The sequence below is a fragment of the Ctenopharyngodon idella genome, chromosome 1 (assembly GCF_019924925.1).
Source record: "Ctenopharyngodon idella isolate HZGC_01 chromosome 1, HZGC01, whole genome shotgun sequence".
Lineage (NCBI taxonomy): Eukaryota > Metazoa > Chordata > Actinopteri > Cypriniformes > Xenocyprididae > Ctenopharyngodon > Ctenopharyngodon idella.
In genome coordinates this window covers 17,475,588-17,547,676 of record NC_067220.1, presented here as the reverse complement: position 1 = coordinate 17,547,676, position 72,089 = coordinate 17,475,588, and the positions used below count along the sequence as shown (strand labels likewise).

The following is a 72,089-nucleotide window of genomic DNA, read 5'->3' as shown; positions in this document are numbered from 1 at the left end:
ATTTATTCCAGACATTTATTTTCACATTTATCACAGACACAAGATATGTGAATATATACTTTAAATTACCAAAAAAAATGGACAAAGAAACAAAGAAAGAAAGAAAAAAAGCTTGCATTGAACATTTGAACGTTTGTCTTTATAGTACATGCTTAGTTACATTTTGGGGACATTCAGGAAAGTTTGAAAGCTGAACGAGGCCACAGGAGTGATTGCTAATGAGAGACAAGCGCAACATATGCCTCGAGAGCAGCGGAACTTTTATTATGCCACAGTCGCCGCTTCCGCTTCTTCCAGTCAAGCATATGTGGGGTAACGCAGTGCTGTTTATCATATTAGATACATTTGAGTGTGTTGAAAATAATGTTATAACATTAGTGTTCGCTCGGGGACTGCTATGAGACACTTGTTGCGCACTGCAGTAAGCTCGATATTAGAATATCATATTAATAAATACTGGATGGCTCGTGTTGATAAATGGCATGCAGTTAATTTTAAAACATATTGTATGACGGAGAAAATGCTGTATTACTGTTACTAAAAATAAAGCTGCATCTGATTATGCTATAGTAGCCACTTGTTTTTCTCTGAGGTATGGTGAAAACATGCAGTCGTGGAAAATCAAGAAAACGAGATTCAAACAATTAGACTAAACATGTTGAGCTATATAACGATAATTAGTTTTCTATAAATGTAACCAAACAGTTGTTCCCTTGTCTAATAAAACATGTAATATATTGAAGCGTTTTTTTGTGTTTCCATGGTTTCTACAAAATAAAACCGGAAATCGAGGGAAACGCAGGTATGACGTCATTGATAGGCAACGCACGGACATAAGGCTGGGGAAGGCTTAGCCAAAGCCACTGGAAGGCAAGCCTGCAACCTTTAGCCAAAAAAGCATAACAGCTAATGCTAACGCTCCGCCCCCCAGCGGTAAGCAGGGAAGGAGACCAGAGGCTGTTTTTTGAATGGATGTTAATGGATGAGAGGCTTCACTATGCTGATTAAACAGCTTTTGTGGGGAAATAGCCTAATCATTTAATTAATCGACAGCCTGTTCGCTAATCTTCAGCATGTTTTACACTAAACAATACTTTCGTTGGGAACTATACGTAGATTTTAGCTTGATAAAAAAATTTTTTTTAAGAGAAGGCAGACTAGGGAATGTTGCGACTGATGTCACTGCCATTACATTAGGCTGAGAGGTGCCGCACGTGATTAAGTTAGCCGTTATGCTTTCTCCAATGATAAGAGATACAGGCCCTCTTATCTCCCTATAATAATACGATCTCTGGTTTAGCCTTCCCCTGGCCATGGGTCAAAAATTAACTAGGGCTTGGCCAAAAATGCAGCTGCACATTTAAACTAAATCTAGTAATAAAGTGAAAATGAAAATTAAATGAAAAGTGTCGATTGCGGCATTTAATATAGATCATCTGCTCATGTTGCGTTATACTTTTTACGCATTTTACAGCGTTGCGCACTATAACCAATCACGCACGGTTCTGTTGAGCTTACAATTGCAATGGCCAATCAGAGGTGTTCAGATTAGTCATCGCTGAAATGCCAGAGTTTTGTTTAGTGCGCGAGCTGAACTCTGAATTCTGACTGAATTCTGCACTCTCGCTAATGCTCTCAGTCTCATCATAAGCAGATAAACATAAACAGATTTGGTGATTGTGCTCTTGAGAGTGTCGAAACTAATATAAATAGGTTTTTCTATTTACAACGTATTTTTGCTGAGTTGAGCAATGTAGCCAATCACAAACATATCTGATGATTTCTTGTCTAGTGCTGAGATCTGCACGCTCAAATCCTCTCGTTATAATTTAACTTTTAACAAAAAAGTATAGTTATTATGTAGGCCAAATAAGATATTCATTGTACAGTCAGCTTAATCGATTAGCAGAACTTTGTGAGATCGCGATGAATTATGAGTGACAGCTTAGTGATTATAAAGGAAGCGGTTTTATGCACGCTTTCTAGGCCTAATTCATTCAGAATTTGAGGATAACGTATTTTTTTGTGTTTATGCTGGGATGTGTAGGTTGCTGATAGGCGATTTTCATGTTTATTTCATGACATAGACTTGTGTTTTTATGGAGGAATCGCATCTAGCCTTACCCTAGAGTTGGTTCACCCTCCGCCTATGACAGACACAATCCGTGTTCTGGTAAAAATTGCTTATTTCTCTGGATTTAAACATTCTTGGAAACATCTGGGATAATCTGAGTACACAAGTCAACAAAATATATAACACTGTTCTAGTGGTTTTTAGATATTTTAATCCAAAAATCTTACATATTGTGGCTTTAAAACAATAGAAGTCTAGTATGCCCTTATTTAGATAGCTAGGTAAACGTGTTTGTGCAAGTGTGCATTCATGTGTGAAAGTGGGAATCATTCCCCTTCCCCCAACACTCATCTCTCAACTGTGAAAGTGATGGAGATGTTAAACATGACAGAATCTCACCTCTGTTCCACTCTTCTCACTTCTGCTCTCTCCTCTCTTTTTCCCTCTTAGTCTGTTTCCTTCAGTGTTGTCGCTCCCATTGCATCCTGTCAAGAGTGTCTCTCTCTTTCTCTCTCTGGATCACTTTCTCAGTATCAGGCACTGAATTTATTTCATATTCAGATTGAATGCTTTCAAGACTAATAAAAATTAAAAGGTAGTTGTGACCTTTATATTCACAATTGCAACTTTATATCTCCTAATTGCGAATAGGTTTGTCGTGACTGACTTTATCTCACAATTTAATTTTATATCTTGTAATAATGCTTTTTATCTCACAGTTACAACTTTGTTTCTCATAATTGCGACTTCTATGTCACAGATACCAGATACTTCCATAGGCAGCAGTGCAAACATGCCCACAAATTTGCATGGTGCAGTTTTGTATTTAACCTTTTGTTTCTGAGAGAACAAAGAAGTGGTGAGAGGGAAAGAGCGATAATCCACTCCTGTATAGCTAGAGCAAGATCGATACTGCACAGTTTAATTCTGCTTGAATGCAGCGTCAATAAAGTTCAATGTGATGGACAAAGGGGAGGACATAAAGAAATGCAGAGAATAAGACAGAAGACACCAAATTAATCAGCTGAGGACAGAGGTAGTGCTCGACTGATATGGGATTTTTTTAATGAATGTTGCCAATATCTGTAATTCTCGACCACAGTCACCATCTTTGAATTGCAGATAGATTAGTGAATAATGCCGCGTTCACGCCACCTCGTATTTACCGAAATCTTAAGAAGACAACACGTGACATTATATTTGGAGCTGTTCACGTCCTTTGACTGGGAATTATGTGTTTCTATGGCACCACTATCAACGCCTAAATGAATCTACACAGGTCAGGTGGTACAGTGGCCACGTGGTACATGTGGGAGCTTTCAGAAAACTCCCAGCTTACAAGCTGTAATAGACCTTTATCACACTTCCTATTTCCGGTAAGCAAAGCAATGTATCGCTATTTCCGGTCCCATCGCAACGCATTCAAAACTAATGGCTGCGGTGTTACTGCAGCGATCCAGCGGCTCTAATTCTAAACAATGACACCCTTACCTCAGTTTTCACGATTTCTAGATACAACAAGAATAGAGGAAAACATGGGTGAGACTGATACGGCAGGATGAAGAGCATTAATACGTACATTGGTGTGTAGAAGACCTATGCATTTCCAAACTGAGGACGTTTACATCGCATATCTTCAACCTGCTGAAATGTTCCTATAAATATATTTCCCTTAAATGTGCATTCTGAATAATAAATAAATGTTTTTCCCAACCAACCTGCCGCAGTCCAGTGCTCGTCTTTATATGAACAGTGTTTTTCTCTTACTGATCGTATTTCATACTTTCTTGAATTTACATTTTTAAAATGAATTTGACTGATGAGCTCTCTTACGAAAATTAAACATGGTTTAATTATTGAAAAAAAAAAAAAAAAAATGTAGTTACCATATTTGTATTAGCCTACCATATGGCAGTGGTTTTCAACCTGTGGGCCGCGGCCACTAGGGGTCCTCAGTGATCCTCCAGGTGGGCCGCGAGATAACTTAAAATTAATTTAAATATATTAATATAATTCATTAATTTAATTATTAATACGTTACATTAAAAAAGCTAAATTAAATTAATTAAAAAATATATTTAAAACAAGGCACCACCTCTCTCGTACATATTCTGTGATTGTTTCGGTTCAGCCCAGGCCGTTTCTCATCGTGCTGCTGTGAAATACAGACTGAACGGTGGCTCAAAACGCAAACTCTGTGAGTTGGAAAAAGAAAACCAGTGTCGCTAAAAAGGTTTTGATGGATGACGATTGTAATGAAGGTAAAGATAATTACAGTGACATCCAGGAGTCGTTCATAAGGCATGCGCGAGTCCGTTATTATGAGGAAGCAAACCGCACGTGCGCTCTCGACTCACTGATCGATATAACATCATATTTCTGCATGAACACAGCATATTCGCGTAGTTGTCCAAATTAATGTACTGTGAGTGTTTTATAATGGATGCTCGCCGAGCAAGCATGTTATGGAGAAGTTTGAGAGGATCAGTGGTGTTATATGTGTTTAATAATTTTGAATGGATCCACATAGTATTTAAATTCAGTCCTTTGGTATCTCCCTGTGGTCTTGTTTGGTATGGCAGCTTGATTGTGGTTATTTGTTTAAGTTACTGTATAACTGAGCAGAGTAAGTACTTTTAAGTTGTAAAGAATGTCTGCAAAGTTTGCAGAAAATAACTCTGAAGGTTTAAATCTATCTTGAGTTTCTTCTTTAAAGAAATAATAACATGGGGTTAAAAAGTAATAACACTACAATACAAATGTTTTTGTGAAGTAAAAAAAAGGAGGGGGGCCTTGGTGTAAAAAAGGTTGGGAACCACTGCCCTATGGTATTACCACAGTTTTACTACAAATACCATGGTTGATTTGTGGTTACCATGGTTTAATTATAACCATTGGTTTTTTTTTTTTTGGTTTTACTTGTAGTAAAACCCTGGTTAATTTTTGTAAGACCAGTATTTCAAAAGATGAATGAATGTGCCTTAACTGCCTTAAAGAAATTTAATGATGTGTTAAAGTAATCTTAATCAGAAATGCGTTGACAGCGCGACTGCTATTAATATTATGAATTTTGACAAATGTTGTGAACTGCATACAGTGAAATGATTTTCAATGAAAAATGATGCAGAATAATGACTAAAATATTTAATTCAAATGATAAATATGTTCATTCTGATCTTATTCATCAGGTCTCACACACACTGCAGCGTTGCCATTACTAAGACGAGCACTGACACTGTGTGGTGAAATAATCACATATGTTTACGAGCCGCGGCTTTCTCAGATAAATTCTGTACACAGCAATCATCAAATTATCTCTTCTCCTGTCTCTGAAAATGTCCGGATTTTGAAATTATCCCGCAGATGCTTATTTTAAGAGGCGTTTATTCAACTAGGTGTTAATATCACATTGAAAATATACATAACCGGAAGAATCGATGCACTGCTTCGACGAGCACTTCCGGTATTCAGTTCCGCTGTGATAAAGGTCTATTACGACCTCTACGAGGATGTGAACACTTTTTACGAGCCAGAATCTCGTAGTTACAGGAATTATGATATGGTGTGAATGCACCTTGAGCTGCAGTTTTATATGTACAAATTTGCATATGTTTATTTACATGAGACTCCAGTCAAATCAGTCTTATAAATGCTATTACATTTTATATGGAGCAGGTCACTGCATGGGGGCGCCATCACATGACCAGCTGAATGCTATATTATAAACCCCCTATAAACCCCCTGTTATTGGACACTCTTGCTCACAAAAATAAATAAATAAGATAAAATAAATAAATAATCGTGACTGTGAATAGCGCATTTCTACAATGGCACTGTTAGCTGAAAACTTTTGCTTTTGGGTGAAACCGCTTGGTATCAGTATAAGTCAAAAATGGCTGCCATATTGGCCAGAACAACATACAAAAGTGCACATTCAGTAAAGATTCCACCATCTCAAGATCAAAGGTTAGCCCAAGTGCTCTTGAATCCATTCATTACTCTTTGGAAAATGACCTCATGCTGGAATGTTTCTGTCTGGAAAGCTATGTGGCTAAAGCTAAGCAGACAGAGATAAAACCACACTATCAAGTGCAGGGAATGCAAAGTGAACAGTAGCAGGAGATAAGGGTGTTATTTTTTCCTGTGCATTTCATCACGTATGCAGACACAACAAAGTGTGGCTGTGTGTGTATGTGTGAACAGAAAGCATGCAAGCCACATTCTGTGGTATTTTTGGTGCTCACATGCGAGATAATTAGAGACTAGTGCATGACGTCATGTTGTAAGTGGTGGGCTGTGACATGTGCCATGCTCTGTGTATGTGTGTACTCATGCATGTGCTTTCACTGTGTAAACTGGGTTGTTTTCAGAGTGTATACTGTGCCACAATCTAAATGAGGTAAACTAGATAATCAAGCTACCAATAAGGAGGCACAAATGTTACTTTAGATAAAGTTTAGTTTTTTAAACTTGTCATTCAGCAGATAAATGAATACAAAATTAAATCCTTGCTTTAAAAAGTCACCAGCATGTTGATTTTGGAAGCTAGTGTCCCTCTCCAAACCCTTAAACTATCTTAACCAGCAAAACATTCATGGTCATTTAGCTTAACAAAAAAGACCAGGCTGGTGAATAGCATGTCTATGTCAGTCAAAGAGCTACTGTAGACTATCATTAACCAGCTAGGACTAGGAATTTAGAAATGTACTGTATGCAGATACATGCTATTTTTTTTATTTTTTTTTTTATTATTATTATGGTAAAGTTCAAGAGCTAAATGGTTATGAGGTTCTTTCAATATATGTACATTATATTTACATGTATTCATATAGCAGATGCTTTTATCCAAAGCAACTTTCAAACAATGAAAAATAAAAGGAAATACAAGCAACTTACCTGGAATTTAAAACAAAAACATTTGCTTTACTAACCCAGACTTTTAAACAAGTTTACTACCTGTGGAAACGCTTTACAACAAGGCTAACTACATTATTATTAAAAATACTTATTAATATTAGTTAATGTTAATTTCAACATTTACTAATACATTATTAAAGTCGAAAGTTGTATCTGTTAATATTATTTAATGGACCTGAGCTAACATGAACTAGCAATGAACAGTTGAATTTTCATCAATTAACATTAACAAAGATTAATAAATACTGTACCAAATGTATTGCTCATTGTTAGTTAATGTTATTTAATGCAAGGCATTAACTAACTTTGTTACAAATCCTGTCTTGTTTCCCCTGTTTTGTGTTTAAGGACTTTTATTTTGATATGTGTTTTCTGTCCCTATTGTTCCAGTGTTTCACTACCTGTGTTTATGTTGTGTTCATGCCATGTTGTGATTACCATAATTACAAGATTTCAATTTGTAAAAAGCATTCACGTCATAATTACAGCTTGTAAGATGTGAATTTTCTGAGAGCTCCTACTTGTACCACATGACTGCTGTACCACCTGACCACTGCAAATGAATTTAAACATTGATAGTTTTGATATAGAAATGCATAATTCCCAGTCTGAGGATGTGAACAGCTCTGAATAGAACATCATGTGTTGACATCTCGAGACATGGCATGAACGCAGCATGAGTTCCTGTATTTGGCTTGTTTCTCTAGCTCCCTTATTTGTTTCCATAGTTACCCTTGTTTGTTCCTATAGTGATTAATTGCACTCACCTGTCCCTTGTTAGCCTCTTGTTATCTTGTGTATATATACAACTGTGTTTCAGTCTTTCTTTGTCAGTCATTGCTTTCACATCCTTCTAGTAAAAACTGTTGCATTTGTTTTCTTCTGCCTGGTTTGGATTAGTGTTTTTGCTTGGATTTTCATCAGCCTTGGTTTGATGTATGTTTCTTGTTTGGATTTTGGTATCTGCACCTCTGCTTGGATCTAGTCTGTTTATGTGTTTTGTAAAATAAACTGCTGCACTTAGATCCTCGACTCTCCTCTTCCCTGTCACCGCGTAACAGAATGACCAACCCATGAAATGGACATAGCAGCAGTAAGCAGCCACTCGGAGGAGCAATTGTGCACCATTTATCAAAATGCTGGAGTTTTTTTTGTTGAGTTTCTCAGGTATTGCCATCTTGTTTCTTGGGATGAGGTGATAATAATGCTGACTGATACCAGGGGGAGACTCCAGCTGGACCCTGGTGCAGTACATGGATCTAGCTCTGGAGATGAGCGGGTCCTCCTACACCCTGTGGGAGGTGGAGAAGGACTTGGACACTCACATGCCATGGACCTAGAGCACAAGCCCACTACCCACCACACCAGAGTCTCATATCATGGCCACCACGCCAGAGCCCTCAGCCATCTTGGCCACCACGCCAGAGTCCTCAGCTGTCATGGCCGCCTTACCAGAATCAACAAAGGCTGTCTTGAGGTGTTTGGGACTGGTATCCAAGGTGGCGGACCCTCCGATGAAGTCAGCACGTGCGGCTGTGAAAATGTTGCTGGAGGTTCCAAGCCCTATCACAGCCAAGGAGGCCATCTCTGAACTCTCTGCCTGTCCTGTTAGGGCCAAGGAGGCCATCTTTGAACTTCCTGAGCTCGCTGTTACAACCAGTGAGGCTGTCAATAAACGTTCTGTTTCAGTTCCACCTTGGTGGCCTTCAGATCCACCTGCTGTCATTGTGGTCTCCTGGTCCGCTGTGGTAGTCTCCAGCTCTGCCTGCTCTGCCTTGATGGCCTTCTGTTCTGCCTTGGTGGTCTTCAGCTCCTTGTGCACCTCCATGGTGGTTTCCTGTTCTGCTGGCTCTGCCCTGGTCACCTGCTCCGCCGTGGTGGTCTTCAGCTTCGCCTGCTCCACCCTGGCTTCCTGATCCTTCTGCTCTGCCCAGGCTCCCTGCTCTGCCAGTCTTCAGGCCCTCTTCCACTCCAAGGGCCTGGCCCTTCATCCTTCCCCTGGTCCGCCTCCGCTCCACCACCCACCTGGGTTTTTGTTTTGGGGTTTTGTTTGCCAGCGAGCATCTGAAAGCCACTCTTAAGGGGTGGGTGGGTGTGGGGTGTTATATGTTCCCCACGTTTTGTCAGGACTTCTGTTGTATTTCCTGTTTCTAGTGCCATGTTTGTAGTTCATAGTTTTCTATAATGATTAGTCTTGATTTGTTCCCAGGTGTGTCTTTTTAGCTTGTTACCTCTTGTGTATTTATTGCCCTTGTGTTTCGCTTGTTCCTTGTCGGTCGATGATTGTGTGCTGTTTCATGTAGATTGTCTCCATTCTTTTTTCCTTGTGTTTCCTAGCTCTTTGTGTTCCTTAGCTCTTAGTTCATTTATGTTTTGTTTGTTTGCAGTATTAAACCCTGTGCATAGATCCGCTCTATACCTGCCATTTCTTTTGTTCCTGCCTGCATTACAAACGTTAATTAATGGGACCTTGTTTAAGCATTATTAAATCATATACACTCTCAGATACCTTTAATGGTATAACAGCTTGTCACTGGAGCACTAAAATGCACATAGAGCTAGATAAGGTAAAAAATGGTTCTGTGTGTGTGTGTATTTATATAATATATAATAAAAAAAAGAAATAATATATATATATATATATAAAACATATTTTATTTATATATATTTTTTTTTTTTCTCAGTCAGAAAGCAATTAACCAGGTCTCTTGGTTAAGACTAAACATATTCGCGGTCACTCTAACATACACACATGTACAGTCATATTCTATTGCAAAGGTCAGCTGTGAGTGAAGAGATTATATTTGGACATCTTTGATCTGCAGTAGTCAGAGGTGTTACTGATGTGGGGTATTTGAGACTCAGTCTCCACAGCAGCATAACAGTACAGTGAGGCATTTGTGACAGTGCTGAAATCTTACCGTAAATGCACTCTGTTGTTATTGCTTCTTACTGCATGTATGAAATTATTATTATAAGGATTCAATGTTTTCATATTTAAAATATTCTATAAAAGGTTAGAAATTGTAAAAACTGACAAGTCCCATGCTATTTGCCATAAAATGCATGTGAAGTTAAGATACTACAATAACATGAAAACCTGACAAAGCTGTCCTGCATCTACTGTCTTTCAGTATCTCACCAGACCGTGGTTAAATCTCTTTTGTTGAAAAACATTTAAAAATTTCATGACAGCATGGCATTCTGCCATAAAACCCCTAGATTTGCCAAGTCTCAATGACTGCCAAAACAGCACAGTTTGGTTATTTGTTTAGTGTTATTTATGCAAATAAATTTTCCAATAAGATAACATTTTAATAAAATCCAAAACAATAAACATGTTATTTCTCATGCATTAGCGTAAGAACAAGTTAAATGTACTATTTTGCATGTCAAATAGGTAATGATCAAATCTGACCAGATAATGAGAAAAAAGACAATGTGATGCATTGTGTAATATCAGCTTTCAGACTCCTCTCTGTGGCTGTGACATTATAATTATATACTGGCAACGATGAAACCATTCTGTTCTAAATCCTGTATACATGATAAGATAAACTATCAAAATTCCTCTTAACAGCTGCTCTGAACGATGTATTCCCATTGCTTTCAGTCCTTATAATGCACAGGGGTTCTGAGGGTAAATAGACTACTAGTGTTATAGTGAATGCTTTGTTAATTTATTTGTCTGGTTATGCATGCATTTAAGAGGTTTGTTTGGGTTGGTAGGTTTGTATTTGTGAGGGATGCTGTATGACTTGGTGTTTTAATATGTGGGTCAAACTGTAGGGAAACCCACCATGCTGCCACTGAATAATATATTACTGTGTGTGTGTGTGTGTGTGTGTGTGTGTGTGTGTGTGTGTGTAATGCAGAAGGAGCCTTGGTAGAGTTTCGTTTAATGTGTGCACTACTTGCACTGTAAAAAATGTGTTACATGTGGCATATCCTCTAAATGAACTGGTTTTACCTTATGGTAATAATGGCACTTTCATAAAAAGTTTAACTTTTTATAGGATGGCATAATTTGTGCATATACATATAATATTTGTGATGATTTTTTTTTTTTTTTTAATTTAAGGAATGATGTCCAGTTTCTTAGACATATAGAATGAGACACTTTCTATTAATTTGTCATTGGCATTGTTTAAAAAACAGTACAAATGGTCTAAAAACCCCTCACACAATACTATTTTAATTTAAAAAAAATATTTAATACAAAAACATCTTCTTCTTTAACATGCACAGACCCCAAATAACAATTTGACAGACATTACTGGGACACATTTATAAAGTGGGACAACTAGTTATTTTAAATACAGAAATATTTAATTGTATATGTAATTAATAAAATGCATAATAATAATAATCTTATTATATTTACAAAATTAAATTCCATTTATTTTTCCTGGCTGCTGTCCTGGCCTTCTTCTCTTTGCTGTCTTTCTTATTATTATTAATAATAATAATAATAATGGTCCCACTTTATATTAGATGGCCTTAACTACTTACTTATGTACTTACATCAAAAATAAGTACAATGTACTTATTGTGTTCATATTATATTTTGCTGCTATTGAGGTGCAGATGGGTAAAGTTAGGGACAGGTTTGGTGGTATGGGTAGATTTAAGGGTGGGTCAACAGAGTAATTATAAATGTAGTTACAGAAATTAATTACAGATGTAATTACATGCAGCTTTTTTTTTAAAAAAAAAGAAAAACAAATATAAGTAATACAATGTAAAACATTTATGTACGCAATAAGTGCATTGCGTCAAATGATTGATTTAAATGTAAGTACATAGTAGTTAAGGTCGTCTAATATAAAGTGGGACCATAATAATAATAACTATTAATAAACATTATTATTATTACTAGCTAACAAGCCTTAAGCATGCATTTACATAACATATAGTCTTAATCCTCTAGAATGAATAGGGTTAGAAATAATATTTATTGGATGGTGAAACACAAATAGAATTTTTCCCCCTCTAATAAAATGACTTAAATACTGTCCCAATTGTTGTCAGTGTCAAGGCTGCATCAAAAAAGAAAATATTAATTTGAAAATGATTATATATTATATAACACATACTGTTCAAATGTGGTATCACAAGCTGCCAGGATGTCAGAACCTGTATTTCACCCCGTGGATTCTGGTTCATTGTAATTTTTCGTTAATAACTCCACATTCCTATATACTAGTAGGCCTACATTGGTAGCAGGTCAAACGGCAGCAATAATATTCTGAGATGCCTTTCAGTTCTACTCTGTACAAACTTTTCATCCAATTTAAGAGACTGATACAACAGTTCAATGCGGTGCTTTTGCCCTTGAGTGGCAGAGGTGACCTCAGCATCTCACATCACAGTTTGTGCTCCCCTGAGCCCGTGCGCTGATTGAAGTGTTCTGGTTGCCATGACTACTGAGAACCTGCGAGGGACCAATGCGCGGCGCTGCTCTCCATCTCACACATGAGCGCGCGGACTCTATAGGCTGTGCTATAAAATACTCCTCTTCCCTGAGAAACAAGCGAGGATTGGATTATGTCTGGATAAAGTCTCTATTAAGGACTAGCCCCTCTCGTTCGTGACGTGCTCATAAGCGCTCTCGCGCGCAAGCGTCGCGTCGTTTAGAGCATGCAAAACGAATGTGATCTTGCATTCCCATCTACTCCTCCTCCTCCTCTTACCGGAGCCGACACGGAGAGGTGTTTCGTCATGTGTAAAGAGACAGTTTTACCGCAATGCTATTCCAATAGCTCTCCAGCTCCGCACGAGAGCCACTGACCCAAGAGGAAAGGGTGGTGCCGCGCAGTGGCATAGTCCATGCGCGTTCACGTGTTTATCTCGAGTCGGCACAGCGGACAAGAGCCGAGCGGAGCAGGTGTGCGCTTTCAGTCTGGATTCAGACCTCCTCTCTCTCTCGTCTCTGACTTTGATGGACTTACATGCGGCGCGTTAGTGTGTAACTGCGGTGGATGACTCCATATGCGTGTTTATTACTCAGGGTAAGAAACGCTTGTTTCACGGCCACACATTGACTAAATCACAGTAGCGCAGATGGAATGAGCAGAGTTTGAGATTAAAGAGGGAGATTTTAGAGATGGATTTAATAAACAACATTTTAGACACAGATTTAAAAGACAAAGTACAGAAACAAGACAAATTTTAGAGACAAACGACAAATTAAAAACAGCAGTATATTAGACATGGTACCTATTTTAGATGCAGATTTCTGAGGCATGGCATTCCAAAGGCAGATTTCAGAGGCACAACATTTTAGAGTCAGTTTTCAAAGGCAGATATTAGTGATGGAGGCAGAGCATTTCAGATACATAATTCAGCTGCACATTCCAGAAGCTCATAATTCCAAATGGAGATTTCAGAACATTATAGAGCATTAAATAGAGACCGGTATAAGGGGCACAGCATGGACCCTTTAATGGAAAGACTACATGTAAAGCTAAGCTAAACTGTTTATGACCTGGTTGATGACCTCAAAACAAACTGTACAGCAATCAGATGTTGTAACACTTTTTCATCACCTATTTTTTTATTCTCTGCTGCTTCTCAGTTTGCAGTACATGGCGCTGGTACAGTAAGCACTGCTGCACATTTGGATGGTGCTGTATTCCAGCTTCCTTTTAAGATGTTTTGCTCTGTGATGTGTTGTAATAGTTGACCCAACAAGTGTAGTCAGAAGTATAGAATTGTGTCGGTTTTGTCCTAATTCCGATGCTTTGGCTTGTGATTTCAGTTTGTGCAGAGAGTGAAACTGATTACCTGTAACTCAATCTAGCATGACCTTCCACAACAACAAAGAGCACTTGTGTCCCAAAATCCTGCGCCAAGATCCTTTGGCTTAATTGATTAACATAACAATTAAGAGGCTTGTCATTACCAGATCATTAGTGAGGTCCAGTAAGCGGTGGAGGTAATGACCGATCTAAATATTTTGTAAAAAATATGTATTTTTGTACTTTTAATTATATTTTAATTTAAGTATTTACTTTTTAAAAAATATTTAAAGGGTTAGTTCACCCAAAAATGAAAATTCTGTCATTTATTACTCACCCTCATGTTGTTTCACACCGGTAAGACCTTCGTTCATCTTCGGAACACAAATTAAGATATTTTTGATAAAATCCGATGGCTCAGTGAGGCCTGCATTGCCAGCAAGATCGTTTCCTTTTTCAATGCCCAGAAAGGTACTAAAAACATATTTAAAACAGTTCATGTGAGTACAGTGGTTCAACCTTAATATTATAAAGCGACAAGAATACTTTTTGTGCGCCAAAAAAAAAAAAAAAAATAGCGACTTTATTCAACAATATAGTGATGGGCGATTTCAAAATACTGCTTCATGAAGCTTCTAAGCTTTACGAATCTTTTGTTTCGAATCAGTGGTTCGGAGTGCGTATCAAACTGCCAAAGTCACGTGAACTATTAAAATTTCAAAACACTTATGACGTAACGAAGCCTTGTTTACTGAAATCACGTGATTTTTGTGCTCTGAACCACTGATTCGAAACAAAAGATTCATAAAGCTTCGAAGCTTCACGAAGCAGTGTTTTGAAATCGCCCATCACTGGATATTGTTGAATAAAGTCGTTATTTTGTTTTTTGGCGCACAAAAAGTATTCTCGTCACTTTATAATATTAAGGTTGAACCTCTGTAGTCACATGAACTGTTTTAAATATGTTTTTAGTACCTTTCTGGGCATTGAAAAAGGAAATGGAGCAATGGCAATGGAACCTCACAGATTTTATCAAAAATATCTTAATTTGTGTTCTGAAGATGAACAAAGGTCTTACGTGTGTGGAACGACATGAGGGTGAGTAATTAATGAGAGAATTTTCATTTTTGGGTGAACTAACCCTTTAATGTTTTATTTCTAGAAACCTGTTTCCTTTAATAGTAGTATCTTCAAATTGTGTATGTACTGATGAACTCACTGCAGAAGTCAGATTAAATTTCTTGTTTAAATGGTGATGTTTCAATAGTCAAATCTGATGAGCTGACTATGGCCTAGGGACAGGATGTTAATGTGTCAGGACACAGAGAATAGAGGTGCTTTAATATCTTGTGAACTAGATCTGTGTGATATTGTATAGGATGATGTAATGACGGTAAAGGGGCTATTTGGATTTCTTTCCCTCTCTATCTCTTGATATCTGTATTACGCATTCATTTAAATACTGCTCTTGTGGGAGATTAACTAGCAGGGAAATGTCATGCCAGATCACACCATTGACCTCACACTGAGAGATGTGTGTGTGCTCAGCAATGGAACAGTTCCAGAATTATGCAATCAATCAAATGTAAAGATTTTCAATACATTAACTTAAATAACTTTTATATAAAGATGCTTAATTGCAATCCTAGTTGTCTAGTCTTGTCTAGTCTAGCCTAGTGGCTGCCTTTCTGAAGTATCTAGAACACATGAAACTGAAAGGTTTCGATCACTGCGTTACCAGAATTAAGGGGTCAAAAGCAGCTCGGGAGGGAAATTCCTGAGGCAAATGAACTTCTCTCTGAAGTTACTTAACTTTAATTCTTCATCATTCATATTTAATGCAGGCTTTATGGCTTATTCTCAAAGTTTATGAACTCAGTGTGTGCCTTATATAAAACTGCCCTAAATTGGCATGTTCAATAAGAGTATAATCTGCAGGACTGCGTAGACCAGAACTTCCATAAGACAGACAGACACATGCAGTGTCTGTGTCAAAAAGGTGTGAAGTGCTAAAGAAAGCATCTCTGTGAACCCAACGCTGAGTGTTTGTGTGATGAGATCTGCATGCCTGAAGCCAAGGTGCCTGTGTACATGTTTAATGTTACTGGGTAGAGATCCCTAGAATAGTGCCAGATAAATTGCAGATTACTCTTTATAGGCCCACAGTATCTGTAGGACTGAGAAGCATATTCAGTGGAGATAAGGGAAATGCTCCGATCACTACTTTCAGACAAACCTGGGCCCTGCATGCTGATAATAATTGATCTTGACTCTTAAGAGCTTTCTTATGCAAGGTTATGAATGCATTTTATATGAGCAGATTATTTCCATTTAATATAGATTTAATTCATTTAAATAAAATAAAATTGTATTATTTTAATTTAAACTAAAATAAACATGTTCAGATTTAAACTAAATATTAACAAACATATCCTGGCATTGTACACTGCATAAACTCTAAGCATCACAACCTCAAATACATTAATTTTGCAGTCACATGCAGGTGTCCGTCACATTATGATGCACTTAGCAACTGAAGAGTACTTGATATGGTGATTTTAAGTGCTACTTACTTTAAGCTATGATGCTTTTGGGAAACAGGCCATAAAACTAAGATGATTTTATGGTTTCTACTACACTTACAATGATTTTGGTAAATATGGTCCATAGCATTCAGATTTTTGGTTAGATGTTTGGTTGAATATTCCATTTATCATCTCCATATACTGCTGCCATATATAGGGCATATGGCAATACAGTAGCAGTGACTGCTGTATCGACCCACAGATATATGATTATACATGTGTTTACTCAACAGCAATGCTTTTTATAACCTCTCACTTGCCGTGTCAGGAATGTTTAGCTCGTATTCACTGTGATAATGGATTGAGTGTTGAGATGGGTCAACAGAGGTAATGTCTATCCATTCCCTCCACTGTGTTTGAACATAAGTTTGTTTAATTGTAGACATTTAATAGTGTATGTGTAAATGTTTGTCTGTTAGCATTTGTAATAGTTCAAATGAGGTAATGGAAGCACTCATGTGTGATTCCCTTGTGAAAACAGGGATACGTTCGTTCAGTTCAATTAATTTTTAAATATAATTTTTAATTTACGCATACACCATACACATTTAGACTGATATTTACATTTTAAGAACTTTTTTGCTGGCCATAAAACACAAGTCCAGTAATGGTATTTGTAGTGGTCTTTTGCACCACCTTGTATTCAGCATTTTGCTGCATATAGCTTATGTTTTGGCAATATTTTTCTTTGGAGATTTAAGAATGCTGTGTCAGAGTATCGTGTTCTCTGGTGAACTGATGATGTAAATTAAATAACATAAATCAGTGGGTTAGGATCAGCTTTCCTCTTAGCCATACTTTGTTGTCTTTTATCGGTTTAATCTCTTCTCTAAAACAGCTCTCTTTTGTATTATTCCTGACTGTAGTTTTATCAGGCTACTGGAACATTTTCTCACCATTACATCATTGTTGTGCGTAGTATCAGTTCGCAGCTTGTTGCGATATCACAGTCATCCCTGGCATGTACAGGACCTTTGATCTCGTCCTTTTTCATCCAGCTGACCAGCCAGCAGGCCGTTGTATCAGAGGTCGTGTCATGCATCACTTCAGACTAAACTCACACACCGACACACTTACAGACGTCTGATTCTCTACACCTCACATTGACTGATCATATAAATATTTTTAGTTTTGCTAAAAAAGTTTTTGAATTGTATTAAATGTTTCATTAAATCAGTTGTGCCATGACCAGGGAAAAAACAGCAAATTAGGCAACAAAACTGAAATCATTCTCCATCATTGTTTGAAATGATTAAGCAAATGAGGTTTAGAGTGGATTTAAGTTAACTTCACATGCATAATTATTACATCTAATTATAGAATCCTATGAGATATGTTACATAACCTTAAATGTCAGTTTGGTACCACAACATCAGACCTTAGAATAAGGAGCACTTTAATATAGTTGTTGAACTTAAGATTCTAGAACTCAAGATATTAATGTCAAAATTCATTATATATTTGTTACCATTGTTTAGTTGATGTTTATTGCATAATTTTAGTGTGTTGTTGTGTGTATGACACTATGCACCATCTACAGTACTGACCACAGTTTATGGAAAGATAAAGAATTCTGATTCATCATTATGGTGGTTATTAGTACTGTCGGGAGTATGCTTTTTTCCATTGCATTTGTTCCTGTCTTGACCTAGGCTGCCTCCAAAAACGTAGCTGCCTCACTGCCCTATAGACAATGACTTTTCAGGCAGCGTTTGCGCACGAAGGTACCTCACAAAACTGATTTCGGACAGACTTCTGAGGCAGTGTAACAGTTTAATGATCTACAGCAAAATAGAGCGAGCTTTGGTGAGAACTAAACAAATATGTAATTACTACAGTAGTAATTTCTCATTAGAAATGACATCAGAAGTAGAAGACATTGGTCAAATATGTACATTTACACACAAACTGACCAGAAAACATAACTTTCAGATGCCATCTTTCTGTCACTGAATGGAACACATAGGATTGTGGGATATCAAAGGCAGCGAAGGATACATCTATGCTGCCTTTAAAAATTGATCAGATGAAGCTATATCAAGAGACAGAAAGTAAAGCTTACATTGGATTCGGATGTGCCTTGATGCCTTTTTGGAATGCGTCCTCCGAAGGCAGCATTTTTAAGTTTTCAGATGCAGCCCTAGTTCCTAGTCTGTTTCATTCAGTTCACCTGTTGTTCATTAATTAACTCATTAGTTCCCTTGTTTAGTTCTGGTATAAGTACTCCCTGTTTTTTTTCAGTCCTTTGTCCTGTCTTATCAGTATTATACAGTGTTTCCTGTGCTTTGCTTTTTTCATTGTTGGATTAAAGACTATTTCCTGGTATTCTCCTTCATCATGCGCTTCCTTGCAAGAGCCACAAGGAAGCGCTTCCCCTCTTTTTAAATTTCATTTTTTCATCACCGTGGACCTCCCCGCAGTACAGCTTCTCTGCGTGGAGCAGGGAGACCATCCACTGGAAGAATACACCCAGGACTTTTTAGATCTAGCATGCCAAACGGACAGCTTGCTTTGTTTATTTATTTTTTACTCAAGCCTGAGCAAGCAGTCTAAGGCACGCCTTCCAGTGGACAGTCCCAAGGAGGATTTCACCGTGTTCGTGGAGTAGGTGCTGATGAACAACGATTTGCCGTTCATCATCTGCCCCGCGGAGCCCACCAGCCTCACTCCACCTGACCCAGAGCCCAGTCAGCCTTCACCCCGCCAGAAGGAGCTACAGCCAGACTCCACCGTAGACATGGAGCCTGAGCCTGCTGCGGATAATGTGCCAGCGAGCCCAACTGAACTGTACACTGCCCCGTAGCCAGAGCCCAATGGCGCATCTGACCAGGTGTGTGAGTCGGCAACAACGCCCATCCCCGAGGGAGTTCTGGTGGAATTCGAAGGCATGGATGGAAGCCCCGCACTGGTAGAACTTATGCCACTGTAAAGAACTTATACCTGGCCTCTGGTAGTTTTTTGATGGACTTTGAGGAGGATATTTCCCAGTTTTTCCTAACCCCGCTGGTCCCGCCCAGTATGAACTCTCCAGTACCCCTGCTGGTTCTGCCCATCCTCATGTCGCCTGTGCTCCTTGTGATCCCTCCCAGCCTCCTTATCCCACCATCTCTACCAGAGCCAGCCAAGTCCCCGGCTTCACCTTGGCATGGGGATTCCTGTCTCTGCCTCCAGCCATAGAGCCCCGGACTCCAACTCGGTCCTTCGACTCATTGGCTCCGCCTTGGCCCAATGCTCCCTCAGCTCCACCGTGGCCTGTCATCCCCTCAGCTCCAACAGGCTTCCTCGTCCACCCATCTCTGCTTAGGTCAGACATCACCTTGGTTCCACCACTGGATTCTAGGCTGCCGTTGCACCTCTGCCCTCCATCCCTTCGGCTTCACTGGGCTCCACCTTCCCTCCGGCTCAAATGCTGTCCTTGGTCGTACTGGCTCCACTGCAGTCTTCCGGATCCCCACCTCCGCCTCAGTGCTATGAGCCGTCAGCTTTGCCTTAGAACTCTGGACCTGCAGTGTTACCCTGGGTCTCTGTCTCTTCGGCTCCGTCTGGGTCTCCACCTTGGCCAGCTTTGTCACAGGAGATCGTACCCTTCGTTCCTTCGCCCAAGTCTCCACAATGACTCCTCCTTACTGCAACTCCGTTCTGGAACATTGCGTTGGCTGTGGCCTGGGTCATCATCTGGCCCCTTCTGCTCCTGGCTCCTCCCTCCTCTCCCCCATGGACTGTTTTGTTTGCACTGGACTGTTTTTCTCTCGTGTTCCACACCCCCCTCCAGAGCCCCCGCCCTCCCTCCTCACTTAGACTTTGTCTGTTTCATTCAGTTCACCTGTCTGTTAATTAACTCATTAGTTCCCTCCTTTAGTTCTGGTATAAGTACTCCCTGTTCAGTTCTTTGTCCTGTCTCGTCAGTATTAAGAGGTTGTTTCCTGTGTTTTGCTTTCATTGTTGGGTTAATGACTATTTCCTGGTATTCTCATTCGTCGTGCGCTTTCTTGCAACAGCCACCCATGACAAGAACATTTTAAGTTGGTATATTAAGCATATATTTAATAAATTGATAAAGTGATATAAAATACAGTCACCTGTCAGCAAAGGGTTGCAATAAAAACGGAAAATAAAGGAAGGATCTAATTGCATGCAGTTCTTTAATCAAAACAAACTCAAAATTACACTATACAGGAATGCATGAAACAAATCGTGAGAAACAGTACAGCCAGTTATGAGAGATCTCTCTCCTCTCATAACTGAAAAAAACACAGGTCTATATATACACAGGGAACTATAGGGCCTGAACAAGATAATTAACAAGACACAGGTGTACCACATAAGGGCAAAAACACTATTGCAACAGATGAACAAAGACATTAAGCTGAACAGAACACAGTGCAAAACCAAATTATAGTCCAACTAAAACACAGGCAAAATGTGACATCACCAAAATATCTTTAATGCCAAAAACATTGTTACCATATTTTTTTACAGTGAATTTTTTTAACAGCTGCTTTTCATTTTTTTTTGTAATAAAAAAAAAAAAAAAAAAATATATATATATATATATTTTTTTTTTTTTTACTTTTTTTTTACAACACAAATGTACACATATTAGCCTGAATTCTTCATTGGCAGACAACATTTTGATGTGGTGATGTATGTCTCTTAAATGCTAGGTCAGTAGATAAGGCATGCACATTTCTAAAACTGCCCTGTTGTACATTAGAGTCTCTCTTTGGGACCATAATTTAAATGTGAAGCAAAATCGCTTGACACTTTAAGGTGCTTTATGGCTTGTTAAATTTCCCTGAGGTCATTGATCCGCTTACAGCGGATGTGAAGAGGTTGGGTCACTGATTCAGACATGACAGGTGTAGCCATGCAGACCCCAGAGGGGAACTTTCTATCCAACTACCAAAATAGACCTATCTGATCTCTCCCTTTTTCTCTCTCACCACACCTATCTTTTGCTGTCTAACTCTCCTGTCTCCCCAGAGTGGTGCTCTGCTCTGGATGGTAAGACTTGACAAGCCTGAATACAGAAAAAAAAAAAGAAAAAGAAAAAAACTAATTAAAATAAAGAATCAAAGCGGTTCAAGACAAGCAGAAAAGTGCCATGCTGACATTTCCCTGACTTTTGAATAAGTGCCAGAGTGGAATTTATATGACGATAGGATCATGCTCGTTCTCCGTGTCTCTGTCTCTTTCTATTCCCCCCATGTCTTACTTTCTCTTATTGTTGTGCTGATCGTGCATCTTTACTTGAGTGGAATGGTATTGTCTCTTCATGTATCTGACTACATCTCTATTATGACAAAAAAACTGACAGATCACAGTAAAGTATTGCGGCATAAACAGAGCAGCTAGTATATGGTGATTTTTGGATTAGATCCGTTAATATTATGTCAGAATCAAGGAAAGAGATGTTCTCTGTTCTTAAACCTATGAAGCACCTACAAAGGCACTTCCCACAGATCAATTGTTCCAAATAATGTACATCTTAATTATGCTGCCTCCTAAGATACCTTGTTTTAGCCCAATTCTAAGGGTCGATTCTTAGATAATCCAGTAATGCTGATTATATAAAACTTATATTTGTGTTGTGTATATTATGTTTCAATCTGGTATTTGTTATATTATTGTAATTTATTATCATTCACTTAATCCAAATAGTTTTACCATTTACTGCACTTACTTATAGCGCCTAATGAATCGGATGTCTCGTACATTCACAGGAAATGGTGTACTTCCGCATTGGAAAATATCGGATAGGCCTACTAGTATTATGTTGTTAGCTTAGTAATATGTTCTATTGAATATTATTGTCGAGTTGTCTATGCGGAGCACTATTTGAGTTGCTGCCTATGTAGAGCATTCTAACTTGAACACTATGAGTTTCCATGACACTTGGATGCTGTTAGAAGGTAGCTGCCTATGTAGCTTGGATGTTGAAAAAATAATTATCTTTACACTTTCACTGAGTCATTGAAGTCAGACTTAAAGAGCAAGTACACCTTTTAATGGAAAATGTTCAGAGATGTGACTGGTGAGTAGGTCAGCACAGTGCAAGTCATATTGCTGCAAAAGCTGCAGTAAGTCTCCCAGGGAGTATATGCAGCAATCCAGTCTGTGCTGCTGTATGTAAGAGGAAGTCTATGCTCATACAGCAACTGAACACACTTGTCAGAATTGTTTCAGGGAGCTTCTATTACACAAAAGCTATGTTTCCATCCAAAGTTGCAAATTTAACTTGTGCACAAAATCAGAATATTGCATAAATCATTTGAGAAATAAAGTACTGTTTCTATCCCATGGGTTAAAGAGAACAAAATCATCACTTCCTGGGAAACTGGTGGAAAATTTCTGTAATAAAAAATGGAAGTTGCTGCAATTGGAGAAGCCAGCTCTTTTTTCGTAAATCATGAACGATTTGCACCTCAGAGCGGGCAGATACACATTAAACACAATAAATACTGTCATGTTATCTTGCATTGGAGGCGGATGCCTGATGTTATGGGAGATAATTATACCCAACTCTTTGAATGACAGACTTTGGCTCAGGCATTTCAGAATGACCAAATCAACATTTTAGATACTGTGCAATAACATTGGTTTGCTGGTTAGTCCAGTTATCCAATCACATCCTCTGCTGGGTTTTTTGTTGCACATCGAGTGATTTATTTGGTAAATGTGTGTCCATTGTAGTTTATGTGCATGCATCCTATTGGATAAAAAATATTAGCCTCAACTTATGCACGTTTTTAGAATTTTTGTATGGAAACATAGCTAATGAGTGTGACAAGCTTTTTAACACCACAAAGACTAAAATTGCCATTTTAAAGGAACATCTAAAGTGCATCTTTAGTCTTTGTATTTCTTTCTTTCTTTTCTATTTTCTTTCTTTCTTTCTTTCTTTCTGTAGATTACAGAAAAACAATGCGTCAAAACAAGGTTGTGGTTCCAGCCCAACACGTTCCTAGAAATAGAACATAATAAGTCAGCCTGCATTTTAGACCAGAGACGTCAAACAAAACCAAAAGACTTTTTTAAAATAAATCTGCCCATATGTGAAAATTCTTTCATTTTATGAGATAAACTATATTTGTTTGCATGCACTGTTAATTGTTTAGATATTTACCATTTGTTCCCATAAAGTAATATTATTATTATTATTTAATTTTGGCCTTCATTCATGAAATGCGGGGAGAACTAATTGCTGCATAAATCAGTCTGTTCTAACATTGTCACATTCAGTTTAACAAAACAATGTAAAACTGAGAATGTTTTGCAAACTTTCTCGAAAGTCCATTGGGAGCACAAAATGCTAAGGATGAGGGCTGTCTGTGTCTATAGTCTTATTTCTGTGTGCATGTATGTTCTGGAATGTCACCTTGACCTCATCACCCCTAAAGTACATAGAAAGTGAGATCTTTGATAGCATTATACACACACAAACACACGTGCACACCTGCACCCAATATCTAATACAGCATCCTGTTCTCTCTCAGGAACAGGTGGAATTCTGCCATTTTTAATGATTTTTCTGATCTAAAAAAAAACAAAACAACAACAACAACAAAAAAAAAAAAACCTTGGTAACCTACACCAACATATTTTTTGACTTTCTCTGTGTTTGTGTAGTAGAGATATAGTAAATGGGAAGGATGTGTGTACCGGCTCTTTATGTGTATTTTCCCTCTCTTCCTCATTCCTCTGTTTGTGTGTGATTTGTTTAAGCTGTGTGGCTCTCACCACAACAAAGGCCTCAAAAGGGAACACAGTGAGTTTGAGTTTCAGTGGTCTGGGAATACTTAGAAACCTGGCCAAACAGGGCATGCAGGCGCACACACACAAACACACACACACACACACACACACCTAAACACACACACACACCTAAACACACACACACAGGTTTGTTTTGCTATCAAAGTGAGGACATTCCATAGGCGTAATGGTTTTTATACTGTACAAACTGTACATTCTATCCCCCTACACTACCCCTACCCCTAAACCTACCCATCACAGAAAACATTATGCATTTTTACATTTTTAATAAAACATTGTTTAGTATGTTTTTAAAGCTATTTTAAATATGAGGACTCATGAAATGTCCTCAAATTTCATGTTTACGTCATAATACCAGTGTAATATGTCATTATACAAATTTGTCATAAATCACAAAAATACGTGCACATGCACACACACACACACACACACACATGCACACACACATAAATATATATATATATATATATATATATATATATATATATACACACTATACCGTTCAAAAGTACTGGTAATTCAGTAATTTTTCTGAAAGAATGCATTTAATTAATTCAAATTATATATATATATGCCTGCCTTTACGTGCACATGAACTTTAATGACATCCCATTCTTAATCCGTAGGGTTTAATATGGAGTTGGCCCACCCTTTGCAGCTATAACAGCCTCAACTCTTCTGGGAAGGCTTTCCACAAGGTTTAGGAGTGTGTTTATGGGAATTTTTGACCATTCTTCTAGAAGCGCATTTGTGAGGTCAGGCACTGATGTTGGTGAGAAGGCCTGGCTCGCAGTCTCCGCTCTAATTCATCCCAAAGGTGTTCTATCGGGTTGAGGTCAGGACTCTGTGCAGGCCAGTCAAGTTCCTCCACACCAAACTCGCTCATCCATGTCTTTATGGACCTTGCTTTGTGCACTGGTGTGCAGTCATGTTGGAACAGGAAGGGGCCATCCCCAAACTGTTCCCACAAAGTTGGGAGTATGAAATTGTCCAAAATCTCTTGGTATGCTGAAGCATTAAGAGTTCCTTTCACTGGAACTAAGGGGCCATGCCCAACCCCTGAAAAACAACCCCACACCATAATCCCCCCTCCACCAAACTTTACACTTGGCACAATGCAGTCAAGCAAGTACCGTTCTCCTGACAACCGCCAAACCCAGACTCGTCCATCAGATTGCCAGACAGAGAAGCATGATTCGTCACTCCAGAGAACACGTCTCCACTGCTCTAGAGTCCAGTGGTGGCGTGCTTTACACCACTGCATCTGACGCTTTGCATTGCACTTGGTGATGTAAGGTTTGGATGCAGCTGCTCAGCCATGGAAACCCATTCCATGAAGCTCTCTACGCACTGTTCTTGAGCTTATCTGAAGGCCACACAAAGTTTGAAGGTCTGTAGCTCTTGACTCTGCAGAAAGTTGGCGACTTCTGCGCACTGTGCGCTCTGTGATTTTACGTGGATCATGTGACACTGAAGACTGGAGTAATGGCTGCTGAAAATTCAGCTTTGCCATCATGGGAATAAACTACATTGTAAAATATATTAAAATAGATAACACTTATTTTAAATTGTTTTAATATTTCATAAAATTTACTGTATTATGGATCAAATAAATGCAGCCTGGGTGAGCATAAGAACTTCTTTAAAACAAAATTTAAAAATCTTACCGACCCCAAACTTTTGAACGGTAGTTAAGTATTATCAGTTTAATCAAAAGTATGCCCTCCAAACACTTGTAGAAATGTATTTTTGTAGATGATTGAGCATGCTTTTCAGACAGGACAGAGGTGCAGGGCTTTATATTTAGACTCATCGTATCAGTGGAATTTGGACTGGAGTGGCTGGGTGACGTTATTCATAGACTGAAGTATGATGGATGGATTGCAGGTGATTCTGTTCAGGCTTCCTCTGTTTACCCATTTTACTATGATCGAAGTTAAGCATGTGATGGCTCCAGTGACTGTTCGGACTTTCCCATCTAAAGTAAGTTTCTAAAGGAGTGTTTGTGTACATAGTACAAAGATGAGAAGACAACAAAATATTTCACACCTTTGTGTTTTGCCAAAGCAGGAACACTGTATTGCATGTTTTTCAGAGTAAATGCTATTTGTTATGAACTGATCTCCATGCAATCATTATGTATTTCATAAATTTGACCTTTTGGATTCATAGAAATTGCACTTAAAGAGATAACCAAAGCATCATGTTGTCCATATGACTCTTACGATGCACTATTATTTAAAGCCATATTATAATAAACATAGATGGACACAGGAAATATAATGAATACTCGTGAGAATAGATGTGATTTGCACATAATTGTCTTTGAATGAGCAAAAGAGTTCTGTGTTTTAACAACAATCTACACATTTAGACTTTAGTCTGTGGAGTATTCTGTTTGGTGCTTGTGTGTGTTTTCTGTCTCCATGAGAAAACAACTTATAAATCATACCACAAAACCCATCCTGTGCATGTATGAATAAAAGAGATATTGTTCATGTTCCTTTCATAAGCCAAACTCTTATTGTCTTTCATGGTGCACACAAACCACAGCAATTAGTGCAATTAGCACTGAGCCCTAATGAAGTTTACGCTGTGGTGTGTATGTGTGTGAGGAATTGGTCTTTGTTAATATCGTGCACCGAAGGAACTCATTCATCTTACATAATACTGCATGCCACAGGCTCTCACTGAATTTCTCATTTCTCTGTCCTTGTGGTTTCTTCTGGTTAATCGCCCTTCGCTCTCTCTCTTTCCCTGTTTTCATCCTCTTCATATTCTGCTAAAATATATTAATTCCTTTTCCTCTACTGCATAATACAATTTTGCGAATTTTTTGTTTCACCAAATTAGATTTTCCAAAGCTCAGGTTCTACTTGTTTATGTGTCTCCTGTTTCTCTGTCTGACATGCTTTTGTTGTCCCCAAGCTCCCTAATTTCCCTTTTCCTCAAATCATCCCTTTTTTACCCTAGGCATGAATATTTTGTCAGCTCTGTGAGGAGTAACAGGTTATCATGATGAATATGTCATCATCAGGCCCTACATGCTCTGAGGAGATGCTGCATTACATAATCAAATCACCCTACAGTACAGTGGCTTCAAGAGTCCCTGCCATGTGTTGTCTGAGTATGCAAGAAAGTAGAAAATACAATGAAACACTGAGCAGATCTATTCTATTCTATTCTGTTCTATTCTATTCTATTCTGTAACAGATTTCAGATCTAAAATCCGATTGGGTAAGTATCATTCGAGCCAATCAAAGACATGCGTTATGTTAATTTGACCATCTTTAACATTAAGTGGCCTTTACACACATTTTACATTTGTAATCTAACACATTTAGGAGTGAAACAGGACATTCCATATCAAAAAATGTAGGACGTAACTTGATTGTATCCATTAGGAAAGTGGGCTGTACATTCTAGAATGGAATTGGAGAGGAAAATTCAGGTTTCAAAGGTAGAGTAAATTGTTATATTTTTTTATTACAAAGACAGTTTTTGTCCATTTGGAACATTGTGCACTGTTGAGAATTTGGAAATTGTTCACAATAATACCAGGGATGTGCATTAAGAAAGCCAATAGGGTCAATTTTGATTTCATATTGAGTTTTAGAAATTCGGATTTGCGCTGCGCCTAAAAGTAACTTTACAGTTGTAAAAACAATGTAAATCACAACTTTAAATGGTTATTCTATTCCCATATTTAGTTTAACACAGCAGCAGGGACAAAGACTGTAGCAGATCATTATTTTGGATTTAATTTATCTGAAAACACTCTTTTGGACCAGCAGTGTTTCATTAGCCTTTATGGTCTTGTTTTGTTTTGGAGATCATAAGGGTAAAGCTCCAGGGAAACAGAAGTGCCTGGTTGCAGTTAACTAGAATATCTGTGGTCAGTTGGGAAACCAAGAGAGCAATCTGGACCCAGCAACAGCAGCTGGTATTTAACCACCCAGAGTCTCCTCAAACTCCTTTTTGCAACTCCTGACACAACGTTTTTTAAGATATGAGGCTTTGACAAATATCCCAAAAATTATGTACCAAGCAAATATCTTGGCACTGTTTCAGAAGCTAGCTCCGAGACAAAACAAACTGAATTCTTCCTTATTTGGATAGATCTTGTGTTTGGAGGGAATCGAGACATGCTGTGTCTGCATTCAGATTTATATGGACATCTGATGGAAGGATACTGCCCTCAGAATTGAACTGAATTTGTATTTAAGTGCTTTTTGTTTGGTTGGTGACCGCCAAAATCGACTTAATGTGAAAATAATTGTAATGTAACTCACATCCAGAAATAGCTGCCTATTCTAAACTTATCAAAGAATGAAAACTGTACAGATAGGTGAGTCTGGTAGTTAAAGCGGTTTATCTACTGCTCTTTTCTTGTACAGCTTTAAATAGGAGCATACGCTCTCACACACACACTTATACACATGTGTGCACACATACTCTTAAGTGGTGACAGTCTGCGAGTGTGCCCGCCACAGTGGCCCTGACATGTCATGACCTTTTCCCTTAAAGAAAGAGTCACCTTATCTCCATCACATATTTTTTTTAAAGGTATTCCCTTTACATGTAAGTGCACTGCAAAAAGTCTTTACTTCGTCTGTATTCTGTCTTGTTTTCCAGGAAAAATCCTTTAAACATTCATTGAATTTTGTTGTTTTTTTAACTTTTTTCTTACTTAAATTTATTTAATATGAGTATAACACATGGACTGACTGTGATATATTTTATGAAGGTTTATTTCTGCATGCAAAATCTCTTTGTGGTTGTGGCTTTCACCAATGTAGGTTTTTCTATGTCTGTCACAGTAGCAGGGATCTGGATCATGTTCCAATCATATCGGTTAAAATAATATGAGGCTGCACCAAACTGAATTAAACTTGACTGATGGAGCTCTGTTTTATTTCACAGCGTTATTGCTTTCTGAGTTCCTCATGTAACCATACTGCCCTGTGTCACATAGTTAACCACATGATACGATAAATATAATCTACTGCATTATACCGTAAACCACATTGCGCTTTAAAAAAGAAAATAAATAATAAATCACTCTGCAGTACTGGAGTACTGCCAGCTGGAGTACTTTCTAGAATCATTTTGTCAATTTGCTCTAACATATTGTTTGTTTGATAATGGCTCGATTTCAATCACGATGAAATATATCTGGTAAAGTAAGCAATAAGGCAGTATTCCCTGTACACAACAATATTATGGGCACATTGTTCATTTTTCTGCCTCTAAACCTTCATTAAACAATAAACAGTGTCAGTTGTATTCATTGTTTGATCACCTGTATGGTAGCTTCTCCCATAATTCTTTGGAGGATATTATTCGGTTTATGTATGCTGATTTGGTGCTCTTAAAAAACATTTCTTATTATTATCGATGTTGAAAACAGTTCTGCTTCTTAATATTTTTGTGTAAACCTTTTTTCATGAATATTTTTGATGAATAGAAATTTCCTTTAGCAGAACAAGAATAAAAAGTTACTTTTTTAAGTTCCTTCCTTTAGCATTTAGCATTGTGTTATTAGCATTTAGCATTGTGTCCATAAAAAAAACACTGCTTTAGCATAAACTCAGTTGAAAAATCTGGTTTAGTTCAAAACATTAGCGTAGTTTACATGTTGTGTACTGTGCCAGACGCTTCACTGCACTAATAGGAAGTGGAATGTGGTTTGTGGCGTTACGGCTGAAGCCACTAATGAATCAGCATCTCTGACAGAGGGAGGCAGAGAGTCTGTGGTTTGGGCAGGGACGGAGCGTAAAGGATCTACAAAGAAGTTTTAGACACACACATTCGTTTGGGCATCCAATAGTACACTAATGACAACTTTTGTATAACTTTAGAAACCCACACGGCCTCCACATCTCTCTAATGGCACAAACACACACGCACAACAGCAAAACAATCTCTTATAGCTTCCTCCTCTCACTCCCACTAGTTTTAGATAGAATAGCTAATCTGGCTGAACATCAACATTCATTTTGTTGTTCCAGCTCAAGTTTGATTGCTGTCCTCCCCTGTTTTGCAGATTCTATCATCAAGTTATGCAGAGTTGATTTATTTAGCTGACTCAAATTCTCTGGCCCCTTTAAATCTGTCATGGTGGTTTAAAAATATTCCAAATCAAATTCTTTGGCGGTCGATGGTGGCCTATTCAGAGTGATTTTATTTATGCTTACAAGACACACACACACATTCACTCGTAGACATAGCAGATTTGTAATATATCACCGTTCTACATTTAACTCAACGGCTGTTATATACATGGGATAAAAAATGACCTTATTACACAGACATGCTCTCTGCCACCAGTTCTGTCATATAAAGATGATTAAATGTCACTGCTTATTAGGGGCCATTCTTTACTGTGCCCCTCAAGTAAATATCATCAATACAGGCCATGTTTGATTAAGTACATAACAGTCCTGAAGCATATTAAGAATTACAGGGCATTAATAGGTGCTAATACATACTTACAAATGCTGCCACATATTCTTAAATAATGATGAAACATTGCAAATGCATGAGGCTTAAAGGAATAATTCACCCAAAAATGGATGCAAAATGAAGATGATGTTAAAAAAGAAAGAATAGACATTTTTTACACAGAAAGCCACTAGTTAATTATTTTCATTTTTGAACAAACTATCTCTTTAATGGAGAGATTGATGGATGTATGTAAATGTATAAATAGCAAATAAATCTGTAGTGCTGCCAAATGTGAAATATTTTCTATCATGTGGTGCATATTGATGTTCTCATGGTTGTCGGAACCCCTCTGAATCAGCTGTCAGATCAGTTTACTGCAGTCACGAGCACGTTTTTGAGAAGCATGCCAGAAATTTATAATGGATTTCACGGTTTAAGATTGTGTTTTCTAACCTGTCATATTGCTTCCAATACTTTACTTTTCCAAGAGGTCTTGACAACACTGCTTTATCTAACTTTTCAGAATTAGACTTACAAAAATATACACTACCGGTCAAAAGTTTGGGGTCTGTAGGATTTTATTTATTTATTTATTGAAATAAATTAATACTTTTATTCAGCAAGAATGTATAAAATTGGTCAAAACTGACAGTAAAGACATATAATGCATAAAAAAAAAATTCTATTTAAAATAAATTCTGTTGTATTGAACTTTCTGTTCATTGAAGAATCCTATAAAAATATATCACGGTTTCCACGAAAATATTACAACTTTTAACTCTTTTTAACATTGTTAATAATAAGAACCATTATTAATAATTGTGTACCAATAATAAATGATGGTAATTGAGCACCAAATCAGCATATTAGAATTTTTTCTAAAGGAGCATGGTATATAAGTGACTTCTTACAAAGACATTGAAAAATTGTTGAACAGTAGTGTATATTTCATCATATGCTTCTGTGCGTATACAGCTGTTGTGACGCCTCCGGTCTGCCCATTGAAACATTATCCATGTACTGTCCTGTCACTGTATGCTGATATATAGTGCCGACATTCCAAAGGCAGTGTGAGTGTGTGGAAGAGAGAATTTAAGAGGCCATAAATGTGTGTGTTACCAATAACCAATGGAGAAGTGTGAAAGCCTGCATGCATATGCTGGGAAATGGAAAAGGATAACTTTATTAGAGTCTAAGTCATCTCAAGAAAACTGCAAACCAACACTCAAAGCTACTGACAAAATCTTTACTGAGCTGACTATGGCTATTTGTTCCACAAATCCATCTGAAATATCTTCCATCTGAGCCTTGTCAAACAATAGAGAATTACAGTATTCATGGGCAAGTGCACAGCCGTGGCAGCTTGTCTATTACATAACGGAAATGCCAGCTTAATTGCCCTTTAATACAAGCTGCAGATGGCATTGAATGTTTGTCACACTCAAGTACACCCAGAGGGCTTTGCACTAATATTGCCAGTAACTAATCAGGTGCTCTAAGCTGCAGCTGTGGATCAGAATAAAACATTTTGAGGCTGGATGGACAGGACTTGATTTTAGCCATTGGGAATTAGATTGTGTAAAGGTTGGAATTATATATACCACAATGAAATCAGGTGGAGGCTGGGAAGGAGTTGAAAAATAAGGAAAATTATTAGAAAATGTTATTGGTCAGAGTGCAATATGTTTGTCAGTTTTTATGGCGTTGATTCAGAGTCCATTTCACTAAAATATGAGTTTTCTGAATTATGAAACCCGATCTCATGAGGAGACATAAATATTTAAAATTTTGGTGAATTGGTTGTGTGAATTAGTACAATTTAAGTCGTACAATTTTTAGAAAAAACTAAGCCTGAAAACCAAACCTTCAGTGGGGTGTAAGCAGATCGTATGAAAATGTACAAATGTATTTTTACAAATTCATTTGAATTCGTTACTAATTCACCAAAATGTAAAATAGTTACGAATTTCCATGAGAGTGTTTTGGAAATAACACTTGGTAGTAAAATAGTAAACTGTTCTGGATAGTGTAGATGATCTTTAAATAGTCTGTGTTTTGCTTCCTTTTCATGATGACCCAGAGACTCATTCTTTTTAAAGAAGCACTACAGACTATTATAAGTGCTTTTAGTGTCTTTATTTTAGGCCCAACAAGTCGGGGAAGAAACTTCACACCATTAGCTCACGCAGCATGTTATGAAAATCCTTCTGTTCTTTTACTTTCTGCGTTAGTTTCAAGGTATTGGGGACGATTAAAATGGACATATAGCAACTAAGTGAATGCCATAGCTTCAGTTACTGAGACTCAAATAGTGTTGACAGTGTTTTCACTCCCTGAGTGTAACACATCTTTCTTGGTAAGTTATAAATCTGTCAGTGGCAAAGGGATATCTGACAACTGCATATTATTTTTATGTTTAAATGCTCTCTCTCTTATGCTCTCTCTATCTCTCTTTTCCATTATGTCTGGTCCTCGTTAGCCTCAGTGAACGAGAAACACATTATCAGTTATTGTAAGGAGTGTGTTTGGAAATCCTTGACTGTTGCTATTCGTAAGTGGAGTGACATTAATTTCCCAACATAATTTCTATCTGCTACTGTCTGCATTATCATGTTCCCGCTAACAAGGAACATTCTCAGAATTTTGGATAACGTTCCGGCAAGGTTCTTTCAAAGGTATGAACAAACGTTCTTCCATAGTAGCGTTCTTTCAAAGTTATTTGGTATTTAATAATGTTCTCAAAACATTAGCACAAAAACATTATCTGTAACCTTTGTTTTTTTCTGAAATGTTTTAGTTGAACGTTCATCTAATGTTTTTTCAATGTTATACTTGTTACTTTTGTATGTTCTCTGAACATTCTGAAACATTCCCATAATGATAAACATTCCCATGATAAAACGGAATGTTTCCTTAATGTTCGCATAACCAAGAAAAAATGTTTTTACCATTCAGAAAACATTTAAACATAACTTTGTTGGGAACATTAGCAAAATATTCTTACGAGCCGTTCACACAGAATGTGCTTTTCCATTCCACTGTGCTACTTTTTCATTGTTTTTCTCTGTAAACGCATGCTAGACGGACGTTTTGACCATTGTGCCTCGTGTCTTTTGCAGTGTTTTGTACGACACAGCATTCGAAAAATGCGGCACTCATGATAAAAGAAGTTCAACTTTAAAATAATTAATCTCTGGTCCTTGCATTTTTTCCCCATTCCACTGACCTGCTTTTTAACCGCAAAAATGTGTTCTTTGTGAACTGGCTCTTATAACATATTTTTTGTTATCTGGGCTAAAACATGTCCATTGAGCAACATTATTTAGTATTTATATGAGAGATACAAATGCTATGATTATCCCACCACACCTCATATTTGCAAATACTGATAGTGATGAGAGAGAGAGTGAAATATGTGTGTAGCACACGTAAAATTAACACATAGCAGGCACACCAAGTGCATTCCTGGTGTCCAGACTGTCTGGTGTCAGTCAGAGTATTACTACATGTGGGCACACACTGACGCCACCGTTTCTAGCTGTTGTCTGTCATGGATCCAAATTAAGGACTGTGTCTCCATTTGATACACATCAAACATGTTTAAAACAGAATATCTTCTATATCTGTCACACAGAATAAATATAACCTGTGCTAGTCATAGAACAACTAGGTAAAAACACATGGTCACCAAACAGTTTAGGCACTTCAGCACGCAGCAATGGGCGTTAAACAACATAGAGAGATCATGCTAATAAATTAGCATGCTAATTCATTTTTCAAAATAAGATTTACTTTTAGCATCTATTTAGATATAGAAGAATTGATTTTGAGATTAAAAATGGTTTAATGTGTTTTACAGGTGAAAGTGTCCTTTTTCAGAACACAGATCAGCGGAGATCATCATCATGAATACAGGTACTGTAAGTCCGTTATTAAAATACCTGCATAATTTCTTTGCCATTAGCGCATCATTGTTGTGCATTTGTAATCAGATTTTGTGTAAAAATGTCATAACATTTGGTAGTTTAATAAGATATTTTGTCAAGAAAGAGACCAGAAAGAGGTGCAGTAAGTGCCTCTGGTTCATACATCATATTTTAAATAAAAGGTCAAGCCAAGCACATTGCATTGTGGGATATGCTATAATATATACACAGTAAGCTCTGTTGTATACTGCTAAGTTTGGAAAATGTGGAGCAGGATTTCACAGATCGGTCTGCAAGTTTAAAACATCTAAATTACTCTGTCAGCTTTCCCACAGTGCTTTGCAAATCAGTTGTACAAGTTGTACAGCTGCACATGTACATGCTGTTCTGTAAAGGAGGACTAGCTTTTAATTGTTATAATCAGTGTTGGGGTAACGCATTACAAGTAACTTGAATTACGTAATCAGATTACTTTTTCAAGTAACTAGTAAAGTAACACATTACTTTTAAAATTTATAACAAAATATCTGTTACTTTTTCAAATAAGTAACGCAAGTTACTTTTTCACATTTATTGACTGACAGCTCTCCTGTCACGTGTCCTGTCATGTTGAGAGAAATAAAGTGCAGAGGCTTTGTGTGCGCTGTGTGAACATGATGGTTATTGTAGTTCTAGACTAAATGAGAACATGCATTTACTCATCTCACTTGCACGAAACCATTCAGCATTCCTCAAAATGAATAAAAACAGTAAAATGGAATCTCAGAATTTTACGCAAACCTGTAATAATTAAGTATATTAAATTACTCAAATATACTTTTATGTATTTAATCTCACTTTATTAATCAATGTCTTTGCTGCTGACCTTTAATGATCTAAACCAATCATACTAATAAGCAAAAAATTACTTTAGATTAGATTTAGAAATAAGAGTGTTGAACTTCCTTCTCCTGTATCCTATTCAGCACAGCTGAAAGGTTTCTCTACTGTACAGGCGTAAATATGCATTTCCTTCAGCCTGAGGCTTACTCATTTCACTTTTCATGTGAAAAAGCAAAAAAAAAACATTTGCCAAAAATATAACTTTTTTGTTGTTATTAAAAAACAAACAAGCATACGGAGCCCCGCACATGACATGCAAGAAAAAAAATTTAATCGTGCACACGATTTATTAATTTGTTCCCTCGATTTACTAATTCGTGCACTCGATTTACTAATTCGGGCACTCGATTTACTAATTTGTTCCCTCGATTTACTAAATCATGCACACGATTTACTAAAACTATTATTTATAAATCATGGGAACGAAATAGTAAATTGTGCGCACATTTTAGTAAATCGAGGGAACGAATTAGTAAATCGTGCGCACAATTTAGCCTACTATTTTTTTCCTGCATGTCATGTCCGGGGCTTCGTACAAGCAAGCCCAGCCCAGGTGAGAAAAAGAAACGCAAAAGTAATGTAGCACATTACTTTTCACAAAAAGTAACTAAGTAACGCAATTAATTACTTTTTTAGGGAGTAACGCAATATTGTAATGCATTACTTTTAAAAGTAACTTTCACCAACACTGGGAATAATACATGACCATTCTAAAGTTTGGGACTGGTTAGATTTTTTTTTTAATACTTTTCAAAAGAAATCTTTTATGCTTATCAATTTTATGTATTAGATGAAAAATACAGTAAAAAGGTAATTTTATGAAATATTATTACAATTTAAAAATAACCGTTTTCCAAATCATTCTAATATGCTGATTTGGTGCTTAAGAAATATTTCTTATTATTATTTCTTAAAAAAAAAAAAAAAAAAAAAAAATGACCCCGAACTTTTGAACAATATTGTACATCATTTCATTTTATTTACTTTTTAAAAAATCTTTTCTTTTTTATCTATTATCTTTTGGTGCAATATAATGCTGCATTTACAATGCATGTGCTTTGCTTTCTATTTGTTTTGCATGTATGCTTCTGCGTGTGCGTGTGCAAACAAACATACTCCAGATAGCGGAGGACGTGCTCATAAAAGAGCATCCCTGTCGCTCACTCTCTGGCCTGTGAAGAGGGTCCAGAGCTCACCCAACCTGTATGCTGCTGCAGGTATCAGTAACGGAGCAGGGCTGTCTAACAGACAAGATCTTTGAAATAGAGTTTTTAGAATGTCTTTCTGCATATCATTGTTTCATCTTTCTAAGTTATTTAGTGGGTTTTCTCCCCAGTGTTCTGTTTATGTGTGCATATGCACGCATACTTGTTTTGCATGTGTTCGCAACATCTGTTCTGTTCCATATTTGTCTTTCTAAGTGTGTCTGTCTGTTTCACTCTGTGGCTCTCAGGAGAAGATAACAGAGGCAATAGATTTAGGCTTTTCTATATTGTAAATATATATGACACAATTTTAAAGGAATAGTTCACCCCAAAAAATGATTTACTTATTCTGACTTTGAATATTCCTTAAGTATATTCATAGCATAGTTACAAGAACAGAAAACACTGGCCTGTGCGAGACAATTAACATCTTTAAATTAATCCTGTCAATTTAACATGTTAATTAAGGGTGATTATAACACAATAAAAAGGTTAATGCAATTAATTGTTTGCCTTAACCCATATGTAAATGTCTGTAATATGGAATTTTCTTACCATCAGAGCAATTCATGATTAAAGTTAATTTGACAGAACTTTCTAGTTGATTGACAGCCCTACATTAAATAAGAGCTTTTGACACAATTATGATTTATACCAGTGAAATAATAAAAAAAAGAAAAAGAGATACTATTATTTTCTCTGAACATATAGTGTCCTATAACAGTTTTCCAATTGAACGTAACCTAATCTGCCTTCTTAATTTAAAAATAATACTTACTCAATAATACTGTATTAAATACTATATGGTAAATATTGTAGACACTCTTCAGGTTTTAATAAAATCATTTACCCTTGTAAAAACACACTCTCTGTTACACTACACTGTTATCATGTAAAAGTAGACACATGCTGCCATTTTTTTTTGTGCTGATAGTTACAAGGATCCAGCAATTTCGTTATTTTCTGCTGCTTGAGTGAGTTTGCTGAAAAAGTGACATGCTGTCAAGACCTTTCATGGATATGACAACACATTTTTAAATTCTGAAAAGCTGCTAGCCTCTTCAGTGTTGAATGTTGAATTGTTTAAGGCACATACTGGTTTGATGAAATAAAATAGATGTCACTTTGAATAGCAAACTGGAGACCATACCTTTCAGTTTCACTTGTAACAACCCATACAATGCTGAAACCTCTGTCATCCTCACAGCATGCCTTCATGTATATTTTGCAATAGATGTTTTTTGTTCTTCCATTCTTCAGGAGTATGTAGTGTTGTAGTATTTTTAATCATCATAATGAGTTAGAGGAGTATAGGTATGTTTCAAACTTTGTGTGGTCTTTTTAGCTCTCTCTGTGTTCAGTGACAGCTTCTGCTCTTTAATATTCTGTCCTCTGTAATTCTGGATCTCTCTTTTCATTCCCATATTGTAGCCATCCTCAATTTAGATGATTTCAGGCATCATGGACCTAATTTTTGAGGGGGCACCAATAGCAAGACTGGCTCACATTTTGCAATAAACAAGATAGGACATAACAAAAAAAAAAAAAAAAAAAAAAAATTCTAATAGTTTAAAATATAGGAGTAACAAAAGACTTTTTTTAACTATGCCATGTTTCCCCTTAATTTGAATGGGCATGATTCTTCTGCATGCTTTGTATCTTTTGTCACATATTTGTCTTGGTTTTCTGTGTTCATTAGTGTTATAAGTAGTAACTTCATTCTTGGTGCAAAATACACATCCAAATTGTTAGCTCACTTACGTAGTTGTTATAAGTTTATGTCTATATTAATTATTAATACATCTTTTTTTCCCCACAGGTAGTGATTCCCAGTCGTCAGATTCAGGCAAGTGTTTGTTGATGTGTATGTGTTTCTGTTTTTGTGTGTGTGTGTGTGTGTGTGTGTGTGTGTGTGTGTGTGTGTGTGCTGGTATTCCCTACGTTATGGGGACCACAAGTATAGTAATACCAGTAAATTTGGACCTTGTGTGGACATTTTTAGGTCCCCATGAGGAAACAAGCTTATAAATTATACAGAATGATGACCTTAAAAGTTGGGAGTTTATCACACTGAGCATCTACAATGGCGCAAACACCCTTCACTCTGATGGTTTACTTTCCTGGATATAGCAAATGATGACAAAATGAACATGTTAAACAAGATAAATGGTGTATGCTTAATTTCTTGTGTGGTTAATTGTGATTAAAAGTCCTACTATAGCATAATATATATAATATATTTGTGTGTAGATGCCTGTCGTTCACGCAGTGTGTCTGAGGGGTTGAGGAATGGAGACGCCAGCAGCTCGTCCTTGACTGCTAAAGGCTTTCGCAGCGTTAGACCCAACCTACAGGATAAGAAATCTCCTACGCCGGTACATATTTATGTATATATATTTCTTGATAATACTGCTGTAATATATATATATATATATATATATATATATATATATATTATTGTGCTTTATGACTGTTTAGTTTAATATTGGTCATGTTTTCCAAAATGACAATTTCTTTTTAGAGGTGTTTAGACAAGGGTTCATATCAAGTGTGTTTTCTTGACCCCTTAAGAAGTCAAACTGAATTTTCTCTGAGAAAATTTACTCTATTTGAACTGATTTTATATATTTGAATTGGCCTTTTTTCTGTCAGGTCCCCTTGCCGCCCCCTCGGAGAGAGAGCTATCACATGACCCCTAACCCCCCATCTTACAGTTCCCTCGCAGTACTGTCAGACACCTTCCTCTCTCCCCCACAGAATGATGATGCCATTTCCACAGGCTCTTTCACTATCCAATCTAGTGCCACCTCCTCATACTCATACTCTAAGACCACCCAAACCTCCACAAGCACCTCTGGAGCCCCCCTTGAGGAGCCCCCCTTGTCCCAACAGGCTAATGCTAACAGTTTTATCACTCAGGTTCTTGGGAGCAAATTGTCTTCTTCGAAACTCACCACTGACCATCTAAATGCAACACCTAACAAGATGAATATGATTAAAACTGACCCTAAGTCTAAAACTAAGCTGAAAGGTATGTCCGCTCCCCCACCTCAAAACCCCACTGCCACTTCTGAAACACATGTAGCCTCTCTCTCCATCCAGTTAGCTCCCCGCAGTCCAGAACCCCAAGCAGAGACCCATTCAGGGCCTGAGACTGAATCCAGGACTACGCGAGCCCCTGTCGTGCCACCAAGACCAGCCGGCAATTTGGTGGTATTACTGTCATTCATTTACAGTGATAATGTAAACTTACTGTACCAGTCAAAAGTTTGTAATAATTTACATTTTTTTAATGTTTTTGAAAGAAGTCTCTTACGCTCACCAAAGCTGCAATATTGTAAAACATTATTACAATTTAAAAGAAACATTAAAAAATCTTAATTATTCCAGTCTTTTGACCGGTAGTGTATCTCTTATTCTCAAACTAACTGTGTAAACAGCACCCATTGACCCTCATCTGATGGGATAGAGTGAACAAACACAGACGGCATGATGAAAGAGTGTGTGTGTTGTTTACTGCTAATTACTCATTTCATTTTATTTTTCCAGCCAACCTTTTATTTCTTCCCACAGATTTACCTGTTCTTCTTCACTCAACATGGTTCATTTGCTTCAATCACTTCTTGCTTCACTGGCTTTGTTTTTTGTTCACGTTAATTTCTTGTCTTCCTTCCCTTTTATTCCCACCCACCTCCATCAGCGTGAGTTTTCCCCTGTAAGAGGGGGCACTGGAACACTCTCTTCTGGACCCTCCTCCCCAGACCCATCAGCTCGTCGATCACCATATAGCCGGGCAAGTCAGGATTCCCCCGACTTCCTGTCGGGGCTATTGCCCAAAGTCCTCTCGCCAACACCCTATGCCCCTCTGGAACATTCAGGGCTAATATCGGCCTCACCTGCTGCGTCACCGGTAACCGTGTCTGCGCTGAGTCATTATTCATCATCCACGGCCGGGTTGGAGGAGCTGCAGATCTGCGGCATGGACTCCTCCCCCGCGGCCACGCCCACCCCATCCCCCACACTCAGCCATGCCTCCAATGCCCCTGACGAGCTTCCTACCGCCCTGTCAGCTGCCACAGGCACTAACGTAACTATCACGCTCGACTGGCGCACTTCACCTCAGTCTGCTGTCACGTTTGTTTGAATCTACTCGTGTTTGTATGTCCTCACTAGTCTGTCAGCGCTATTGAATGTCTAACTTTGAGTCACATGCTTTATGTGTCAGCTTACAGCAGGTGGCTGCTTTGGTTTTCACTTTGTTCTATGTACGCAGTTTTTTAATATGCATGCGTAATGTGACATGCTTTAAAATGAAACAAAATGTAAAAACTGTAGGATGACGAGATTTTGATTTTATTCACTGAGAATCCTTGGCAGAGTGGAGCCAGTCATAAATGCAAGTTTGTAATTGAGAAAGAAAATTGGGGTCAAGAATATTTTTGGTGGTTTTGAAAGAAGATTCTTATATGCAATGTTGTGTTTACTTAATGTAAAATATTATTACAATATTAAATATTACATTTTTGTAATCTTTGGAGTAATGTGCACTGATAAATTGTCCAGGAATGTGTATGAAGAAAGGAGAAATTTTAATTTCATGTTGACTTAAAATAGAAATAAGGTACATTTTAATTTCATGTTGACTTTAAGGTTCCTATGATGACCTCAGATTCTCCATGTGACCTTTCATGATGTTTGTTTGAGTTTAACATCATTCTTGTTGACTGAAGACTCGAACATCATTGGAATATGAGTTTATAATGGAACCATATTCCTTTTTTACATAGATTGTCCTGCACTAATTTTCTACTATAGGTTCTTTTAATGTGTGTTTGTTGTTATGTGGTCTAACAGTTTTTCAGTTACCTCTGCATTTGTTGTCCATAATTTCTTTCACGTTACTACAGAAGCACCAACCTCATTAATGACATCTCTCAGATGCATTTGTTGTACAGTATTTGTTTTTGTTTTTTTTAATTGTCTTTTGATGTGTACTCTCATGTCTTGCATTTCTCATTCTTCTAACTTCTTATTGTTCCATAGCTTTCACCCACTCATACTTGTTTGACTTAAAGTGACTCTATAAATTACATTACCCACAGTTTCATCTCTTATGTTTCCCAGGGTCAGATGGCAGTGAATGGAAGCTCTCAGTCTCAGAGGCCCTTCTCTCCACCTGTGTACCCCCCTCCACCCCCAACCCTCAGTCCAGGCCTGGTAAAGATCCAGCACGGTCGTAGTTCAGGTAAGTGGAAAGCCCCACGCAGACCTCCAGCTAGTATCGCTGGCCAAAGTTTTGACTATCGGCACAACCTTGCTTATTTAGGCAAGAACCGGCCACTTAGACTAGAAAAGGATGTCTGAACCACATCTAAAACAAGTTTTTGTATTTAATGTACATAAAAATAGAGATAGTAACTGCATCAAACAAAATCTAAATTTTATAACAGCTGTGTCCGAAATCACAGTCTGCCAGGTACTAGATTTTGTCGTGTCACTGCCATATAGTGCTTTAGTGCTCGCCCACTTTTTCAGTAGCATTTTTTCCATAAGTTTTTTTTTTTTATTTATTTTTTCCCATAAGGATTTTAGATTTACATTTACATGTATGCATTTACCAGACACTTTTATCCAAAGCGACTTACAAAAGAGGAACAAAGCATTCATCAAAGAGCCAACAATCATTGTGGTACATAATGCCAGGTTTATTAGACAACTAAATTAGGAAACCAGCTAGAGAAGAGAAGAAATGCAATGTGTGTAAGTGCATTGCTTCAAGAGCTTGCGGAAGAGGTGCGTCTTCAGCTGCTTCTTAAAAGACGTGTCCACTTTTGAAGCCAGACATATTTGTCCTCAAGTAGGTTGTTCTGTGAAAGAAAAGCTGAGAGCTGACCGAACACCACTCTTTCAAGTGTTTTAGACAGAAAAGGCAGAAGAGAGAGGTTAAGTGTTGGCTTTTTGAGGAGTGGAGTTACCTGAGCCTGCTTGAATGTGGTGGGAAATTTTCCAGTAGATAGAGATGTGTTGATTATGTGAGTGACAGCGGGTAGCAATGTTGGAGAGATCTCCTAGTAGGTGGGAGGGGATTTGGTCTAAGGGATAGGTTGGAGGATGGCCGGCGCAGAGAACTTTGGAGACCTTGGAGACCTGTGTACTTAAGAATCTCAGCAGAAGTAGTAGATCATCTGGGTACTTTTACCTACTATTTTTCGAATACTACTGTTTGAATTCTGACATACTACTCTTTGGGCGTACTGTTTTTCGAATACTATGTTAGGCATATTCAGACGCAATAAATCTTTTATGAACCTAGGCTTTCCTCGATTGTCTTTTTGTCCTTCTATTGACTGACTCTTAGTTTTGGCACTCTGAAATAATGGTTTTGTAACGCACAGTTCTTGTTAGTGGATGCCGGTATTGGCAGTTAGCGGTGCAATCCGGTCCTCAGGATATGATGCATTTGCATCCATTAGGCTAGACCGGAGCAATCAATACCCGAACAAAGGGAAACTGAGGAGAGGCAAGGCTCTGACTCTTTGGTGAGGATTTGCTTAGGATGGCAAATTCATACAATTGTTGTAGTAGTTTAAAGAAAGATGCTGACAAATAGTTTGCTGTAGTATTTCCTCATGTCTTTGTCTTTTTGCTACTGCAAACCTGCATAGATGTGAAGGAATAAATGTAGCTGTCTCATTTATGCTGTGTCATATGAGTTCCATAGTTCAGGGTGCTTAGTCAGAGCGAGAGCTTGTGCCATGTCAGTGTTCCTGCTCGATTACATTAGATTAGATTTGACTGTGACTGTCAAGCTCAGACACACCATTTAGTTTCTATTCCCAATTTATTTATGGTATTACTATCACTGTACATATTTTTTTTGGCCGGACATGGTGTGATATTTGCCATGATTTTGACATTTTTTGGGAACATCGTAGATTTCTTTTGCTGAAGGCAGTCTTTGATTGCTTAGTGTGACATGTGCATGGACAACCAGTTAATTGCCTTTATGATGAATCTTAGCCTCAAACAAAATTCTGACAGTAACAAATTTTGAGTCCTTCACTGTGACTGTATCTATGGAAGCAGTCTAATGAAGGGCCAATAGCAGCACAGCAATCAATTATGTGTGTGAGAGAGAGTGAAAGAGAGGGAGAGACGTTCCGTTAAAAAAGTTGACACTAGGTTGTTGAACTGTCTGCATTTGCTGTTAACCAGGATCTCACTGGGGTTATATACAATTTGACAAGAAACAATTGTCAATGACAGAAAAAAAATTGCACAGAAGTTTTTTCTAATCTGTTTCAAACCTCCCCCCACCCCCTCTCTCTGTCTCTCTCTTTCTCTCAGAGGGTTCAGAGACGGTCAAGAGAGAGACCGTTGTCTCTGGTCAGACAGTGATCAGTAGCTCTGTGCCCATCGCTCGTTTCTCAGAGGAAGAGAAGAAGGTGTCTGTCATAAAAGCTCCCCATTACGAAGGCATCGGACCAGTGGATGAGTCAGGCATTCCCATCGCCATCCGTACGGTGAGTGATATCCAGGCATTTTTTAAGGGAACTGACAAAAATTACAAACTACATTTTAAAAATGATTTTTTTTAAAGCAGTGATTAAAACAAATATTATTAATGTCACATGAGGTTTCTGTTTAGTTTGTACTTCTTAGGATATGTTCACACTGTCAGTCCAAATCTGATTATTTACATATCCGATTTGAATCTGATCTAAAATTATTGACATCCACATTGTGTATCACAACTGTTCAGATCTGATTTTTGTGTCCATACCGCTCTTTCGTTTTCTGGAATATCTGCATTGGTTTCTATGGCAATGATGTTGTATTGGTAGGCATACAGCAAAAACAACAACAGCTGCAACATAGAGGGATTTGCAATACAGATGTTGTCTTAATTACTACATGACAATGTAGCCGCCGTGCTGGACTACTGTGTTTTATGAGGCAGCGGCAGATACGTAGGATGCTGGTATGTGTGGTTTTATTCCATGCTGTCGTCTCCATCGGTTTCAAAACATGTCTCCGTTATATTCTCATTTTCTGTTCGTCCGGCACTTTGCAACAACACTTTCTGTTTCTGCAGTGACTTTCAGCATGTTTCAGCAACGTCTGACGTTTACATTTTACGTGGCGTGAGAAAGTCACATAAACCACTCTAAATCCGATCAGAGCAGTCAGACTGAAACGGATTTCCAGAAATGCAATTTGAATAGGACTTTAAACCACATATGAATGTAACTTTAAACAGATTCTGAACATAGCCTAAGTTTACCTGTTACCTTTGTCTCTGTTCATTGGTTGCTATGGTTATTCATTGGCTAATTGATTCAGCACACCTGTTCCTTCTTTCCCCCCTTCAATTAAGCCTTGTTCAGACTCTCATTCCAGATTTTTGTGCATTCTGGAAATTTGTTTCAGTCTGACAGCTTTGGTGGTTTATGTCACTTTCTCACCCCTGTTGAAAAAAATAGAATATGCTGGTTAGGTATGTTTTGAAGCATGGCAGCTGGTTTGAGCTGGTTCATGCTGGTCATTAGTTGGTCATGAGCTGGTTTAAGCTGGTCCTGAGCTGGAGCTAGTTGCTTAGGACTAGCTTAGGACCAGCACTTGACCAACTTAAACCAGTTCACGACCAACTAAGGATCAGCATAAACCAGCTCAAACCAGCTGCCATGCTTCAAAACATACCTAACCAGCATATGCTGTTTTTTTTCAACAGCCACGTAAAATGAAAACATGTTAGATGTTGTTATAGGAAACATGCTGAAAGTCGCTACACAAACAAGGTTGTGTTGTTGAGCCGGTCAAGTAGAAAATTACAATACAATGGAGACATGTTTTTAGACCGGTGGAGATGACAGCAGGGAATAAAGCCACACAATGCAATGTCATTGCCATAGAAACCAATGCATATATTCTGAAAAACGAAACCGCGCCATGGGACACACAAATCAGATCTGAACAGTTGCAATACATAGTGTGGACAGTCAATGGTTAAGATCAGATTCCAATCAGATACACAAATAATCGGATTTGAACTGACCGTGTGAACATTGCATTAGTAGTATAAATAGCCCTCAGTTAGTTAATCTTTGTCTGTTCTTGTCTATGTTATGTTGGTTGCTGTTCTCTTGCATTTTTTTCCTGTTCGCTTGTGCTGCAAGTAGATCCTGCCTCAACTCTCCTTTGCTGCAACCTGACTGTATTATGGCGCATCTGGTTAGGATCCGGTGTAACAGAACAAAACCAAACACTCATCCTCTTTTTAAAGTTGCATGAAACGGAAGTTGCGATAGTTTTTCTTCCCTATTGTGACATATATCCGAGTGAAACTGTTTCTTGAACAAGAAAAAATGTTTGGCAGGACCTGATTTTGTCCTTTAGGAATTGATTGGATCGTTGGATCGTTGTAGTTTGCTGTTGCTACAATCTTATGTGAGTGACAGTTTGGCCCCACCATGCCAGTAAACACATCATCAGAGGAGAGATGTTGCTGCAAGAGAGAGAAGTTATTTTGATTAAAGATAAAATTCAAAAGAAAGAAAGAAAGAAAGACATGCATGGATAAATCATTTATAATAAATACTTCAATATTCCATAAAAAAAAAAAAAATAAGAATTGTCCATTTTGTTTTAATGGTGACTTTAAACAGTATGACATCTGTTGACTGTCACTGATCATTTTAAAACAACAGATTAGCTGTTAATGATCTGTTTTGAGGGCATTTTTCTTGATTTGTGTTTGAGTTGTTTTGACATTTGATCCTCTTATTGTGGTTAGAGGAATGCTTTTGAGCTCTCAGCAGTTTAGACTGTCTGTGAATGTGAGTGTTTGTGAGCAGAAGAGAACATTCCTGGCTCTTTGCTGGCAGGTTACTATGATACTCCCTGTCTGTTTCTCTCTCTGTGCTCTGGTGATTTTGTTGGTTGTCAGGTAATGACAAATGCTGTTAGCTTTTGTCCGTCTAACCAACAAACTGACAAGGCTGCTTGTTTCTGTGTGTGTGCGTGCGTGCGTGTGTGTGTGTGTGTGTGTGTTTGTGCTTCTGTTTAGACTGTGGACAGACCCAAGGACTGGTACAAGACCATGTTCAAACAGATCCACATGGTTCATAAAGCAGGTGTGTATGATGGAGTGAGTGGGAGGATAACAGAACATATCCTGAAGTATTCATTTAAATTGACAAACACATTTTTAGACTTTTTTTGATTTTATTTCTGTTTAATGCCGTTTTTAACAGATGATGACTATGCAGACACATATAATGCAACATATGCTGTCATAAACAACGGTAAGTTCTGTGAAATCTGAAGAGCTGATGTGAACTTCCATCTTCCATCTGCTCGCTTAAAATCTAACACTGTGTAATAGTGTGATAAAAGTCATCTTTTAATCATCTGTCTGTGTTTCTGCGTTGTATATAAGAAGTGTTTTTAGTTTTTAGGGTTTTTTTTGCATTAAATTGTACAATATAACTATACATATCTACATACCCCATTAACAAAATGGAGTTACAATCATGTTTTATATATATATATATATATATATATAACTTTTAAAAGAGGTCAGTAAGATATATTTTTTGAAAGAAATTATTACTTTTATTCAGCCAAGAATGCATTAAATTGATCAAAATTGTCAGTAAAAATATTTATTTTTTTAATTTTTTAAAACTTCATCAAAGAATCCTGAAAAAATGTATTGCAGTTTCCAAAAAAAAAAAAAAAACCTTTTTTTTAACATTGATAATAAGTAATGTTTCTTGAGCACCAAATCATAATATTAAAATGATTTCTGATGGATCATGTGACACTGAAGACTGGAGTAATGGCTGCTGAAAATTCAGCTTTACATGACAAGAATAAATTACATTTTAAAATATATTAAAATAGAAAATGGGTCATTTGAATTGTATTCATATTTCACAATACTACACTAAAAAAAAATGCTGGGTTAAAAACAAACCAAGTTGGGTTGAAAATGGATAAACCCAACGACTGGGTTGTTTTAACCCAGCAGTTGGGTTAAATGTTTGCCCAACGTGCTGAGCAGTTTTATTTAACCCAACTATTGTTTAAAAATTACTATATGGCTGGCTTAAAATGAATCCAAAATAGGTTGGAAATTACAAATCAGACACATAATTACTAGAGGCAACAGTAATAATCAAAAGGTGAACATTTATTAATAAGCAATTTAATAAATGCTTATTGTTTAATTATTATTCATTAAACTTATTAATAAATGTTCATTTATTAAACATATTAATAAATGTTCATTTACAACATACTTTGGGTTAATTTTAAGCAAGCAATACAGTCGTTTTTAACAATAGTTGTGCTAAATAAAACTACCCAGCAGGTTGGGCAAACATTTAACCCAACTGCTGGGTTAAAACAACCCATTCGCTAGGTTTGTCCATTTTCAACCCAACTTAGGTTGTTTTTTAACCCAGCATTGTACTGCTTTTTTATTGTATTTTTGATCATGTAGCTTGGGTAAGCATAAGAGACTTATTTTAAAAAATATTAAAAACATCTGCCTCCAAACTTTTGAATAGTAGTGTATATTCATAAATTTTATGTTTTCCTGTAATGTAGCCACTCTACATGTGTTTTATTGATCTGTCATATTACTGTGATATTCGTGCCTTTTTTTTAGACAACTACCCTCCTGTCCATGCCCATCCACCCCCTCGAACACACACGTACCGGCCTCTCTCTAGAAATACCTCAGACTCGCCAGACGGTGCCGCCCAACGGGAACTCTCACAGTCACCTGTGCCCCCGCCACCCCCTCCAATGCCGTCTCTCCTTCAGCTCCGCTCGCGGGACATGGACAGAGAGAAAGAGTTCTCACACGACCCGTAAGACATCCAACCTCATGCTATGGGCTCCGTTTCAAAGGCGGCCGACAACTCTGATTGGTTCTTATTCTCATTCTTATCTGCAGAAATGAGTGGGGTCCTCCAGATCGTAAAGTGGACACGCGTAAATACCGGGCAGAACCACGGAGCATCTTTGAGTATGAGCCTGGAAAATCCTCCATCCTTGAGCAAGAAAGACCTGTGAGTGATCATATTAAGTGACTGTTGTTCATTAATTTAATTTAAACTGGCATAAAAATCTTCACATAATATGAACTCAAAGTTGCTAAGATCTAAAGGAAATTTTGTTCTTGGGTTCTCCTTCATTTTAGAATAATTCATTGCTGTTCCAGTCTATTTAATCACAAAATCAAATATGCAGGGTCAGTCTCCTACACGGATTAGGCCTTGTCCTGGATTAAATTGTTCTGTCAGCAGAGACTTGCCTTTTGAAAATCTTTTTTAGCTCTGCGTAAAGCCAAATTTGTGTCCCAGAAACTGTAGAAAGTTTTAAAGAAGTAGTTCACACAAAAATTAAGATTCTGTCGTTATTTACTGTACTCACCCTCACGTCGTTCCAGATCTGGCTTTATTTTTCAAATGACATTTAAAGATGCTTTCCACCAGGTTCTATGAAGATGTCACAAGTTCTCACATGTTTGTCACTTATTCATTTCATATTTCAGTAAATAATGACAAATTTTAGTCTGTTCCTCAAACAAAGTTGTCATGACCTCAGACAAACTGAAATATAGTGCACACATCATTCATCATATATAGTGCAACACATATCACAACTTTAATGAAACTTTTATGGTGCTTTTTTTTTTGTCAACATTTTTGTTAAGTGTGTAAAATGATTCACTTTCATTTTATGGAAAAGAACATCCTAAACATTTTTCTACAACATGTTGTTTTATGTATGAAAGAAATATTTAGATTGAAGCATAAGTGAGTGAACTGATCATATGTGACAATTTGGAGTTTTCAGTAAACTGTTCTTTTAATTTCTGTATATTGACATTTTTGGTGCACCTCTCTCCCTTCCTGCCACTCATATGTATACTACCTTTCAAAAGTTTGGGGTCAGTCATTTTTTTTTTTTTTTTTTTTTAAGAAATTAGTACTTCAGCAAGGATCCATTAAATTGATCAAACTTGGCAAAATACAAACAAAATTTCAAATTGAATCTCCTATTCCTATTAAAATTACATTTTATATTAAAATAAATAGCAGTTATTTTAAATTGTAATGTACTATATTTTTGATTAAATAAATGCAGCATTGATGATCATAAGAGACTTCATTCAAAGACATAAAAAACTCTTACCAACCCCGAATTTATGAAAACTCTCAATTTTATTATTTTCATTGTTTATGTTTGAATTTACCTTTATAAAGGTGTCACTCACAGGCCTAACTGTTCAGTACAATGTCAAACTGCAGTTTTCCAGCCTGCTGATTGGACATGTGTTAAGGCTGGGTTTTCCACTCAGTTTCATGGATCATTTGACCAAATAATGGACCATCAGCCATGAGTTTGCTTATCATGAGAAATGCGGTGCTGTAGCAAGCTTTTTTGTGTGTATTCTTTGTGTATTAGTTCATGTAGTAGGTAAAATATTGGTAAAGGTTTGCACTAAAAGCAATCAATTGGAGCTATAGTGTTGTGGTTAATACATATGGTGAATATGGTATTCATGATGCAGGTTTGAATTTTTCCAGCGATACAATATGTCCTAATCCCATTCTCCCCCTAATAATGTCACATTCTACTGTAGAAAAAACAAAGAAAGCGGCACAAACAAAATGACTCAGTTGAGGATTTTCCTCAGTGTTTTAGTTCTCCTTTGAGAGCAGTTGAACTTTTGTTTTGCAATGCAGATGTAAAAAGCTGGAAGGGTGTCAGACAAAGCGACGCGGTTGTAGCCAGCAGCTCGTTTCACAGGGAACAATGGGACAGAAATGTCAGGAGACTGAATCACAGCACTGCCCTCAGCACAAATGCAGTGAATGTGGCAGTGGGAGATGTCCCAGGTGGCAAAATGAGTGGGCAGATTTCTCAGCATCTGCAGTCATAGCTCGAGGATGAGAGAAAGAGACTTTAGAGAGAAAGAAGAGAGGAAGAAGCATGACGTCTCCCCCTTCTGGACTGTACTGAGAGGCACAACTCCTATTAAAGGGATAGTCCACCCAAAAAATGAAATCAGGTACTCACCCTCATGTCATGTCGTTCCAAATGACTGACTTTCTTTTGTGGAATGTTGACAACTAAACTGTTTCAGTTCCCATTGACTTCCATTATGTCTTTGTCCATATAATGGAAGTCAATGGGAACCAAAACTGTTTGGTTACCAACATTCTTCAAAATATCTTCTTTTGAGTTGCACAGAAGATAGAAAGTCATACAGGTTTGGAACGATATGAGAGAGTATTTTCTTTTTTAGGTGGACTATACAAGTCCTAATTAACGTTATGATGTGATGTTACATATTTTGTGTGTGTGAGAGAAAATGTGTTGATAACCCACAACATCATCCTCTTGGGTTCTTTACCCATCATGCCTTGCAGCATATTTTGGTCCTAACCCTGACTGCATCTCTCTTTTCCTCTCATTGTTTTTCCTCTCTGTTTACCTCTATTCTATGTTGCTTCTTGCTCCAGACGTTTGATTTAAACCCAGATGACATAGATTTAGAGAACGAGCCTTGGTTTAAATTCTTTTCCGAGTTGGAGTTTGGACGGCCGGTAAGTTAAATGAGGGTGCGGCAGGTTGGCATGCTGTAGGCTATAATCTCCTTGTCCGGCACAAATGCTGTTGTGTAATGACAAGCGTCTGTGTGTGTGTGTGTGTGTGTTGTAGTTTAAGTTCTGACTTTTGCACATTGGCTTTAAAAACTCTTATTTGACAAAAGAATCTGTGTTTGCACACTGAAAACAGTAAAATGCCATTTAACATCACTATGATAACAATTAGCACAATAACAATGCTAGAGACAGCAGGTCAGACATCAGACACATGTCTGATGTTAAACCACAAGGCTAATATCCCAAGACAAGTAAATAATCACGCTCTGTTCTCAAAACACTCACCGAAAGAGCAACATTGTCTGTACTTGTGTGATATATATGGGGTACAGTGTTTTTTAGAGGAATTTCGTTAGTTTTTATTCACTTTTAACTTTTAGTGTGAAACACTCTGTTTTGCTTTGGCTCTGTTTGCTTTTTCACACACCTGCTCTTATACAGTACAGCTTACACCTCTCATAGCTGCAGAACCTGTGCAGGAAACACTCTGACATGTCTAACTCTTTTAATGAGAAAGGTGAACAGATGTTGGATAATACAGTGGTCCTAAAAAGGATTTGGACACTTAAAATAAGCTGAACAATATCAAAGACTATAGAATAACAGAAGACGTGTCACTCGTATTGTTTTGAATGGAAGAAAGTGCAACTTGCAATATGGCAGAATAAGTCCCGCCTTCTAAATAAGAGCCAATCGCTGACTGGTAAAGTCATCGCGTCACTGCAGCGGCCGTTAGAAGCTCCGGTTTCTATAGAAACAGTCAGACGCTCGCCTCCGAAATTAGCCGCAAGAGACGTGCATTTAGGGCTGCGCATGCGCATTAGCTTCATCCGGCCTAAAAAAATACTGTTTTTTTGTCATGATTCGAGCGTTTAGAAAACAAATTATGAGACAGTTGTTGTCAGAATTCATTGGTGATTACAAATATGAAATTTAATCGAAAGCTTGGCAAACAGCTTTGGAGAATTTGATGTTTCCCCATTCAAAAAGATAGGAGCTGCACTTGGATGCCCGAAAGGCATTTCAAAGATGGCCGCCGAGTGAAATGACTTGTCTTAAAGGGACTTTGACAGTATCACATCAAGAAGTTCTAAATGCTAAAACAAATGATAAAGCTGTACAAAATTATAAAAAGTATTCAGACACTCAAAACCTGCTGTTTTCAAATTTACTTGAGCATGTACTATACAACTAGGATGTTACTAAATATTCATAATTATAGGTGACCAAATGTAAAAGAAAAAATGAATGAACAATAATCTGATAAAAAAAATAAAAAAAAATTCTCAAGTAACATTTTTTCTTATTATTGCAGTTGAAAACGGCTGCTGCTTAATTTTTTTGTAGATTTTTTTCAGGATTATTTAATTAATAGAAAGAGCAAAAGAACTGTATTAATTTGAAATAGAAATTTAGATATTTTGTAATAGAATGAATGTCTTTACTGTCAATTTTTAGACCAATTTAATGCATATTTGCTGAACAAAAGAGTTAACTTTTTTTAAAGTATAATGGTAGTGTACATCCAATAGTTGCAAATGCCATTACAAAAATAATGTCATTAGAAATTATTATTATTTTATTTTATCTAATGAATCGAATGCAATGAAATTCATAAACATTTTTAATGTGTGGCTCAAGTGTCCATATATTTTGGAGGCTACTGTATGTTCATAAATGAGCTTTTATGCACAGTTCCTCCAGCTTCTAGAACACACTTCTTGACTTGTTTACTGGTTGAGTTTGCTGCCACCATGAGTAAACAAGCAAAATATGCGTGAAGCCTTTTGCAGTTTCATCGTTGTGTGTATTATATGTACACACAATCATCAGTCTGTGTAAGGTAGGTGAAGCATGTGTGGGCACTGTAGTCGATTGCTTTCGACAAACTAAGGTTCACTAGTATTCACCCTTTGTTTGTTTGTACACTGTGTTTTGTGTGATCTCTGTTTCTCCATGTCCTAACGTTGTCACTCTCTCCACATGTGTCTTTTTCCCATGATGCACCTGCTTCTCCACCTCATCTTCACCTCTTCACTTCTTCACCTCTGTGCTGTTCGTTCGTTCGGGTGGCGGGGCATCCAGCCTCCTAAAAAGAGGTTGGATTATAATCCTGACTACTCCACACATGCTGTGGCACAGGTAAATCTACCTTCCTGTCCGTCCGTCCATCCATCCATCCTTCCTTTGCTGTTTCTTTGCTCATCCTACAATTTGCTGGTCTGCTTTTTACTTTGTCATCTATTATCTATATCTTTATTTGTCTCTTTTTCTTTCACTTTTCCTCCTGCCCCATGATTTATTTTCCAGATGGCAAATGAAAATCAATTTGACCCACATACAACCCGAATTTCGGAAATGTTGGGACGTTATTTAAATTTGAATAAAATAAAAACTAAAAGACTTTCAAATCAAATGAGCCAATATTTGATTCACAATAGAACATAGATAACATAACAAATGTTTAAACAGAGAAATTTTACACTTTTATCCACTAAATGAGCTAATTTCAAATTTGATGCCTGCTACAGGTCTCAAAAAAGTTGGCACGGGGGCAACAAATGGCTGAAAAAGCAAGAAATTTTGAAAAGATTCAGCTGGGAGAACATCTAGCAACTAATTAAGTTAATTGATATCAGGTCTGTAACATGATTAACTATAAAAGGGATGTCTTAGAGAGGCAGAGTCTCTCAAAAGTAAAGATGGGCAGAGCTGTGAAAGAGTGTGGAAAAAGATTGTGGAAAACAATGTTCCTCAATGTCAAATTGCAAAGGCTTTGCAAATCTCATCATCTACAGTGCATAACATCATCAAAAGATTCAGAGAAACTGGAGAAATCTCTGTGCGTAAGGGACAAGGCCTAAGACCTTTATTGGATACCCGTGGTCTTCAGACGACACTACATCACTCATCGGCATGATTGTGTCAATGACATTACTAAATGGGCCCAGGAATACTTTCAGAAACCACTGTCGGTAAACACAATCCACCGTGCCATCTGCAGATGCCAACTAAAGCTCTATCATACAAAAAGGAAGCCATATGTGAACATGGTCCAGAAGCGCCGTCGTGTCCTGTAGACTGTTTCAAAGTGGAAAAGTGTTCTATGGTCAGACGAGTCTAAATTTGACGTTCTTGTTGGAAATCACGGACGCCGTGTCCTCCGGGCTAAAGAGGAGGGAGACCTTCCAGCGCGTTATCAGCGTTCAGTTCAAAAGCCAGCATGTCATGTGATTTGAAAGTCTTTTAGTTTTTATTTTATTCAAATTTAAAAAACGTCTCAACATTTCCGGAATTCGGGTTGTGAGTAAATTCTTAAGTAAACTATTCAAATAAACAAATATCAAATTAAATGTGAAATAATTAGTTCATGTAATAAAGGTCACTTTAATTAAGACTTTCCTGGAGTATCAGATGAAAACACTACTGAAAAATATGAAAAAATATGCAGAAAATTGAACGCTCACATATGCATTTTGTGGTTTAAAATGCTTTTTCATAACTTTTTCTTTTATTAGAATGTCCTTTTGTATTATTTATTTACTTGCTGTCAAGTTCACTTCCTCACCCCCCAGTTTTAAGTTTTTAGTCTTAAAGGGATAGTTTACCCAAAAATTCTGTCATCATTTACTCGCACTCATACCGTTCCAAACCTTTATGATCTTCTGCAGAAAACAAAAGAAGATATTTAGAAAAATGTTGGTAACCAAACAATTTTTGGTGACAGTTGACTGCCATTGTATGAACAAAAACATTTCTTAAAAATATCTTAATTTATTTTCCACAGAAGAAAGTAAATCATACAGGTTTGGACCAACATGAGGGTAAGTAAATGATGACAGAATTTTCATTTTTGGGTGGACTATCCACATTATTTCTTTGGAATTTTGGGGGATCTACTTACAATTTTCTCTGATGAATGAATGTGTTCATGTGCATGAGAGAATTTTTGTTGTAATTTTTTTTTTTTTTTTTTTTGTAAAGAGTCACATGCTCACAAGTAATATTGAAATGCACATTTCCTGTGCCTGTGGTTTGGCTTTGTATTTATTTTCCTACCTGGCTTTTATTTATTTTCCTATCTGGATCAGCATTGGTGTGTTAAAAACGCTGTGTTGTTAATTGCTTTCCTTTCTTTTCTCTGATCCAAGTCGCACGGATAAGCCAGAGTGAACACCAGAGACTGCTGTATTGTACTCAGATTTGTTGTAATTCACCCCAGGCTGTGTCAAAGGAAAGGAGGCGTGGCAATCTTGGACAACATAATAGACCGGGCTTCTTGTGACCTGGTGCCACGTGCAGCCTCTTTGGATCTGTACTGTTTTGTTTGCTGGCTTTTGTTGGGCTCTGGTTACTGTGGGGCCCTAGCCCCTTTTTTATCTACAGGAGGTCACAGTTCATTTTCACAGTCCTTCAAGGTGGGATAGAGAGATGTGGAACCCTTGTCAGTCATCGTTTTCTTTGCGCATGCGGGGGAAGGTTGTGAGCGAGGCACAGGACGGGTGCATTACACTTCTTTGTTCCCATGGATCTCACTCTTCCCTTTTATTGTCTGCTCTCTTTCAGTCATCCCTCCATCTCTCGCCTTCTGAACGGCCTGATGGGCCTTCAAGGTAAGCTCCCCTTTTATTCTTATATCTTATTTTCTCACTCAGGTTCTTTCATTTTGGAGAGAGATGCTTATTGGATATCCATTGGAGGACAGAAACTGAGCATCCTCTGTGTAATTTAATTTGTTTATGTTTTAAAAGCTCTGCCACTCTTTATTTGAGTCACTTAGTGTGTACAGATGAATTTTACATCCCATACTGGTGTGTGTATTTGAATATTAAGGGTTTTTCATACCTCCTACTGCTCTCAGATCATCTCTAGCTCAGTGACATGCTGTTGTACATATGGCATCTATAGAGTACAGGATTTGAGAACTGTTATTTAGAACTGTTTAATGTGTAGACCCTGTAATCAGAGTGTCATTGTCAATATATGTACTAGAAGATGTTGTCCACTTGCTGACCAATTCTGGGTGATGTTTCCATTTAGTAGCATAAATAGTTTTTTGCATTTGGTTTATGCACTGTTTTTACAGAATCGTTAAAATAGTTACACAGCTAGTTACACAGCTATTCCCTTAATTATGAATTTTTAGGCATAAGGATAAATGATTTCTCTGTTATCTTATTTACATATATAATATGTAACAAGTTTAGTGTTATAAAATTAGTAATATAGTCAATTGTCAATAATAACGTTTTTTGATCTGGGAATTTTAGTTCTGCAAGTGACTATAGGAAAAGGCGAAAGTCAGAACCATCTGTCACTCAAGCCAACACAGAAAGTGACCAGAATGCCAGTCAAGTATCTTCCCGACCTCTGGATTCCCAGAAAGCACAGACATTGAAGAAACCCACCATACGTTCCTCCCCCTCCTCACCATCCAGAGCCAAAGGTAATTTCAGACAACACTCACACAACTACACATGCGAACAGAAGGCGTTAGACTGATCAAATTTGATGGATTTGTTCTATTACAATTTCCTGGTTGAATAATTTATAAACAAATTCCTATTTATATGTTTTGTTTGATTCATGTCAGAAACTGAAAATACTCATTTCTCTTGTTCAATCATGGTCACATTTTTGTGGTTAGACCTAGTCTGTGAAATTTTTGAATTTTTGTAGAAGATCATAATTCCGTGAGATTGCATGGTGTCCTCTTTCTCATTTAACTATACTGACACTTTCTCACTGATACCCGTTTTTTTTTCGCTTTGTCATTCTCTGTCTGCTGAGCTCACTAACCAGCTTTCCTGTCTCCTCTTTGTCATGCTGCATTGGATGTTATTTTAATTCACAGCTGGAGACGCTAGTGAGTCACTCTCTTCCTGTATGAGCTCTCCAGGTATGGAGCGTCCTTCCTCTCATCTCTCCTCAGACTCCCTCACTATCTCCACGCCAACCTGGCGTGGCTCCAAGCGCTCCATCTGCTTCAAGAACGGCTGGCAGACAGGCCGACATGAAGCTTCAGAGACTTGGAGTAGCGTTGACGATGAATCTGCCTTGACCCCTTCATCACCACGGCTTAAATCACGCAGCTGTGATGACTTGTTGTCTGATGGACATGGTGCTAGTAATGACGGGAGAGCATCCACTTCTGTGACTACCACTCGCTCAGAAAGTGCAGGTTCATTGCTCGATGAAGACGCTCCACAGAAGCCTCAAGTAAAAAGTCTTACCTCATCTCCCAGGGGGCGCCGACATCACCGGCGTAAGATGGCACATGATGCTCCAGGTTTCCTTCAGCTCTACAAGAAGATGCACCACATAGACCGTGAGCAACTGTTGCCCTCAGAGGTGATTCGTTCTGTACGTGCACGAATCCTCGAGTTGGAACGGCTACAGCAACAACAGAGGCACAACCTCCATGGTTGGGCACCTTTCGGTCATGAGGTGCCACAACACATGGTCCCAAACCGTATATCGGAATATGAACAGCTCATCCAGAAATCAAAGTCCATGCCAGACCTTGGTGATGAAAATGCCCCTTCAGGCACCACCACACCAGGGTCCTCGAGGGCCAGCAGCTGTCCTAAACGACGCTTTTCTGTTGAATCACTTTTGGAGGAGGAAGATCCTCCAGAAAGGGCTCGAAGTCCCCCTGAGGGACAGCCAAGACCAGGACCAGACAGCAATAGTCTGGTGCCAATTCATGCGAAGAACCAGAGGCAGCATCAAGACTACTCGGACAGTGAACAGGACGCCTGTGCCTCCGAAATGAGCGACATCCACATAGAAGGGTCTTCATTGTGTAGCGAGAGCGACCTGGATCATTGCTCGCTCACCTCATCGGAGAGCTTCTACGGTTCTGGGCAACATCACCATCATGGACACCATCATCATGGACACCACCACCACCGCCACCATCACCTGCACCAGAGTGTGGGTCAGAGTCAAGGCTACCAACACCGTCACCTCATCAGCTCCTGTAAGGGTCGCTGTCCGGCGTCCTATACACGTTTCACAACCATGCTAAAACATGAACGACAACAGGAAAGGGCTCGGCAGGAATCCCACCCTGCTGTTACATCTCCACTAGCCCAACAGTCACCAAGTGAGTCAGGCCTTTCCAAACTGGCCTTCCTGGTCAGCCCTGTGCCTTTCCGCCGGAAACGAGGCTCCCCGCCGACCCAACGACGACATTGCAGAAGTGGACGGCCGAAATCCAAAACCGCAATTTATGAGGCTTTAGATGCTGCTTTGCAGGACATTTATGACCACATAAGGGCGGAAAAGGGGCAAGGACCAGCAAGGATGCCAGATGATAGCATATTACGGCGGTTATTGGAGGAGTTGCTACCAGACGTGCCCAAGCGTAGCTCCTCCTTGCGGGCTCAAAGAGGATCCGGCTCCCCCTCCTCGGCCCACATCCACCAGCCTTACCATGGAGCCCACCAATGTGCCTCCTACCAGCACCATGCAGACGCCTCCAACAACAACCAGCATAATGTTAATGCTAATGTGCACTGCTACTCAGGTGCAGCTAGTTCTCTAAAGTTGTTTTTATCCTTCCGTATCATAATTGCAGAATCCTCACGTGTTTACCTAGATATTACCAACCCGAAAACATGCAAACGCTTTCACTTCTTTTCTACATAATCAGCATGCTTCTTCAGCATGGCACCTAGTGTCTGACTTGAATGTATTAGGTAATTTGGTTGCATGTGGTTTTAGAAGGAGGGACATTCTCATTTTAAAACATATTTGACTAGACAAAATCTGTTTTCAATATTTTGTACTTTTTGGAGTATATTAGCTAATAGTTAGCTTTAATGCTAACACAAAAACTCCAGTTATGAATACATGGGGAATTTAACTGTGTTGTTTTTTTTTGTTTGTTTTTTTTTTTTTATGCCTGTCTCATCACTGCAGTTCATACTGTTTATGTGCATTGATACAAGTGGAAAAGAAGTATTAGCAGTTCATGTTGCAATTAATGCCTGTCTAGTAGGCTAAATGCATGATGTTTACTGAGCTTAATTTTGTTTTGATTTTGTGCCCTTTCCTGTCATTGTTTTGTTTTGTTTTTTTGTTTTTTTCATTTGCTGATGTATGAAATACTGTTGTTAAGCCGCTTATTTGTTTCCTTTTTTATACGTTTTCTATGTTAGGTTTTGGTTAAATACAATGCTGTGATGATTGTAGTACTTAGGCCCATTTTATGTCAAGCGCATGCCATATTGTGCTGTTCCAGATCATCCCTTACTTTTTGTTTGATCATCCCTTACTTTTTGTTTGTCCCCAAATGTGAAATAAATATTTGTACATTTTTAAATATTCTCATTCTCATTTTCCTTTTGACACCAGTAGATTGCATGTGGTGCCACCATGGACACTACACAAGTGTGTTTTCTTTCTGTTGACATTATCTCTGTGTTTCCACAGACCAGGGCTCTGATACAGGACGTCTCACACCACAAAGCAGAAGACCTACTCCAGAAAGAGAGGTAGAAATGCTGATATCCCTCGTATCTACTTTTATATGAACAAGTTTTCATTTCATAGAACCATGATTTGAAACCGGCAGGGAAAACATCAATGATTAAAGAGTAAATATATAGTGATGGGAATAGTATTTTAAATCCTGAATCCGTATTGTATTATGCCATAAATCCCATGATCTTGTAACCTTTATTTTGGTTGTCTCAGAAAATATGGCTTAGACGTGCATGTTGGATAGTTGATGGTCTTTTTGCTTGCCTCGTAGGTTTCCTCTAAGCAGATGACCTATCTTATATTGTCTTCTCTCCTCCATCAGAAACAGTCTGCCAGGGCTATTTATGATTTTAAAGCTCAGTCTGCCAAGTGAGTATATATGTAAAACTCTGAGAGACTCCGCCTGGCACATGATAATAACATCACAGCATCTCACTGAATTTGAATCTGCAACATGGGCTGTGGCAGCTTTTTGTTTTTGAAAGTGCATTTAATTTTACTCTTGTCCCGCCACTCAAAACTTTTTCTTTCTTTTGTTTTGCATTTTGTTATGTTGCATTTTTGCTCTTTGGCTTCTGCATACTAACTCGCTAATGTCAAATTGGTCTCTGCATCGCAATTGAGCAATGAGCTGTCAGTCTTTGCACGAAAGTGTCAGCTTGCATGAAAATCCATGCTAATAAAACCATTAGAGAATTTCCCATGAATTTCAGCCTGACAATTAGCATATCACCAAAATTAATTGTGTAACAAAAAAAAAAAAGTACAACACAGCTTGCAAATAACACAGTTTATATGTTTATATATATATATATATATATATATATATATATATATATATATATATATATATATATATATATATATATATATATGTGTGTGTGTGTGTGTGTGTCATTATATCATGGATTATTACGATTAATGAAATTGGTGAATATTTTTGAATATTATACCTATGTATAAATAAATAGGTATAAATATATTCTCTTTACTGTGTACGTAATGCATGTTTTGCCTGCACATGTGTGTGCATTTACAGGGAACTTTCCTTTAAGAAAGGTGATCCAGTCAACATCATCAGACAGATAGACAGTAACTGGTATGAGGGGGAACACAGAGGACGGATTGGGATTTTCCCCATCTCTTACGTTGAGGTCAGTGTCTATATAACCTATTGAGTTAAACTAAACCCTGACACACATGTAATCATATTCTCTCTTGCTTTCTATCTTTTATTCTCCCCTTCAGAAGGTGGCATCTCCTGAGCGGAGACAGCCTGTCAGGCCTCCTCCTCCAGCTCAGGTTCGAGAGATGGGAGAGGCCATAGCACGATACAACTTCAATGCGGACACTAACGTAGAGCTTTCTCTTAGAAAGGCAAGTGTAAACACCTATAACACACCCTACCACCTCTCAAGCTCTAAAACATGTACTTACTAACTCACTCTAGCCTAAATAGTGTATTTTATGCATGCATGCACACTGTAAACCCGAATAAGTTGGACTAACTCAAAAAAATTGAGGAAATCAGTTACATCAAATTTTTTTAGTTATGATGTTCCCAATTTTAAGAAAGCAGAACTATCAAGTTTTGAGTTTGTAGTACTCAGGCATGTTAATTGCTCCTAACTTGAAGTACTGAGTTAGCTAACTCATACATTTTGATAGCAATTAACATAACATATTTAGTTAATTAACTTTTTTATTTTGAGTTCTTCTTCTAATAAGAAAATTCAGAAAATGCCAACTTGCTAATTTTCTAACATGTTAACAATAGTGTGGTATAGCACTTACTGAATGAGTACAGCAACTTAAAACATGTAACTTACCTGCTCTCAAACCAAGCAGTATGCGCCACTTGTCACCATGATGGTAACACTCCAAAAACCCACATGAACAGAAACTCTTCTAAATTGGCAAAACAAAACATTAATCACTACTAAATCTCCCTTACCATTAATCTTGCACAAAAAAGTGCCACGAGTGCATGGGCAAAGTATGCCTGGGAAATAGAAATCCCAGCCCAGTTTCAGTTAAAATTAAGTTAGTCTAAATTAAAAGAAATGTGTTCATACAACTCAAAACAATTAAACAGTTCAGTTTGCTTAAAATATGTCAGTGCTGTGAACTTGAAAGAAAAAGAAAGTTCTAAATACTCATAGCAGTTAATTTAACTGAATAAACTGTTCAATTTAACTTTGTTCTACTAAAACCAATTAAATATTTTGAGTGTTAGGGTTTACAGTGCATTGTTTTTGCTATTGTAGGGGGAGCGAGTGATCCTCCTAAGGAAGGTGGATCAGAATTGGTATGAAGGAAAGATTCCTGGCTCAAACAAGCAGGGCATTTTCCCTGTGTCCTATGTCGATGTAATCAAGGGCTCTCCTTCCAAGAGCCCCAGTCACCAAGGAGACACGCACACATATAGGGCACAGAAGGTAAGTCTTGGACCAGTTTTGGACCGTCACACCCACAAAGTCTGTCCTACAGACCTTATTTAAGTCAATAAGTTCATAAACCAGTCTTTCTGCTTTTTTTCTTCCTTGCTCAAGCACGATTCAGACTCAGATTTCCAGTGGCTTGATTCTGCCACTAGGACACACCTTCAAACGGTCACTAGCGAATGGCTGTCCCTCACATTGGGTGTGTCCACCACTTACCCATCTTCCTGTGGCAGTCCAGTGCCACCCACCCCTCCTCCCTTACCCAGCAACCTACACTACATAGGCATCCAATCCCCTGCTCCACTTGTGCAAAGGGTTACCCCACCACAAAACCTTTCCTCCCCTTTTTTCAGCCATGGACCAATCACTTCAGAGTCCTCAAATGTTTCCCATGAACATCTCTACAGAGATAAACTGACAGAAATAGATTTAAAAGAATCGTTACCCATGAAATGGATCACAGACCAAAATCAACAGCTATTAAGAATGAAACAAAAGGAGCATGATGGTAAAAAGCTCTTAGAAGATATGTATGTAAAGGAGCAAAGCTTGAAACAAAACTATAACCCATCTAGGATAATAAGTGAACCTGATCCATATGGTGAGCTTATGTCGATGTTTCTGAAAAAACAACTCCAAAATGAACTTGAATGCAGACTGGCCAATCGATCAAAAAACATAGCTATTCAAGATGTATTGCCTGATAGGTCACTGTCCATCAGTTCAAGCCACAAATCAGAAAATAAACTGGATAAACATCATGATATCTATGAGAAAAAGGCTGAGGAGCTGCTGTCAGTCATTTTGAATGAGAAAACAGAGCTTTACAGTCCGGTATCTGCGATAAAATGGGAGGAGCTTCCGGAGTTGTACATAAAGGAAGAGGATGATGAAGTGATCAACAGATCAGCCTTGGAGGCTGTTTCAAGAAAAGAGGTGCAACATGCAGTGTGAGAGAAGCATGATAGTCTGGTGTGCAGAGAGTGAAAATCTCTTAAACCTTAAGTTTAAAGCATTTTTTTTTTTTTTTTTTTTTTCATTTCTGAAAAAACAAAACAAAAAACATTTGCATGCTCTTTGACTAAATTAAAGGGGCCATATCCAGCATGTTTTTAAAATGCATTTATTTTTTCTCTGAAATTTTTTTCTTGCTACTGTTCACACCAAGAACCATAACTATAAAGATAACTATAAAATTAACAATAGCAGCATCCACACACCAGCTGATGATAACATTCTGTTATAAGCGTACGCTGTAGTTATTGTTGTCTGCCGCTCAAGCACTTTAAAGTGAAGTGGATTCTGATTGGATGTCAATATTTTTATTGTTCATCAGTTGAAAAAAAGACATTCTGAAAGTGATTCCAATGTTATCATTCCTCTGTGCCATTATCGTTATAGTTGTGGCATGGACTTCCTTATTCTCAATTATAACGATTATAGTTATTGGCCCTGTTTCCACCTGGTATTAAGATGCGTTTGGTCGATCAGATCACAAGTGGACAATGCTAAATACAGGTGTAAACAGGGTGTTGCATGTTTTCCATCAGGGTCCAAAATAGCTTTGAAAAAGATTTATGAAGTTGTGTCCAGTTTCTTGAGTGGTATCATGAGATTCACCTTTCCTGTGTTATCCTTATTACTTTGCCGTAACTGAATGTGCTAAGCTTCTGTATACTGAATATGTGTAGATATGTAAACATTGATGGTTATCAGGTTCTGACCAGAAATATATATAGTCTACATCAATTCTATTTCAAAAGATCAAGGAAAGTCCTGTTTACCATGATATGGCCCCTTTAAATAGTCTTTGTCACACTAGTTGTGTGTGAAATTTTGACAGGCTCAAAGTTGTAAAAAGTAGTTCACCTCAGTAGTAGAACACAGTTTCACCTTTGTCCTTCTCTTTGCCAGGCTGACTCCTCCTCCATCACTCCATCTTTCCCCTTCTCCTCCTCACTCACCCCTAATTCCTCCCTTACTCTGTCTTCCACTAGCTTTTCTCCTCCACACATTGAATCATCTGCCTCTGCTGTTCACTGTTCTCCGCCATCTTCTTCAAAACCTTCTCCATGTACTCTTGCTTCACCTCTTCCTTTGGTGCCTTATTCCTCCTCTATCCTCCAAACCTCAGTTGTTTCTTCCCCTTCAGACTCTCCTCTCCCTCCATTATCTCTCTCCACTCCTTCACCTCCTCTGTCTCCTCCAAACTCCCCAATCCCTCTTCCTCCTCCTCCTTCATCAACTCTCAATATTTCTCCTTCTTCGGCCTCTTCTTTGCCTTCTAATTATCAATACATTTCATCTCCTTCTCCTCCTCCCTCATTTCCGCAACCCCTTCTTTCTTCTTTTGCTCCTCAGCTATCTTCTCCTACTTCCAATCCTGTTTTCTCAAATATCTCCTCCTCCCACTCTCCTTCTCCTCCATCCTGTCCTCATATCTCGCCAATCCCGCCATCTCCTCCATCTCCTATTCCTTCTTTCCATCCGCCTCTTTATTCCTCCTGCCAGCCTCTTCTGCCAACTATTCCAGCCTCCCCACCCTCCTCTCCCTCTCCTCCTCCATCTTCTTCAGACCGCATCCCATCTCCTGAAATTCCACCTTCTCCTCCCAGATCTCCTACACTCCTTTCCTCTCCTCCTCCCTCCTCTGTACCTGTAGTCTCCACTCAGCCCTCACCATCCATCCCCCCATCCTCTACCTCTATTTCTCCTCTCTCCCCACGTTCACAGCCTCGGTCTCCTAAGATTAAGGTAAAAAGAATGTACAAAACAATGGCTTCAGGGTTGATGTGTGGTGCATGCACGTGTGTATTGATGTGCGACGTAGAATTTTTTGACATTAAGCAAACATTAAAGTCAGATAATTTGTGGATATGAACCCCGAACCTTCAGAAAAAACATAAAGGCTATATATGTAAATATGTGTGCAATATTAATTTAATGCAAATGACAAGACTTTTTGCGATAGTCTTTTCTTCCCTGTTGCAATGTATATCCAAGTGAAACAGCTTCTCAAACAAGAAAAAATGTAGGGCGGGACTTCATTTTGTCCATCAGAAATTGATTGGATCATTGTTGTTTGCGATTGCTGTGATCTCATGTGAGTGACAGGTTGCCCCGCCCATCAGATAAAAGAGGGTTGTGAGAGGGAGGGGAAGTTATTTTGATTAAAGATTATGCGGGCACAGGAATTAAAATAAATAAATAAGCAAATAAATAAATATAGATGTGCATATATATCTTTTATAGTAAATACAGCAATATTCCATAAAAAATAAAAAAAAAGAAGAATGAATTGTCATTTTTGATTTCATGGTACTTTAAGGGTTAGAAGTAAAGTCTTAAAGGACTAGTTCACCCCAAAATGAAAATTTTGTCATTATATATACACCCTCATATTGTACCAAACCTGTGAAAAAAATATCACAAGCTGCTCTTGCCACACAGTTCATTGTGCCCAGGGCCAAGCAAAAACATATGAACTACTTTTGTGCCTTTATGGTGTTTTCTGTAGGTATGCTATATATATATATAACTGATTTACCGATATTGCCTATTTAATTGGGCATGTCCCTATTTTTACATTTAGATTTATCTTATCTTATTATAAATTAATTAATAGAATCTCAAAATGAACATCCATTGTGATGCCTAAATTCACTTATAGCATTTAAAACGATTGTCTTAGTGTTTCTTTTTAATTTAAACAAAACAGTATACAATTTTAATATCAACATTTTATCAATTATCAGCCATAACATGAAAATAATTACCAGCTTATCGATATCAGCCAGATTTTTAATATCACATGCATTCCTTATACTTATTTTTAGTTTAATAGCCAGTGGTTACTAACTGTTTTTATTGCAATATCTGCATAAAACGTCTTTAAAAATTCTAATAAAATGTTCTACATCAGAAAATAACATATGGATTTGTATTGACATGAGGGTCAGTAGATAATATAATTTTTTTATCCCCTACAACACATGCTTTCTCTATTTTTTGTTCACTGGAAATTTGTTTTCAATAATTTTGTTGGTTGAATGATTGACAAACTGAATGAACTGTCCTTATATTCCTCATTCTGTTATTTTAAATACGGTGTCTGGTCAATAATGCAAGTGAGACAGTTGTGTTTTTGCATGTATGTCTGTGTCTCTTACTTGCCCAAAGTTGGACTGTACTCATCGAATCCCTAATAATTCAAGACTTTGGAATTACTACTAAAACTGAAATGGAATTAACACAGCATTATTTATAATCTTATTCATGGTCTTAATCTCAATACCAGCAATGGATTTTGTATGAGAATGCTGATCTCTGATTGGTTGCCTTGCATTTGATTCTTGCAGACAGTTTATAGGCAGGAAGTGGTGGTTGAGGGTAAGCCACCACGTAGCCCCATTTCCACCAGGAGGCGCTGTTTATCTCCCTGTTTATCACCCAGTAGAGCAAGAAGGGTAGGATGGAGTGTGCTGTGACACTAGCAGCAGTGCAGACTGGGAAATGAAGTCCTTTCTAATCTCTTTTATAGTCCTCTGGTCGCATCATGGCTGGATTTCCTCTATGTGTGTATTGTAACAACAGGTTTTCTCTAAGCTCTGTGATGACGATGAAGACTCATAGAATGACATGTGCCTGGATTTGGCATGATATTCTGACGCGTTAAAGTGTTACATGTACACTATAGTGACACTTTCCACTCTCTTTCTCTCTCTCTCAGAAAATGATGCAGGATTCCCAGCATGCAGGTGGTGACCCGTAAGTACATTTTACAATTTTTGACACTATCTGTGTTATTTTGTCTATTCACTGTCCAACCATAAACAGCGCACTTTAAAAACATTATTTTAATGTTGCTCAAGCTTCCAAGCTGTCTACAACTATGTGCCTCGTAATGAGGATGAGCTGGAGCTTAAGGAGGGGGACGTTGTTGATGTCATAGAGAAATGTGACGATGGCTGGTTTGTGGGTATGTCTTTTATAAAGCTACTACAGAACCTCTGCAAATGGTGTATCATTTTCATTAACAAGACTTGTTTGTTGTCTGTTCTTTTGAACTTTCTATTTATAAAAGAATACCGAAAAAATGTATCAAGGTTTTTTACAAAAATCTTAAGCAACTGTTTTCAGATTTTCCACTACAGGAATAAATACATTTCAAATAGAGTTATTTTAAATTGTAATAAATTTCACAATATTACTGTTTTTACTGTATTTTTGATCAAATAAATGCAACCTGAGCATATATGTCTTATTGACACCAAACTTTTGATCACTAGTTTATATACTAAAGGGTTTTATGTGCTAATGAGTGGCTGAAAGTACATTATCCCACTTATTTCAGATCTACTGTTATTATCAAATAAATTAATAAATGAATGATTTGAGTTGAAGTTATTTTATTTTAACTACACCGCTAGGTGTAGTAGTGAGTTATACAACTGTATAGCCATCTAGCCATCATTATACAAAAATATTTGACCAAATAATGTGATTGACCAATCATAATCAAGAATTCCAGAGTAAATGTAATTATTATGATATATATAGTATATACGGTCACACTTTAGATTAAGGTCCAATTCTCACTATTAACTACCACTTTTGCCTCAATAAACTCCTAATCACTGCTTATTAATATTTAGTAAGGTAGTTGTTAAGTTTAGGTATTGGGTAAGATTAAGGCATGTAGAATATGGTCATGCAAAAATAAGGCATTAATATGTGCTTTAAAAGTACTAATAAACTGGAAAAATCCTAGTAAAATGCGTAAGGAATAATTGACGACTGGCCGTTGAATTCTTAGAAAATAATGCAGACCCGAGGTGGTAATGCGGCCACAACACGAAGCGGAGTTACACCTCAGGTGTGCATTATTTTCTAAGAATTCAACGGCCCGGAGTCAATTATTCCGCTTCTACTACGGTTACCACACAAGACACTGCTCCGATGTTGTATTTCAAGACATTTGTCAGGTTTTTGTCCTTAAAACACTCTTGTGTGTGGGACTAATTTCTTACGCATCTCATCCCAAGCCTCCGTTGCTAATTCCAAAACGTCATTTCAGAACTAGTAACGGAGCCTTGATAGCAGACTAATACCGTTGATACAGTCATTAACGCATTTGAGAGAGAGAGAGAGAGAGAGAATAAGCTTGTGAATTAGCTTACCTGAGTCTGTGCGTCTCTCACGGCAGCAGCGTCTCTACTAATAGCGAAACTCTAAGTTTATCTACCTCAAGAACCGCACAGTTATTACCTCGCTGGTGAGAAATGCCATGTATCTTTTAAGTTGCTAAACTATTTTACTGATTAATTTATCAGAGCAGCGCTGAAAAAACGTTTCTGTGCGAGTGTGTGTCCGTATTGTACGTGATGTGTGTGAAAGAGAGCGGGACAGAGTATGTGCTTTCAGGTCACAATAAAACGTATATATTGTGGCAAAAACCATGACAAAAATTTGGCATTTTCATCCTATTGTTTACTATATTTATTTGCTTGGTCAGTGTCGTTGTAGGTTTTGTTTCTTTTGCGGTTGTAGGCTGTAGGACCTATTGAAATAACTGAAATCATTTGGTGAAGTGATATAGAACTGCAGTGCGGTCAAGACCTGCTAGAACTACTTTAGCCATGTGTTTCCCTGAAAATAATTGCACACCTAAGAACATTGGTCAACCAATCAGATTCGAGCATTCAACAGCCCCGTAGTATAAATGCTAATAAGCAACTAGTTAATAGTGAGAATTGTACCCTAAACTAAAGTGTTGCCATATATGAAAACATAAAATATGATTGAAAACATAAGTTTAATGATATCTTTTGACAATATGCATATAAAAGATGTTTACGTGATGTACAGTGTAAGCATGTTAGTTAAACTGTTCATGAAATTTAATGTATTTTATTGCTGATAATCGTCTCGTCTGTGTCTTTGTTTTCAGGTACCTCTCGTAGAACCAGGTTATTTGGAACGTTCCCGGGAAACTATGTTAAACCGCTTTAACAAAGAGGAAACAATGGCACAAATACGGCCACTCCAGTGCCTACTGTGTAGGGCCAATGAGGCACCTCACCTTTGAGAAAGTGTGCGTGTCTTTATGTGTGAGTGTGTTCACAAACACAACATTTTTAGCTCTGCCATTTCTGCACAGACAAACCACTGAAGTTAATTTCACTTTGAGCACTTTTTTGTGCCATCACAAAGTCTCCTCACTGTTCCTTCATCTGCTATTCTGACAACAGCACATTCATCAGTGTTTTTCATGTTATTTTGACATTTTGTTATTTTCCAGGATGCGGTAGCTCAGAGTTAGTACGGTGAGGATTCAGGTAGCATGGTAATAAGAGAGGTCAGTAGAACAGTATAAATGGTTATGAGGAGAAACCTCAGGCATCAGTGTTGAACTGAGTGCATGTGTACAGTATGTCTGTGTGTAGTGTAATAAACAGTGCACGGTTAATAGCAATATAGAGACCACTGGTTATAGATGAGGATGTATAGTTTCATTAAAAGGAGCTACATGTTGTATCATGGACAATTATGAAATTGCTTATTCCCCTTGTGTGGCCAAAATAAGGAAGTGATAGAAACAAATGTGTTTTAACCATTAACTGTATAGGTAACAATACTTTTTGCCATACAAAATTACGGAGCAATTTTGCTATTGTATAAGTGGCAATCATTCATATAGGATAATGTTTGTATAATTATCAGTGCATTGTGGGTATTTGTATAAATTGTCTTTAAAAAGAAAGTGCATTGACATTCTGGAAAGGAAAGATGCTTTTATGAAATTTGGTAACAAATATTTGATTAATGAACTTGTTTTCTAATGTTTACTTGAGAATTTTATGAATGGACTGAGTTTTAGAATTGTAAACCAGGTGTCAGTGAACCACTTGACTTTCATACAGTAAAAAAAACATGTAAATCAAGATTAAATCATTGCTCGTTTTAGTAATGAATGGCAACAATGTTACAATAACAATGTGAGCCTGTTATAATGTTTAATTTTTTTATTTGTTAACCTAAATTAATTTATCTAAAAGGTAATTTCTCAATTTTTCAATTTTCACTTTTTTGAAAGTATGATCTCTAGTATAAAACTTCAATTATGTCATTTATCTGCCACATTTCTCATGAGATTCACTCATACAGAGATTGCATCAAATAATACAATAGAGAGAGTTGTTGGTCTTTGATGAATGTTGTAGTTTGTATGCTTGTCTGACGTTTAAAAGTTCACGTTTCATTTTTGAAGGATTTGTATATCAGTATTTTCTGCACTAAGTGTATCACTTGTGTTCTCATCTGAAAACATAGCTTGTGTTGCATCGGCTTTTACAAGTACGTATATTCAGTATATGGAAAAGTGTGTCTATGAATTTCACAGGCAATCTTAAAGCACCTTAAACATTTATTAGTTCAATTATTTTTGTTTTCTTTAAAGTTGAAGTGTGTAAGAATGTTAATAATGAAGTATTGTGTCCTTACATAGCATAATATGCTGGGACAACTACAAGTAAACCATTCATAGGTTGATTCATCCAAGTGTGAACACTGTGGCACTTTGTTGATTTGAGCACAACCAATAGTTTGAGTTTGGGTTGGGGTTTTCTGTTTGGCTGTCCAATGGCAGATAGAAAGGATTTTGGAAACCTGTTTGAAAACATTTGCAATTACATTTGTTGGTGCAGAAATTACACACTTTAGCTTTAAATATTTTAATCACACTGTTTGCATTTTCCAGCGTCACAGCTGTGTTTGCTGATACTTTATATGTCCTTTTGTATTGTACTGTACATGAGTTTCACTTCCATTATAAAGCCCTTCCTTTCTCACTTTTGGTTTCTTTCATCCTTTTTACTTCATCCCATGTGCCAAATTTATTCTACTCACCCAACTTCTTTGGTGCAAAAAAGAAAGAAAATGTATGCAAAAAAGAAATAAGCAAAGAACATTTTTGGGACTAATAAAGGACTTTCTTCAGTACAGGATGGATACTGATGCACACTGTAGTCAAACTGCAGTCACTGTTTGCCTTTGCTACAGCCACAAACTACTCTCCTCTGCTAAAGACAGTGGATTTTTTGGAGGATATTTTTGCCTTTTTCTTTATAGGCATATAGTGTTAGTGTTAACACTATATAACATATAGTGTTATTTGATGTGTGTGCTTGATGAACTGGTGAGCTTGAGAGGATCTTTAACCTGCTCACTTTCAAATAAAGCTTTCTCTCTCCCTTTCTTTCTTGTTTTCTTTCTTTCTCTATCTCTGTCCCTCTGTCTCTGCTTTTTTTGTTCTGTATCCAATAAATTTCTGCTCAGTTATTTGAGCTTCTATGTTTATCCATTGCCTCCAGTTCTGATATTTGAACACTGGGATTGTTATTTTTATATTCATTTCAAGTATTTTGCAACCTTTGTAGGTTTTTCTTTGCACAACTAAAAAGTGCAAAAACAATAATGAAATAAAGCAATTGTTACTTATTGTAAAGACAACACAGGCAAACTTGTCAAGAAAAGCATTTCACTAAAAGAAGTTTATATATGATGATATATGATAAAACAAAAACAATATTTTTGTTGTGTTTATTTATATGTTTATGTGTGTACTACCAATCAAAAGTTTGGGTATGGTAAGATTTTTTTTTTTTGAAAGAAGTCTCTTCTCACCAAAGCTTCATTTATTTGATCAAAATACAGTAAAAACATCAATATTGTTAAGTATTATAAAATAATGTTTTTCTATTTTAATATATTTTAAAGGGTTAGTTCACCCAAAAATGAAAATAATGCCATTTATTACTCACCCTCATGTCTTTCCACACCCGCAAGACCTTTGTTCATCTTCGGAACACAAATTAAGATATTTTTGATGAAATCCGATGGCCCAGTGAGGCCACTA

General features: G+C 37.6%; 1 protein-coding gene across 7 annotated transcripts; it reads left to right on the top strand.

Annotated features, from left to right (window-relative positions):
• The first annotated feature begins 11,863 nt into the window (after positions 1-11,863).
• Positions 11,864-71,530, top strand: sorbs2a (sorbin and SH3 domain containing 2a). 7 transcript variants are annotated; one of them, XM_051895078.1, is made up of 24 exons: positions 11,934-13,002; positions 34,399-34,454; positions 38,372-38,398; positions 38,803-38,927; positions 40,253-40,639; positions 41,677-41,797; positions 43,900-44,075; positions 46,619-46,685; positions 46,806-46,856; positions 48,227-48,431; positions 48,518-48,632; positions 51,096-51,179; positions 53,325-53,381; positions 55,806-55,852; positions 56,510-56,685; positions 57,094-58,770; positions 59,679-59,740; positions 60,001-60,098; positions 60,769-60,883; positions 60,978-61,106; positions 61,997-62,167; positions 66,903-66,940; positions 67,045-67,151; positions 69,123-71,530. In XM_051895078.1, exons 2-24 carry the CDS (start codon positions 34,445-34,447, stop codon positions 69,182-69,184), a joined length of 4,107 nt encoding a protein of 1,368 aa, XP_051751038.1. In that variant the 5' UTR covers positions 11,934-13,002; positions 34,399-34,444; the 3' UTR covers positions 69,185-71,530. The 7 variants fall into 7 exon arrangements, with proteins under 7 accessions (XP_051750991.1, XP_051750999.1, XP_051751038.1 ...); XM_051895049.1 differs by lacking the exon at positions 40,253-40,639 and adding an exon at positions 39,205-39,765 and having other exon boundaries at positions 11,960-13,002; XM_051895031.1 differs by lacking the exons at positions 40,253-40,639; positions 66,903-66,940; positions 67,045-67,151; positions 69,123-71,530 and adding exons at positions 39,205-39,765; positions 62,282-63,109; positions 64,088-66,896 and having other exon boundaries at positions 11,864-13,002.
• Positions 71,531-72,089: the final 559 nt, after the last annotated feature.

Coding starts and splice junctions, on each gene's coding strand:
- sorbs2a (XM_051895031.1), top strand. Junction 41,798..43,899: donor CCAGCACGGTCGTAGTTCAG/GTAAGTGGAAAG, acceptor TCTTTCTCTCAG/AGGGTTCAGAGACGGTCAAG. Junction 48,432..48,517: donor AAAGAGTTCTCACACGACCC/GTAAGACATCCA, acceptor TCTTATCTGCAG/AAATGAGTGGGGTCCTCCAG.